General features: G+C 31.2%; 1 protein-coding gene and 1 pseudogene across 1 annotated transcript; one reads left to right on the forward strand and one right to left on the reverse strand.

The window, feature by feature from the left end:
• Positions 1 to 7,720: 7,720 nt before the first annotated feature.
• LOC107952205 (phospholipase A(1) DAD1, chloroplastic) lies at positions 7,721 to 8,839 on the forward strand. The gene has a single exon (XM_041075915.1). It carries the CDS (start codon positions 7,733 to 7,735, stop codon positions 8,837 to 8,839), a length of 1,107 nt encoding a protein of 368 aa, XP_040931849.1. The 5' UTR covers positions 7,721 to 7,732.
• Positions 8,840 to 32,230: 23,391 nt separating this feature from the next.
• LOC107951432 (protein VASCULAR ASSOCIATED DEATH 1, chloroplastic-like) lies at positions 32,231 to 40,392 on the reverse strand (annotated as a pseudogene).
• Between the last annotated feature and the right edge of the window lie 31,697 nt (positions 40,393 to 72,089).

A 72,089-nucleotide genomic window follows, 5' to 3' on the forward strand; every position in this document is an offset into this window, starting at 1 on the left:
TCATAACAAAGGTGCATCAAGAAGATTCTTGAGCGATTTGAGATGCAAAATGCAAAATCGGTAGGTACTCATTTAGTTACACACTTTAAACTCTCAATTTCAGATTCCCCATAGAATGAAGAAGATGAAAGGTGCATGTCAAAAGTACCTTATTCAAGCGCAGTTGGAAGCTTGATGTATGCAATGGTGTGTACTCGTCCTGATATTTCACATGATGTTAGTGTTGTTAGCCGATATATGGCGAATCCTAGTAAGTTACATTGGCATACAATTAAGTGGATTTTCAGATATTTATGGGGTACTTCTAACATGTGCTTAGAGTTTGGAAGAATTCAAAAGGGTCTAGTCAGATATGCTGATTCTGATTATGCAAGAGACTTATATAGAAGAAGTTCTCTCACATGTTACCTATTTACTTTTGGGAATTGTGTCATTAGTTGGAAAGCGAAACTTCAAGCTATAGTGGCTTTGTCGACTACTAAAGTAAGCAAAACACAAGGCAATTATAGAAGCAGTAAAAGAAGCAACTTGGTTAAGGGAATGTTTAATAACTGGTAAGTGAAAAAGGGGCAACTATCATATATTATGTAACAACCCAGTTTTTAACTAAACCGGAACAGTGTTTTGAAACCAAAAATTCAAAGAAGTAAAACTATTTTAATATTATTTTTGGTATTTAAAGCATGTTATTTGATATGTGTGAAAATTTCGTGATTTAATTTTATCGATTGATTAGTTAATTTGATAAAAGGATTTAATCGCGTAAAATGTAAAAGTAGCATGCTATAAGTAAAAGTGCTTATTTTCTTTGATTAATTAATTGTGAGGTCCTTATGTTTTGATTTGACTATTAGCTTAATGTATGGACAAATATGCCTTTAGTTAGTGGATTTTTAATGTATGTTCATTAAGGGTAAACAAGTTAAATAGTAAATAAAATAAGTTAAATTTGTATTAATTTAGATCAAGAAAGGAAGAAATCAAATTTGGATCGAGGGAAGTCGAAAGTTGTTGAATAATCGTTCCCATCCTTTCGTTTTCGTACGAGATAAGTTCATAAGTAAATAAATGCTATTAAATTCAAATGTATATATTATATGTGCCGAATTGAATTGTAATTAAATAAATATATGCCGAATTGAATTGAGCATGGGAAGATTCGTTTCGAGCTTGAATTGATTGAATTACGATGTCTGAAAGCCCCATACGAACCATAGGAATAGTATAAGATACGTATGTCATGACATTAGGACTTCCGAGGTGTGATTTTGTGTAAGACCAAGTCTAGGACATTGGCATCGATATGAGATTACGTGTAAGACCATGTCTAGGACATTGGCATCGTATATGATTCATATAAGACCCTGTCTAGGATAGAGGCATCGATATGTGATAACATGTAAGACCATATCTGGGATATGGCATTGTGTGTGATATATGTGTTTTCGAGTATCCTTAACGATTCTGAATGGTTCAACAGGAAATGTCAAAATGAGTCCGAATGTAAATTTGAGCTAAATGATTAAGATACGTATGAAGTTTATTTGTTCATTGAAAAATAAGGTAAGTGTGGATACATAATGTGATCATATGAAGTACATGAGAAATGTGATTATATATGTGTACGGAATTAATTAGATTTGGCTATTTCGAAATGAATTATGAATGTTCTTGTGTTATTTATTTGCTTATGGCTTACTAAGCTGTCCAAGCTTACTTTGTGTGTTTATTCATTGTTTTATAAATATATAAAGCTATCTCGAGCTCGGGGATCGTCAAGGATCATCATCACACTATCAATCGATATTTAGGTACTTTTGACATATGGCATGTATAGGTTAATTTTGATATGGTTGGTTTTGAAATTGTATATATGTAGCCATGCAAAAATAGCTTGATAATGATGCTAAAGTTTGTGATTTTCAGTCTTGTAATTAGCTTATGTTGAAAGTGTATTTTAAGGTATATCTTGTGTGATGGATAGTCTTATAATTCGGCTTAAGTAATAAGATAAATGAAAGATACAATTTCGATTTATGGTATACGTATCTATAAGTTATGTCATGATCATGTCATTATTTGTGGTTTGGCTAATTAGGTCCGGTTGGTGATGATAAAGAATGAATGTGATTTATTTGTTAACTTTTTGGTTATTTTGGTACGCTTTATAATGGTAAATAATGTGTATGAATTAGGTATGTTTAGTTATTTATTATGGATATTTATAAAGTGACATTTTGATGTTTGTATTAGGCTATGAAATAGTATAATTAGCGTTGATTTGAGTTGTAAATTGGTTTGATTATTGGAGGTTGTATTGATGACCAAATATATATAGTTAAATGGCTAGGTATTGGTAGTTTGGATTGGTTTGAGCATGCAAATTTGGTATACTATGAATTGTCTTTTGTGTTCAAAAAATGGTTATTGATATTACGGTAAATCACACATGATTTGGTAATATTAAAAATATACTTGGCCATGATATAATGTCATCTTTTGTCTTATATGTTAATAAATGTTATGCCGTGTGATATAGGTTGATATGGGTTAACATGCGAATATGTATAGATTTGCAAAAAAAATGGTATATTTAATATTTAGTTAAAGGCATGAAATTATACTAAAGAATGTTTTTAATGTAGGCTGGGTATATGAGTTGAAGTTATATTCAGAAGTTCGAATACCATGAAATTTTGGTCCAATGGTTCGAACATGGGATTTATGATATAGGAAACATGATTTTGAAGTATGTTAGTTTGTTTTTGGAATTTTAATAATTAAATGATATTGATAAGGTTAAATTACTAAACATGTTGCACATATATAGAAGAATTGAATAAGAATGATTTGACTTTATTGGTTATGTATTTCATATGTGTGAATATGACTTATATGATTGAGTAGATGGTTATTATTCGAGTTTAAATTGTTATATTAAATGAGTTAATATAACTTTGTGCATGATTTGAATTGAATGATCGTATTGGACTGTGTTTTGCTCAGTAGTGCCTTGTAACCCTAATCCGACGACGGAGACGGGTTAGGGGTGTTACATATTATAATAGCCAAAGTGTCATACATCTCACCAAAGATTAAATGTATCACGAGAACGAAGCACATAGACATTCGTTATCATTTTGGTCGAGAGGTGATTGTTCAAAGGGATATTCAGATTCTTAAAATTGGCACAAAACACAATCCTGCCGACATGTTGATAAAGAGCCTTCTAGTTTCAAAGTTCGAGCATTGCTTAGACTTAGTAAGTATTTGACAAAGAATTAGTTGAGCCTGTAACATGGCTCAACAAGGGAGTTGGTTCAAATACGAGTCAAGGTGGAGATTTGTGAAAGAATGTCTCTTATTTTGACCAAAATTTATTTTAACTTTTCTTCTCCTAGTTAAACTTTATTTTTAGTTACCCACTTAAACTCTAATTAACTTAGAATTGTTGTAGTCATATATGCTACAAATTTCAGCCTATAAATAGGATTTGGTTACTCTACGTTTTACACAAACAAAAATATTTAGATTGAGAGAATTTTATTCTTTGTTTTGAAGGATTTTTCTTGTGGGGCTTCAGGTTTTCTTTTAATTCTCTTCATCTTTTGTATTCTCCTTTATTATAGTGAAATCTCCTTTTGCTCATGGTTTTTTTTATCCTTTTCTGAGGAGTTTTTTCACGTAAAATTTGCGTGTTTGATCTTTTTTATTCTTATTTTCTTCACTCTATTCGTTGTTTAATCGGGTTTATCCCCTACATAATGTCATATAATTTTATTCGGATTTCATGTTAACATTTTTAAAAAAAATCAAATCTAATTACTTTTTTTTACGGATATTCTATTTCTTTTACCATTATTAGTATAGTAATTTGAAACTCAAACTTACTTAATTTGTTCCAATAACTTCTTTTATATTATATTATATATTAAATTATAAATATATATCATTAAAATATAGATTAAATTATTAATTATTTATTAAGGATATAATTATAAACTAAAAATTACTTAAAATGCTGGTATTGGTTACTTTATAATATAGATATATATATGATGTATGATGTGGATAGAGGACGGTACCCACAATTCCAATTGGATATAGAAAATGATAATATTGGATTTTGCCATCTCCATCGAGAAAAAGTTATAGCGTGTCCGCGTTCACAGCTTCAATGATACTTAGGTGAGAGAGCAATTATATTGGAAAGGAATAAAGGTAGGAAAAAGGCAAGCATATGCCCTTTTTCTTCCTAAATTCCTTCCCTTTTCTTTTCTTTAAAAAACCCACCAATTTGATATTAAAAGAACAATGTAAGATGGGAATTCTAATCTAATCTGTCTTAAATCTCATATCGGTATAGATCACGTCTTCTTTTTATCCATATCTATAAGGTACAGAAACGGACCAACTATCACGCTGCAATATATGCCCAATGCATTTATTAGAATTATAATTTCTAATTATAAAATTAATTTGGATTTTCAACATTAACTACTTTACCCTATTTAATATTTCATGTAATAGTAGGACCAAAAAGTTTATTTCGTATATATGTGTTAAAGTAGTTATGTATAAATTAAAGAACAACTCATGTAAAAAATAAGTAGAAAATTTTCTTTTTTTTTTGCTAAAAACAAGTCATAAGCGTGATTAAATATTACCCGTTGTGATTAATTTATTACAAACTCTTATACTAAAACCTGGTGAAAAATAATGCTCTTGCTTAGGGGTGAATATTTGATCGAATTGAGTCAAATCCAATGAAAAAATTTTGAGTTAATTAAGTTGACGAGTCCTATTTTATCATTCTAACTCGATTTGAATTTTTTCCAAATCAAGTTGAGTGAAATGAAATTCGAGTTGAGTTGAATTAAAAAATTAAACACGTCAAATTAAAATCTCGTTACAGTATAACTAATTCCATGTTAGAACACATAAATTTGAAATCATATATATTTGAAAAAATTTTCAAAGAGAAGAGAGAGAGAGAATTTTTTCAAAGAAAAGAGAGAGAGAGAGGGGGAGAATACTTTAGTATGATAAGCTTGAATCATTAATTAATTTATTTAGGTCCCTAAATTATTATTTTGGAAAATTTTAAGATTTTTAACTTTATATATTCTTTAGAATCTTTTCTTAAAAAATAAATTTTAAATTTTTTATAAATATTTTGAATTTTAAAAATAATTTTGTAATTTTTGTTGAAGGAGACCAATTTGCTCATTTTCAAAATTGTTAGGGATTAAAATAATATTTACATTAATATGTTATTCAAATTATAAAATTTAGCTCTATTTTAACTGAAATTGCTTATTCAAATTAATTTAAATAATTTAAAATTAATTTTTTTAATTATTTTTTAAATCAAATCAAATTTTACTCGTAACCTTAATAAATATTAAAAGTTTTGAATGGATTATCATTTTTTAGTAAGAAGGAATGACACGTGGTTGCTGGATGAATATTGGCGACGGCTCCCTCAGTTGGTTGCATATAATGTAAGTGGTTTAATTTAAAATTACCCTTTTAGTATCTCTAATTTGGATGACGACTTACAAAATGTCCTTTCGGATAGATGGGAATTATCATTTCATTATTGTTGCCGCCATACCTGTCCAATTTTAAGGTTATCATTTTCTCCCATTAATTTAATTTTTAAGTTTATTTGGTTGGAAGATTATTTAATTAATATAAAAGAATTATTTCAAATAATTAAATTGACTTTCAAATTTTTTCTTTTATATATATAAAATTTGGATTGGCCTTATTGCTGAACTTTATTCTAAATTATATCAAAATTTCATTATTGGTTTTTTATTAGAATTGATCCCTAAATTATTAATTTGTTCTGTTTTATATTTATTTAGAATAAATTAAATATAATTTTTATTGGAAGATTTAATATTTTTTTATTTCATTTAAAAAATTTAATTTTTCTATTTATTTGAATAAATTAAATATAATTTTTAAATCGCATAATTCTTAAAGTAATATATATATTTGTTTGACCAAATGACTTAAAGTTTTTTTTTTTAAATGTTGAAAAGACTGACTTGTTCTAGAAAGAGAGAGGTTTCCCTAAGAGGTTATAATTTTCATCCATCGACGAAACAATGGAAGGAATGATAGTTAGTTACTTTTTACTGCTGAAGGTAGAGATGAGTGATTTGACGTCTTCACTCACTCACTCTATCTTTCTGTGGCTGCCAATTCAATGTATAAGCAACTCTTTGCATTTGCAAAAGGTTAAATAACTAAATATACATTTTCTACCTAAATTTCATTTTAAGGTTTGAATTAGCTTTTAAAAGTTCTTTTTTCTTTTAATTAGGTTAAGGTTGGATTTATTATTAAACTTTTTTTAATTAATCTCTTGAATTTATCTTTCTAATTCAAATAAGTTATTTACTGACAAGTAAATTCATATCCTAAATTAAAAATTTTAATTTAAATACTTAATTAGACTAAAATAAATTTTAAATAATAAATTAAATCTTAAAACCAAATTTAAATATCAAGCTGGACAAATGAAAAACTTTTAAGTAGCAATCTGAAACTTAAAATAAGTTCAGGTTACCCTTTTTGCAAAAGTGTTCATATGTACATATATTTAATGATAACCCCTAGCTGGCTCGCCATCTAATCAGATGTGATTTACAATTTTATAGTATACTTTGAGATAATTATTCAATGCATTTTATCTATACTTTTGTTCAATTTTTGTGGGGTTCTTTTCCTTGTGATCGAGTTATGTTTTCTCCTAAATAAGATGTACGTTAGTGGAAAAGGTAAACAATTATCATCATGACTAGTGTAAAATGTGAGCTTTTTATTTATTTATTATATTTTATTAGCAACTAATCTAAAGCCAAAATAGAATCTAGTTGGCCAGGCCCTCTCAACCCATGTTTGAGAATTTTAGAGCAGCAAACTGGGGCTCTTTTCATTTTCAGGTTCTTACATCCTAATATGTTTGCCTAGCAGTAATTAATATGTCTGACAAGAAAGTGGTGTTACTTAAAAATTCACCATTTATGATGTTTAATGTAAGTAGTATGAGAGGAGGCAATGCATCTCCAAAGCTTTAGAATATATACTAGGTTTTATTTAAAAACCCACATGCTAGGAGTTAAAAATTGTTATGGTCGGAAAGACAAAAAAGGTTGTCAAAGTGAGTGGGTCCTTGTTGAAATCTTCTTCAGCTTTAGTTTTCTACATGCAAAACATAAAATAATTGATGTGCCATATCTCTTCCAAATTCCAATCATCATCACAATCAGCACTATCACCTACACTTTGTTGGACCCCACGGCCGTTTTTCCTGTTAATTTTCACCTCTCACTTTCACTCCTTTTCCGTCCTCCATAGTTTGTGTGATCCCCTCCGAAATTTTATGATTCATTCAAGTACCGCCGTCCACCCTCCCCCCCCTTTCCCTCCTCTTACAAAACCCAATTGTTTCATTTCTCCATTTGGCCAAGACCCAGTCACCAAACCAAAGCAATCCCCCACCCTCCCCCTCACCTCCAATATGACGCTTGCTGCCATTGCTGTTAATTTCAACCCATTCACTTCGCCTGCTAGTCCAAAGCTCACTCAGTCGTCTACTCCGTCCTCCACCACCATTAATCCTCTCAAGATCAACACTCATGAGAACCCACAGTTTTCATGGAAACATGGCTCGTTTCTAACTCATTCTAACTCGGATAAACTTGCCAAGAATTGGATGGAGTATCAAGGAATCAACAACTGGGAGGGCTTGCTTGACCCTCTCGACGATACTCTACGTAGTGAGATTCTAAGATACGGCCAATTCGTCGAAGCAGCGTATCGGTCTTTCGACTTCGACACTTCTTCGCCTACTTTTGGGTCGTGTAAGTTTTCCAAGAACTCGCTGCTCACTCGGTCTTGCATTCGGGAGACTGGTTATAAACCCATCAAGAACTTGCGTGCCACATGTGGGATTCAACTGCCGGGTTGGATAGACCGGGGACCTAGCTGGGTTTCGACTCAGTCCAGTTGGGTCGGTTACGTGGCCGTGTGTCAGGATAAGGAGGAGATCGCCAGGCTCGGCAGGCGTGACGTGGTGGTTGCCTTCAGGGGAACCGCCACTTGCTTGGAGTGGCTGGAGAATCTACGTGCCACGCTGACTTCCCTGCTCGATGACGTACCCAATGTGGATTCTAATGGCGGTGGGGCCATGGTGGAAAGTGGGTTCTTGAGCCTCTACACTTCCGGTAACGCCTCGTGTCCTAGCTTGCAGTCCATGGTGAGGGAAGAGATCGGAAGAGTACTCGAAGCCTACGGCGACGAACCCCTGAGCTTGACCATCACCGGCCACAGTCTCGGCGCGGCTCTAGCTACACTTGCGGCGTACGACATAAACTCCAACTTCGGCAATGCACCACCGGTAACCGTCATCTCTTTCGGAGGACCAAGGGTCGGAAACCAAAGCTTCAGGTGTCAGCTAGAGAAACGGGGGACCAAGATTCTACGTATAGTGAACTCCGATGACCTGATCACCAAAGTGCCAGGCTTCGTAATCGAAAACAACGACATGGCTGTCAATGTGGCGGGGCTGACGAGCTGGGTCCAGAAGCGCGTGGAAGAGGCGCAGTTAGTATACGCAGACTTAGGGCAAGAGCTAAGACTGAGCAGCAAAGAGTGCCCGCACTTGAGCAAGGGAGGCGTGGCATCATGTCACGAACTCAGTACGTATCTGGAATTAGTAAATGGTTTCGTTGGTTCAAATTGTCCTGTTCGGGCCACTGCCAAGAGAGTTTTAGGAGAACACCATCGAAAAAAAACTGGCACCTTTGTAGTCTGTAGATAGCAAATTCAGTTATTGGAAAACATACATGTATTATATATATAATCTGTAGAATTAAGCCGAGACGAGTGAAGATAGTAACTAATAAGCTAGGCATTGTAGAGGAAGGGGCTATCCTAAATTTTTTGTGCATTGTATATAATTTGGGAGAAGTCAACTTTAGGGTCTTCAAGATATCAAGACTGAAACAATTTCATCAAATTGATCGTTTAAAAAAAAATACAACTCAATAACTATAACCAAAGACCCAATTCAATACATTTATTACTCGTATAAATGAAATAACCCCAGCAGTATTTACCCTGTTTGTACAGTTACTAACTCATAATATTATTTTCTAATCACAAAAATCTGAACTGGCTAACCCTAACAAAAACAACCGGCCCCATCTAGCTGCATCCTTCGGACCTAACCCTAAAACAATAACAAAGCCATCGAGGCTGCTTTCTTACTCTCACCCAGGTCGTTGCCGTGTTCTTTGTACTTGCTGGACCAGGAAAAAAAAAGGGATGTCCTTGTATTACGTTGTAACATGTTTTAAACCTGTCGGCTACTAGATATTGGGGGCATGTATGTGGTTCAAAATGTAAATTGCTTGCTTAAAAAAAATCCAGTTTGATCAGGTTTAAATATCGATTCCGTAACAAGTTTTCAAATATATACTTCAAATAAAATCATTGTTTTTTTTTTTTTACTGAATGGAATTAGATTAATACAATAAGTCAAGTCAAAAGTTACCAAATCCTCAGCTTTCCACATTACAATCAAATATGGTAGAAGTATGAGCAAACTATAAGCTACGTCGGAGACGTGGTGTAACGCGAACAAAAAGGCATGTCTCACATGGTGGAGCCAACTCTGACTAAGAAATGTGGGTTTGAAAGAGGAGATCAGTATCCATCGTTATTTCACTACAGTAGCTGGTATTATTTCGTCTACCAACCCACACAAAACCAGCCTTCCTTCGCCTTTGCATGAAATGCGTTTGTCGAGTAGTTGTCAGCTAATAAGGTAGACATTAGCCCGTAACCCATCGAAACCCTAGCATTTGAATTCCATTTTGTTGCTTGGGAACCAATAACTAAGAGTCCATTAATTAAAGAAATGCCACCCTAGTACATAGTGTGATGTTTATTGACAAAGAAGGGCCAAAAATAGGTGTACATACATGCAATTGAGCTATCATTATAGGGGGTATATATTGAAATGTGGTACACTAAATGCACCTATACCTCACAATGATAAAAGGTCAAAATTTTAGGATTAAACAAATTCCCTTCCTCTCATCATTATCATTCACGTTAATTACACATCAATTCAAATAAAAATAATTTTTTTTAGAATAGATATTATTAAAATGATGGTTATATTATTCAATCTTAAAAAACCTTATAAATTCATTCTTTTATTTTTCAAAACTACTTGCTTCAACTAAGAGGTGTTCATAGATTGGGTTAAACTGAGTTTAGAGGTGTTCATAGATCGAATTAAGCTGCTTTTAGATAGTGATACCACTAAATATGATACCTCAAACCTAATCCAATTATTGGATCTGAATGTGTAAATTTAGATTATGTTGCCGAAGTAATTCATATCAAATCAATTTCATCCAACAAATAATTAATTTTCGAGCAATTCAGAATGTTCTTACATTCTTACACTACTCATAAATAACTTACATGAATGCACATCAATCAAATTTGAAGCAATTAGGGGTTGTATGGGGTCTAACATGATATTGAGATTTGAATCTAAACTCTTTTTTTTTTATTATCAAATTTTTGTATGGTGTCTTTTATATAGGGAACTCTATATCTCGAGATTTTTCGTAATTTAATTTTGATATTTTTATTTCGATAAATTCATATCTCGAGTCCCTAAGGATTGTGTCTCGAGACAAAGGTCTTCAAGTCTCGAGGTTGGTTTCGAGATGAACCTTCCATGCTTACCTATTTTAGCTTCGATGTTTGGCTGTCTCAAGACAAAAAGCTCTTGTATGGTATTAACATAATATCATCAAATTTTATCCAAAACTGCTCATATATTTGTAAGTATTTAACTTAATTTTGTTTTAGATCGTAACTTACTTATTTTAATAAGTTCTTTAAAAATTAAATTATGTTATTTTTAATTTAATATTTAACAATTTTATATGTTTTTATTAAAAATTTAAACATAAATAACTTCACATATTTTTCTACCATTACATCATATTATTTTATATTATTCTAGATTTAATTTTTAATTTTTAAGTGATATGAATGACATAATATATATACAAATAATAAAATAAAATAAAAAATTACCGTATTATAAATGAATCAACCAAACTAAACTTAGGCCTTAAATGTTGGAGGTCAAGCTTAACTCGCATTTTAAATAATCCTAATTTTCTTGACCTAACTCGTTGATAGCAAGATAAATTTATGTTTTTAATGTATTTATTTTGGACTAATTATTGAATAAAATGCTACTAAACTTGGGTTTCTCTTATCGGGAATGAAATTAGTGTGTCGAAATTCAAAATCATACAAAAAAGGCTAAATTAGAACGAAAAGCAAAAAGGAGGGCCAAATTGAAGGATTGAAGATTTAGTGGATGGCTGAATAAAGATCAAATTATTTTTTATATTGTCAAAATCTTATAAATAATTTGAATGTTATCTTTAGTTTAAATTTTGATTTTTAGTTGATATTTTTTTAGGATAAACATGCTAAATTTAGCATGAGAAATGTGTATAAATACCTAATGTTGGTGACACTTGAATACACACTTGGTTTGTGGAATAAAACAATTCATTTCTTTTTCTTCATTTCTCCCTCAGTAAGTTTTAGCATACTGCATTCATTTTTTTCCATTTCAACATTTTGAGTAATTTGTTTCCTAAGCCCTTCTCCCTTTCCACCATCCACCAATTCCATTAAAGATCATTTCCATACACCAACTAGCACGATTAACTTCATATTTAGCTAAGTCCCTTTTAGCTTTAGCTCGATTATTGCTCTAACAAAATAATTGTAAGATATGAATCCATACTAAAAACTTTTCAATTCAGTATTTGCTATCTCTCTAATATATGGGATAGTACAAATTCGTATTTTAAATTTGATTCGATTTCAACTCAAAAGCACGCGTTGGGTTGGAATTGTTTGGCGTACAATTGGGAAGTCGAGTTGGCCGTGTTGTATCTGAATTCTCACAAACAAATTGGCGTGTTCAAATTGGAAAAAGCTAGTTGGATTCTATCAAGGGAGATAGTGATCAGATTTAAACGGACTACGCGACTGAGGTCGTTAATTCGAGTTGGGCTCTCTAGATCGCAAGACTGTCGAAATCTTAAATTACAGACACGCGCTATGTGGTTAGAAATTTGACAAGGGTCGATTTGTAGTCGTACCAGAACCGACTACAAGAGGAAAAGTTAGCAGTTGAGGTGTCCTCAACCGCTATAACCAACTTATTGGTTGGAGGGGAAAAACCATTTTTCAAGAATCGGTTCAAGTTTGGAGTGTACTAAGTCTAAGGCTAAGTTTTAATATATTTAGTTCCCTGATTTAATTTAATTCACTCAATTTTATTTGCAATCTCAAATCTGTTTTTATTATATTATATTATATTATTGTTTATTTTATTTTATCTATCAACTAAATTCCCTCTTTCATTTATTTCCAATTCCTGTGGGATCAACCCTATTACTCTATACTACATTTTATATTTGGTAGTTTCAACGTCCATCACTCATATTTTAGGCCTATTATTTTTTTCACACCCTCCCAAATATCGGGCCAAGCTTCAAGTTTGAGTGGATAATCGAACCTTTAAACGAGTTTACTACTTTTTCTTTTCCATTATAAATTTCTCAAGCATCACTATTTTTTAATTTTCTTTTTATGATTTTTCCCTTGATCACTATTTTTTAATTATTTCACCATAAAGGTGTGTTGGATAAATTATTCAAAATTTTCATTTCATTCAAAATGAAAAATTCCAATATTTAATATTTTTAATGTGTTTGATAATGATTTTAATGTTTTATTTAATATGATTTTCAACAAAAAAAATGTTGAATAAGATAGGTAAAATCAAAATAAATTATCCTTTTTGTTAAAAGTGAGTTATTCAAATTACCGTATTTATTTTTCATCCAAAACTATTTAAAATAATATAAAATATTATATTAATAAGATTAAAATTAAAAATAAGATTAAAATTAAAGTTAATATTAACTTTTATCAAACAACATAATTGTATTAAATACTTATATTTACTAATTTATCAAACAAATTTTTAATATAAATTCAACATTTATAATATCTATTTTTTACTCTATATTAAATTTTGTACAATTTTTTATGTAACTATTAACAGTAAATAATTTATTTATCAAAATATCATTATCATATTAAATATAAAATTAACACATACTATCTGTTTTTGTATTTTGTATTAAATTTTGTACAACATTAACTTACCAACCAAATAAAGTGGGTTTTGCTTAAAAACAAATTCCAACGACTCAACTATTTTCCAAATATTTTTCTCACATTGCATTCAATAATTTGTTACTTTTTGTTGAGATTATATAATTTTTATATTACATTTAAATTTGAGATTTAATTTTTATATTTAATTTTAATTTAATTTGTTATCTCAATTTTTGAATATTAATATCATTATAAGTTCTTGTCATATATGCTCTTTTTGATACAACGCTTAGAACTACTCGTAGCCCCTCACCAACTTTTAAATAGGAGGATAATACGCTTCAGCGTACTCAAACTCACGTCCTCCTACACTTGTAACAATGCCAATACCAATCGAGTTAAGAATTAATCGACATAATTTGATACCTCAATTATTGTAATGTCATTAGTCAATTTAAATATTTTATTTTGATTAACATGCTTACTTGAATTTTAGGAATTGTTAACATTATTTTTTTTACGTTATAGGAAAATGATCAAATCACATTTTAGTCCCTCTATTATGCCTAAATTTAATATTTAATATTTAATATTTAATATTTATACTTTAGTTTCTAGCATAATTTAGTCCCTATATTTTATCATGTTATTAGTTAATTCAAATAGTTAATATTGTTAATTACTTTGATTAAAACTTTGACATGCATTTTATTACTATTCTAACAAATATAATTTATTTTGGCATGATGAGTTGGAATTTTTTTTTAAAAAATCCATGTTAGCTACCAAAATTATTAAGGCTTCTAATTATTTGGACTAATGACATGATTCCTTTTCTTTTCTTTTCTTTGTTTTTTTTTTGTAAAGTTTATACAATGGTAAAATTACAGTTTCGAACTCTCTACTATACTCACATTTGGAATTTATTCTTTATATTTTAATTTGACATAATTTAGTCTTGTACTTTTACAATGGCATTAGTTACTCCAAATAATTAACATCGTTAACTATTCCAATTAAGACGATGATGTGAAATTTAAACCTAATAGAGGGATCATAATCATAGTTTGGTCTAAATGTTTAACACAAATTCAATTTAATAAAAAGTTTGATAATATTTTTAATTTAATTCAATTGGTATAACTAGTTATATGTTTACCCAAAGAAAAGCAGGGAATAATGTTAACAATTACACCTGAACTTTTTTAATTTGAAAAAGAGATGTATTCTTGAAAAGAAAGGTGTAAAAATTGAATTCCCAATATATATATACACTATATAGTATTAATTAAGTATTTTACTTGGTCGGTGTCACCCATCAACTGAATCTCAGCTCAGTTATGGAATTACTAAAAAAAAAACTATTTTCTTTGCAAAGTAAGTTATATGATTATGTCGATGTTTTTCCACAGTAAGATTTGAATCAAAGACACCATACATATAAATTTTTTTATTTACCATTTGAATTAAAACAATTTTTTCATTTATTTAAGGAACTTTAATAAGTATATTTCTTATTGTTTTTTTATATATTTGTGTATCTATACTATTTATTATGCACACTTTATTACTTTCATTGATTGTATATATTTATAATGTTATTGATTGAGATGGTGCCATAAATTAACTGAGCACCAACTTAGGATTGATGAAAATATCATGATAAAAATGTATTCAATTAGTATTCTTAATCTGATGTATTCATATATTTAAATTTCGTTTTACATACAATTTAATTTATTTCTTTTATTTCAATATCATATATATTTAATATGTTATTAATAATTAGTTTTAAACCATATATTTTATTATTTATTATATATTATTCTGAAACACAAATTTTTATTGGTGATATTTATATGATAAAATTTCAATCCTTAATGGGGGGCCTTAGTTAAAGCATGCTAGGATGAATAAATGCGTACTGTAATTAAGGGATTGACTATGAAAATATCATAATCCAAGACCAAGAAAACAGTCGTTATCCAATGCTGTATGCACGCGTCCGATGTTGGATGTATTGTCAATGCCACGAAAAACGGGCAACCGTGCATGAATTTGTTTTGTATTGATTATAGTGGGTATATTATTTTTCCTTTTATGCCTGAAATTAACTATTTTAGTACTTGAAAGACGAGGATCAAATTAAATAATAAAAATTTGTAAAATCAGTCTTTTCTATAAAGTATTTTATTTTATTATAAAATTAATTTTTTATGTTTTATTTTAATTTTTATAATAATTTTTATTTATAACAAGAACAAATATAATTATGAAGTGTATTTTATTAAACAAATGTTCTATATTTTTCTCTCAAATCTAAGGTAAAGTTGTAAGTATTTCACAAAATAAGCCTATCAGATCATAATTTTTAATTAAAATATTTAAATTTCAAATCTAAATTTATTAATAATATTTTATTAAAAATTAATTTTAATACATAAAATTAGGTTAATAAATTTTATTAAAGATACCAATTCAATACAAAACTCATTGTTTAATTGAATTTAGTGAGTTGATCAACTTGGTAAGTTTATAAACTAGTTTTATGAAAAGTATGTAACGTGTTGATTAATATCTGAAAAAAAATAAATGTTAAATAAGTGTTGAAAAATTAAGTATTTAAAATTTAAGTTTTAAATTCTATTTAATGTATTATTTAAAATTAGGTATAGAATATAAATACAAATTCTATATTTTGAATAAATATATTCTATATTTTATATGTAATTTCTGAATTAATTACAAACATCTTTAAACTATGACTATCATTTTATATTGATCTCCAAACTTCAAAATGTTCCATTTATATCTTCAAATTATTAATATTATATTAATTAAATCATTTTATTAGTAAAACCGTTAATTTAACTGTAACATGTTTAATCTTATATGATGAAAATTTTGAAGAAATAAAACGTTATGGCGTAATATTTGAAAATTATGATGGGGTTCTTGATGGTGTGTGTACGCATGTAGTGTCAATAACATTTTGTTGAAAACAAAAAAGGCTTCACATGTAACTATGTAGAGATAGCAATAGCAGATGTCATTATCTCCAACCTTGTTTTGGCAGGGCACAACTTGATTGCCTGGTGGAGTCAACAAAATTTTGAAGCTTAAATTAAATTGTATATAGCTATTATAGTAAAAATATAATTTTATTTTTTAATAATTTATATCTTTATAATTTATAAAAAGATTTAATTAATTTTTTATTATTTTTAAGGTTAAAATATAATTTTATTATTATTAATTTAAAATTTAATAAATTATAAAAAATTTAAATGAACTTTTTTAAGAGGCCGAGCCTCTGTTATTTCCTTGGCTCCACCATTACCTATAAATTAATTGAAAATATTAAGAATCCTTTGCAAGATTCTCTGTCAGCTGCATGTCAATTTTTTTTCTAGTTAAAATAAAATTTTTTAAAACATTTAGAAAGATCGAAATTAACCAAAAAGTTAATAAAAAAAAAGAGTGAATAATACAACATATGCAAATCAAACGATGACCAACAAGACATATAAAGTACAGAGATTCCTACAGACCAAAAAAAAAAATAAATAGTAAAATGAAAAATAGAACAACCAATGCTACATCCCCAATAATGTCAATATTCTAGAATAAGGATAATTTCAATATCGATTCTTTTTTAAATAATGTATGATTTCGAGTGTTTTCTTTATTTTATGATATTTTTACCTTTTTCTTATAAATAATTTTAGTTAATTTCATCCCTCCATTTTATGATAATAAATCTAATATGTATATATTCTAAAATTATTATTTAACTTAATCCATTAATATAAATAAATAAAATTATTAGTTATCATTTTTTTTATAAAAAGACATATTGTCAAAAGTGTACATTTATTTGATCATTTATAAAATAAATTATTGGTAATTAATCCTAGATTAATACAATAAAGAGGTTGTTATCACCATTTAAAGATATAACCTCACCCTAAACATAACAAAACGAATTAAAAATAAGTGAGTTGTTTATTCAATTTCAATACATACTTAAATGTAGAGATTTGAGTTCGTAAATTAAATATTTCATGTCAAACACTAATTAGCAATTAAAGCTCGTAAGAAACACACGAAGTACTAACTATACTCAACCAAAATGTCATATCAAATGACCGTCAAGAAAAAAGTAGCTACAAAATCTGGCCAAGATGTCAAGTAACAACTAAACCAAAATCCACCAAACAAAGATCTAAAGCCCCAAATATAGAATTAAAGGCCAACGTCACCATATCACGCAAAGAAATGCTTGCACAACTCCACTTTAGGACAATCACGAAATCCTATCTCTCTGATCATCATTTAAGAGAGTATATGTGAGGTGTCTTTAAACACCAGAGGTAACGTTGCTTGTTAAATTTAAAAGAGTGAAAAAAAATCAAATAAAAATAAAATGAATTAAAAAAAATCAAAATAAGTTAAATAACCTAGATAAAATTAAGATGAAAATGTCATATCCAGGGTAGATCCAACGCTCACACAACCAAATCCACCTTTGGAATCATCGCTCCAACAAAACTCATCATTAAAGCAATTAGTTCATCCATATGGGAGAAAATAAAGGAAGAGGAAGAGAGGGGCGGTGGCTAGCCATTAGTGGCCATCAGATATGAAAAAGTGAGGGAGTTTGAGTTGGGAGATTTATTTTATGTATATATATATATAGAAATAACGGAGGTCTTGAATTGATTGCTATGACCATGATTATTTGTTATCATCATAGTAATATAAATAGTATATTAATCAAATTTAAATATGATGTAAAATACTTGTTGAGGAAATGTAGTAATAAAATAAAAGATATCAAGATGGGTGTATTCAAATAAGGAGATAAGGTTTATACTTGAAGGAAAATTAAGATGTTAATTATAATAATAATAGTATCACTATAACAGGATCAACTTTTAATGGCGATTATAAAACAAATTCCACTGTTAAGAATTCATACGGCAGCGTTTCTACCTCAATTGCTGCAGAATGTCGTCACTACCGAGGTGTTTTAGTCGATAAACGCCGCAAAATCATATAATTCACCCTCCAATTAGTTTTTTTACTAGAATGATATTGGTGTTGGAACACAGGTACGCGAGTGGCGCAGTAAAAAAATTATTTCAACAATCACAATCCATAGATTCATGCACGAGGAATGGAATTGAGTTAAGAAAGTTGGAAATATACCTTACAAGATCTGAAAACAACACTGCTACAGGATTGATTTCACTATCGATGCCGCAAACCTTAGCCACAGCGAACAAGTTCCAACCTTTATGTGAGCCACCCAGAAAAGATCGATCAGTAAACCTCACACGTCTTTTCTGAGATATAAAACTTTGTTGTTGTTATATTTCAGATAACCTAAAATTGGGATTTAACTTTCCTTTGTATTCAAAACTATTTTGAATGGTAATATGCTCCTTTCTAAAAGGAGATATCAGTTTATTTTAAAGATTAATCCTCATCTTTGTTTAACCAATTTTTTTAAATACCATATTTAATAAATTCAGTAAAGCATATTTATAACATTAAAATATGTGAAATATATTTTCATATTATTTTAATTGAATCCTATGTACATGCATATCAAGTATATACACATATCATTTAATTTTAATATTGTTAAGTTAAATTAATTATTAGAACATTTCTATAATCAATTTAACTTTTGGGACATGTTAATTATAATTTCAACTTTAATTTCATTCTGCTCGTCTCAACCGAAGAGTATGACCCTATAGGATCCTGTAACATTGGCAATAACATTAAAACAATTCGAATGTTACAAACAGTAAGTGACATCTACCGATGCATTGCTGCTACCCAAGTTGTAGGAAGTCGTGGTTCGACATAACCTTATGTAATAATATTATTATGTAGTATATCCCTTTGTCTTTAATATCTAGATTGAACACAAATCATGGAATATTTATTCACACTTGTATAGTTCAATCTTTTGTTTCTTGATTCCCGAGTAGACTAAAATAAACAAATAAGTGTGTTATCTCATACCAACTCATTTGAGTATGCCATGCAGTTCTAGTCTCACTTGATTAAGAGGCTTGAGATACTGCTCCCATTATATAGGAGGGATAAATCCTATCTTGATCACTCATATTCCACTGCACAGATTATGACATACCCAACATCAATCTTTATAGTACAACCATTTACGAAAGACATTTGACTATGTCAAAGCATACGACTTATGATGTTGGAAAAATGATGATCTTAAGTCCAACGATTATACATAAAATTATTACTATGAGAAATGTCGTAACTATTACATAATAATCCAAATAGCATTCTCATGGTGGGCCGATTCAATATATTGTTTTCTAACATATACTTATGTGTTGATTTGATATCTCACATCCATAACAACACTTATCATCATTCAAGCGCATAGTAGTTTCAATGCATTATTGTTGCCCAATCCTATAATAATACTTGACTAAGGATATTTAAGAATGATAATATCATTCTTAGGACTTTATGATTATACAACTTATTTAATACAAAAATAAAGACTGAAAACAATCATGGTAATGCGAGAAGGGATTTTTTTCTTCTGATTTTTAGTTTTTTCCTCCTGAAAAAAAATTCAAACCCAACTAAAAATGCTAAAAATCAAGAGAAAAGAGTTTATTTATCATTCTCCTACCGAAAGTGATAGGAATGACCTGGAATCACAGTTTCATACGATCACTTAATACCTTTATTAATAAACTAGGTAAAAGTATGTTATTACAATCATTATATGATTGGTCTTTGGACATACTCCAACAATTGACGAGTTAAATTTAGTAACATTTTTCTATACAATCACGGTAAAAATATGTCAATTGTTATGAATATCTTATTAAGTGGATGTCCATCATTATCAGGATAAAGTTTTAATATACTTTAAATTCTAATAGTTATCAGAATTAGATCTCTACTTATTTTATACTTTTTATGCTTATAAATAGAGACTCTGATGAAGCATTGTAATCACCCATTTTGATCAATAAAGTACATTCTCTGTTGCTTTCATATTTTCTTTGTTCTTTATTCTCTCCATCCCTATTTATTTTATAGCACGTTATCAGCACGATCTTGCTCAAAATGATAGTTCCTTTTATCGATGATCAAATTTATCCTCCATGATTTTCAATTTCTTTGACTGCAAGATACAAAGTTTTTACAGGAAGTTTCTTTTATTTAATGTTTCATATCTAATTATTATTTTTCATTCTTCTTTCATTATATGTTATCATTGTTTTGATTAACTTCTTTTACTTTTTGTTCTTAAGGATGGTGAAAGATTTGATATGGTTATCCATATGAAATCAAGAATATTTTCGAACTATCTCATACCTTTTAGTGATGACGATGATGTTAAAGATCTTCAGGTATATTTTACTATGTTTTGTTTATTGTTTATTATAATTGAAGACTAATCATGACAACATGCATAGATAGACTTTGATTTGAAATCTCACGCATGTTTGCGATGGTAATTACGAAATAAAAAATCTATTGGGATGTTTATAAGTCTGTACTACTAGATTTGTTGCATTCCTCGAAGTGAATGTAAACATAAAGAAAATAAAAGATATACTAATGGACCACTAAAAGTGAGAACATAGGAATAAATAAGAGAACAATGAGAGTTCTAAAGATAACTCTTTAAAGGGTAAAGATAACATATGTTATCAATATGTGATATGAAATATTTTGGCCACATATGTGGCGTATACCCAAATATTTTGTTTCTGTTAATATTCTTTGCAGAAGGATATGAAAATGTAGGAATGAATTCTATCATTATAAATAGAAAATATTTATCTTATTTGGTATTGAAACAAACAAATATTATCCCAATATTTGGTAGTATAAAATTAGTTGAAAGCTCCAGAAGAGCTAATAAATCACTATATAAAAAGCACAAAATATGTGATGGTTAATGCATTACTTTTAAAAGTTATTTGTAATAGATCTTATATTGAGATTGTGAATGAGGAAAATATTATATTTCATATGAATAAAAAAAGGGGATTGAATTATTAATTTATAATATTTATATATTCTTTTGCCATCATCCATATTGAAGGGTTGAAAGCAAAATATTTGATTGTGAAAGATATACTCATGAGTAATAGAATATGATAATTCTATCTAGAGCTTATTATGATTGGATGTATCTAAAGTTACAAGTATTTTTTAAAAACTATGAGTATAACTCTACAGTATTCAGAATAAGTTTTCAATTAAAATTACGTGGTAAAATATTACTGATAAGAACTTGCAAGAGAGAAAACTTATGTATGAAAAGTCATTGGTTATGTACATGTTATACACATGGAAAATAAGATTCACTCTCAAAGTTTGCTATTAATAGATTTTTGGGCATTTGAAGATTTTGGCATATTCCATGAAGCGAATATTGCATACAATTATTTAGAAATTATATTTATTGACTTGGTGGCATTATAGACTTCACATTGATTTAGACATTTCCAGTAGTAAATGTCACAATAGTACTTATATATGGATGCAAATTAAAAGGAATGATAATAAAATTATTAATTTGTTACAATTTAGTACAACTGAAGCACATGTTAAAGTAAACCAGAAGTTTACTAATACAAATGTGTTTACTACTTGGCGTGACCAGTTGACCATCCTGGATGAATATGATGCGAAAATTAATTGAGAATTCATATGGACATTCAATTAAAGAACCAGAAAATTCTTTAATTTAAAGAATTATCATTTGTTGTTTGTTCTTAATAAAAATTGGTTCTTAGAAACTCATTAACTAAAATTGAGATTTAATGTCTTGCATTTCTAAAATGAATATGGGCCCATTCATCCGCCATGTGGATGGTTTTGATGTTACATGATTTTTGTAGATGGATCTACAAAATAATCACATGCATTATCAACTCGCAACCTGTCGTTTGCGAGATTACTTGTTTAAATGATTAATTTCAAATTATGCAATTAAAACAATTCGTCTTGCTAATGTTGGTGAGTTTACATCCCAAGTTTTTAATGATTATTGCATGTCAATTGGGATAAAATTTGAACATCCTATAGCTCATATTCACAGACAAAATGATTTAGCTGAATTGTTTATGAAATGCCTCCAACTTGTAACGTCCCTTAACCCTATACCGTCACCAGAACAGGGTTACGAGACATTACCAGTCAGTACAGTCCAATTTCGGTCATTAATTAAAATAAATATTCACACACATCCTAGTTTTAAGATGTCATCCCTTTAATGGGCCCTCGCGGTCCAATATGAACAGTAAATTTCAAAATTCATATTACATACCGTTGCCAACCATAATTTACTCATTTCATCAATACTTCTACAACCTAAATGACTCTCCTTAAACATCCTGGGTACATGCCACTATCAATACTCAACATACTTTACCTTAATGAATTCGGGATCGTCCTAGGATGCTGATTCAACGTACTATCTTTACTTAACCTGCGCACGGAAACAAACCGTACGCTGAGCATGGTATACTCAATGGTATTTCTATAATCCGAACAATTTATAATATAACAAATACTTAAGATCATAATAACAATTATAGTTATTCAATTATTTATTCATAGATAAATTTCAACTACTTACCATATAAATTTTATACAAATCATATAATAAACACAATAACATAATTGTTCAATTCTTAACTAAATCCATTATTATTTACTCCATTCTTTCACTTACTATTCGGTATAGCTTTCCTTAATTTATTCACAATTCAATATCATTAAACTATATTCAACTATACACTTATCAATCATATTCCATTTTAATTCATTTCAATAACAGTCAATTTCATTTATATCATATCAACTTACTATCCCTGATAGCTTTCAGTATATACATACGATTCATATATCTCAAATCACATTTCAATTCATCAAGTGGCATCATATATCATCAATTCGAACTCCAATCATTTCATGAACCTTTGGCTCATATTTTCAATTTCATATAAATTTTCAATTCTCAATTCAATTTCTCGTTTCATTTCAATAGCTTGATCAATCAAATTTATTCGATTTATCTTTCACTTATTTACCCCTATTAACAAACCCGAACTTTGACGGATACACGGATTCTAACCCAAACACACCAGTACGGCACATTGTGCCTAAAACGGTACATAGTACCTGATCAGTATACGACACATAAAGTGCCTAAAACGACACACGAGGTGCCTGATACGACACATGAGGTGCCTGAAATACGACACATAAAGTGCCTGATCGATAAAGCCGGCAAATCCCGTACACTTCCAGACCCTATGGCATGCCAATTATATCCGACTCAACCCGACTAGTTAATAGGGTATTTCATTCACTTTCTCAATTTAATAATTCTTTCATCAATATACCATTCTGATAATCACATATATTCACCCATTTTCACAATTCATACAATTTCATTCAATTCAACAATATATTTCAATTATTCACATTAATTCATAATTCAATACAATTCAATTCACTTTTCAATATCAAATATTCAAATATCACAATCTCATATATTCATATCAATTTCCTCATATTTCCAATCAATATATTTTTCAATATAATATTCATTCAATATTCAAATTTCTACATAAATCATATATATTATATAATTCAATCAATATAAATTCAATCAAAATAATTTCAATCAATATAAATTCAATAAATTCATCGCATACCAAAATCAATCCATTCCAATTGTAAAACATCATAATTCTAACACTAACAATTGCCATATGTATATAAATATAACAAATAATAACTAAGTTCGGATTATAGAAATATAAACTGTAATTTTCGCGCTAACTCCCGTTGACTTTGTCTTGTCCTTTCTTAGCCTAGATTTCCGGTACCACATTGACTACGAAATTAATACAATTCATAATCATTAATACATTACTAATTCATATCTTGAGTTACAGAATTCTAAATTAAGATCTGCTAATTTTTCCTGAAACTAGACTCACAAGTCTTCTTACAATAAAATTTTCAGAATTTTTGGTTTAGCCATTAAGTACAGTTTATTCTTTAAATTCACCCCTATTCTGCTGTCTGACAGTTTTGTCCCTTCTACACTAAAAATTAATTATCTCATAGTACAGAACTCGGATAATATTCCCGTTGATTTCTCCTAAAAATAGACTCATTACGGATTCTAAAAATATAACTTTAAGCCTCTAATTATTTTTCTTCAATTTTTGGTGATTTTCCAAAGTCAGAACAGGGGAACCCGAATTCATTCTGACATTGTCTCACAAAATTCATTATATCTCATAATTTACAATTCAATTGCTTATATCGTTTCTTCTATACGAAACTAGACTCAATAATATTTAATTTCATATTTTATTCATCCTCTAATTCAATTTATAAAATTTTTGGTGATTTTTCAAACTTAGACTACTACTGCTATTCAAAATAGTCTTAGTACAAAATGTTGATTTACTTTAATTTCAATTTAATTCTAACTAAATTCACTTACTTTTTTATCTTAATTCATACTTTATTTCTACTCAATTTTTAACCAAACTTAGACATAATTATCTATTTTTCATCATAAAACCATAATTTCGAAATTCTTTCAATTTAGTCCTTAAAGCATAAAACTTATGAATCACTTTACAATTCAATCCTTGTATCATTTTTAACTTGAATTTCTATCAATTTAGCCCTTAATTCATCATTTTATTTAACATGGACAATATCTAGAAATCTAATAACTATCAAAATATAAACTTAATTTCATCAAAACTTTGTTCTAAAACTTCTAAAACATCAAAATTAAGTAAAAGGGCTTGATTGACTTACCTATTAAAGCTTAAAGCTTCAAACCTTCAATTTTCCCTTTTCTCCCCTTCTTTCTTTCTTTTTCTCCCCTGCTCTTTGTTTCGTTTCATTCTGTTTCTATTTCCTTTCATTTGCTTCTTTAGTTTATATATATAATATAATATAATATAATATAATATAATATAATATAATATAATATAATATAATTAAAACATAAAGTATCTTTATTATATAATAATATAATAATATACTAAACATAAAAAAATCTTAGATAAACCGCCTCAATTTATACTTTTTGTATAATTGCCATTTTAGTCCTTTTTATTTTCTTTTAATCTATAATTCAACTTTCACACTTTATTCAATTTGGTCCTTTTACTTAATTACTCTTAATTAAATTAAATTCACTTAATTAAACTCTAATTAACCACTCATTTTACTTCGTAAATATTTTTAATAAATATTTACGAATCCATTTTTCAGAAACGGAGACCCGAAAATACACTTTTTCGGTAACGGTAAAATTCGGGTCGTTACACAACTAATAGCTAAACCATTACTTATGAGAACTAAACTTTCTATTTCAACATGAGATTATGTTGATTTTCGTGTTGTACACATCAAGCTAATAAGTTATAAATACTCCTCATTACAATTGGTTTTTTTATCAATACCTAAATATTTCTCATCTTTGAATTTTTGTATGTGCGTATATGTTTCAATTGCTCTACCACAACGCACAAAGATGAGTGAATCCTGAAACAAAGTTGGAATATATATTAATTACAAGTTTATTTGTGATTACAATTTTGATTCGATAGTTTTCCCTACATTAGGGGGAGAGATAATAATTTGTAATAAGTTAGGGGGGAATAATTTGAACCAGAAGTTCAATAAGGATAACTCATTACAAGTTAACTGTTAGATGTATTTACAAACTTAATGAGAATAACCAAGTGTTATATACCATCTAATATTTTAATTTGATTCAAAGTCCCAGTAGGACAATCAATTGGAATAAATAATAGATTGATCGGTTGCAAATATTAAAATTATTCTAGATGGTCATATAGTGGAGGCGGGTGCTCCAGAAGAGACCCAAGACATAACTAATAAGTAAAACTTCAGAAGAGATTCAGGTACCTGAAACTGAATTTTAAAATAATGAAAATAAGAGATCTCAATAAGTTATGTCAATTTGAGAAAATGTGGAACCGATTAATAAAAGTGGTGGACAATGATTTTGCATGCAACATTATTATTGAAATAATGAAATAAAAGAAGGATCTTGAATAAATCTATTGAGAAATATAGATATGGAATAAATTGATCAAAATAGAAAGACGCAACTCAAGTACAATTAAATTTGTGGAGTTTTTGGACCAGTAGTCCAAATATCTAAAGGTATAAAGCCAGTAAAGGTGTAATTAAAGTAGTTTTGCAAAAGCGGAATAAAAATATGAATTTTTTCGCTAAGTCCTGGCATTGATTATGAAAAGATATAATATTCTTTTGTGGTGAATGCAATAACCTTTAGATATATTATTAAATTGACAATTCATAAACGATTTAACTTGCGTCTAATGGATATTGTTACAAGCTTATGAATCACTATATAGTAAAGTTTATACTAAAATCCTTGAAGGATTTAAAATGCTAGAAGCATATTGAAATTCTCGGGAATTTTTTCATTTATATGAATTGAAATAATTGAACATATGTGGTAAATTTGACTTAGTCAATAGTAGATGAAAGAAGATTATAAAATGATCCAAAATACCTATTTGTATTTTTATAGAAGGATCATGATTAAAGTTTGCTATGATTATTGTTGAAATTCCTGAAGAGATCAAAATATGTTTCCTCAAAATTTTCCCTCACTCATGATTTTCAAAAGAATGGTGATATAAATGCTTAGCAATACATTCAAATAGTCATTTGAAAAACTAGTATTCAAGATTGAATATGTAGAATATGAGAAAGTATGTTATGTTTTCATGAGGGGGAGTAAATACGCGTTGTACTCTTTTTCCCTTAACCGAGGTTTTGTCCCATTGGGATTTCCTGGTAAAGTTTTTAATGAGGCAGCATATTATACGTATTATAGATTGTGTACTCTTTTTCCTTCATTACGTTTCTATCCCAAAGGATTTTTCCTAATAAGGTTTTAACAAGGCACGTTATCTATCAATGAACATTCAAGGGGGAGTGTTATGAATATCTTATTAAGTGGATGTCCATCATTATTAAGATAAAGTTTTAATATACTTTAAATTCTAACAGTTATTAGAATTAGATCTCTACTTATTTTATACTTCTTATCTTATAAATAGAGACTCTGATGAAACATTGTAATCACCCCTTTTGATCAATAAAGTACATTCTCTGTTGTTTTTATATTTTATTTATTTTTTATTCTCTCCATCTCTCTTTATTTTATGACATCAATAATTATTTTTTTGTTTTTTAAACGACGAAAGTCGTAGGATTGTCACCAGATGCAGGCCTCTTTAACATCATTTTACTCACCAATTTTGCAAAAAGCATTTAGGTATTTTAAAACCCACCATTTTAATACTTGGAAGGACATTTACCAACGCTTTTACCTTTAAACGCTGCCAATTGATACCTAAAATTTACCTCGACCTATTTTCTCCCGAAGTTGCTCCAACTGAAAAACCTAATTATTTCTCCCCTCAATCATTTCCTCGTATCACACTCCATGGTCGATTTCCTCCCTGTCATCGTCACCATCGATTTCAAGGGAAGCAGCAGTCAACTGTCACTGTCCTTCACAAGTCTCCAACAAAAGCTTCATAAAGCTTTGTATTTGAGTGAGATTCAACTCGAAAAGAAAGGTTAGCATCGGAGGGTACTTCATTTACTGAAGAAAATATTGAAGATCAAGTTCTTACTTAAGTAGTTGGATCGAAAAGGAGTGGATGCTTTCAACATATCGAATTAGGATGAACACCAACTAAATACTTCGGAAGGAACTTCCAATATTATACTTCTTTATAAAGAGCATCGAAAGAAGAAGTGACAAAATTGAGAGATGAAATGAAAGTAGATATAGACAAAATTCAAGTGGAACGAGATGAAAAAGAAGAAAAAGAATGTATGGAGTTGAACAAGAAGAAGAATAAGGTATGGAGCCGATCGCAAAGAAGAAACAAGAAGATATTAGAAAATTCAGTTACAAAATCAAGCACTTTAGGAGTAGCTTCAGAGCGAGTTGGCTTTTATGTAACAACAGTTTCGAGTTCCACCATCTTAGGTACTTTATTGGACTATTTAGAGGACTTTTTGGCTAATCAATGTTACTATATATTTTGGCTACTGTTGGTGAATTAGGAATATTTAAAAAGTATTTGTAATGATTGTTATACAACACAATGCATTAGAATATTGTATATTTCTATTATTGATTGTATTTTATCTTACGTTACTATAGGTTCTTTTTTTAAATGTTGATCTTTAGCGGCGTTTACAACAATTCCCGCTGCTGAATATAATAACTATTTTTAAAACATTAATGAAATTTGCGGCATTCCTTAGGTTAAATGCCATTAAAAGGGAGTATAAAAAGATAAAATGGTTTTTCCCGATAAAACCCACGTTTATTGGAAAAACCAAAATTAGTTCTAGATAAGAAAGGAAATATGGAAAATTAAAAGGATTAAATAAGTGACCAAAATGAAAATTTATTAAAGTTGATGATTAAAATGAGTGTAAAATAATATTAAATTAACGACAGGTGACTAAAATGAAAACGACTTTTAACAGTAATGCCTAAAATGCAAACTTCATTTTCCATATCCAAAATGAAAACTTATAAAAGTTGAGTAACTAACTATGTGGTTATGTTTTATTTTTATTTTTTTGTACAAAGTCAATTTTCAAACTAAAAAATACTATGAATTTTAATTATATTTTATTTAAATTATACAAATAATGTAATTATAATTATTGGATATAAAATGAAATTGGATAAAATTATAATTTTTGGGACTATAAATTCAAATTACAAATTGGGGGAAGAGAGATTACATCAAGAGACTTTGAATCTTGATTATTGAGGTGACCTTAAATCCTTAACCACTATTCTTGTTGATAAAATTATAACCATGCATGTTATACTAAACTTTGTATACCTTGATAAACTACAAAATATTCACTTTTGTTTGCCTCATATTACATTTTAATTATTTATGTTTGAAATGTTACGTTTTAGTCACTTACGTTATCGTTTTGTTACAAAGTAGTTATTTTGCCATTAAGCTCCATTACTTCCCTAACAACAATCCTATGTGACAGTCCAAATGAGTTTTAAATGCCAACTTGGATGTCCAACTGGGATGAAAATAATTTTTTCAATCAAGATGGAAAAGAAACTAAAAGAAAAACGAGACAAACGGTTTTTCTTTTCTAGTTCAAGGTGTAATTAATTTAAAATTTTTAATTAATTAAAATTGTTTAATTAAAAAACCTATTCTCGTCCCAATTTGACATCCAAGTTGGCATTTAAAACCCATTTGGACTGCCACATAGGATTGCCTTTAGGGAAGTAATAGAGCATAACGGCAGAATGGTCATTTCGTAACAAAACAATAACGTAAGTGACTAAAACGTAACATTTCAAACATAAATGACTAAAATATAATTTGAGGCAACCGAATTGACTATTCTTATAGTTTACCCTATTAAATTATACTCATCATTAACACCAATGTTTACGCATTTCCATCTGAGTAACATTTGAAGAGAATTACAAAAAAGAAGTTTTTAATATTATTTGATATTTGATATGTTATTATTTGATATTTAATAATATTTACATAATTGTGACTGTTTTTACTGTGTTGTGTTGTAATATCATGTTTATTTTTTTTATATAAAGAAAAATAAAAAAAGAAAGTAATATTTAAATAGGTATTACTAAAAAAAAGTATATAAGAATATTCATAATTTATTAGGTTCCAACTTTAGACTTTTTCATGGGTCGAGTTACTTGCTTAGGCCCGAATCGCTCGAAATTTGAGAGGGTTTGAGAAAAATACTAGGCTCGAAAATGGGCTTTTAGATCTGAGCTCGGTCTGGCCAAACCTATTTTTAAGTTTTTAATATTTTATATTATGTTATTTTTATATATTATGTAATTTATAACACATAAAAATTAAAACTATAGTAATATATATTAATTTGTTTTTAAATAATATGAGTTGACCTAAAATAGAATTGGGTTAGCCATTTGCAAATGTAGGTAGGTTTAGGCAAAATTTTAAGTCCATATGTCGGACCGAGCCGGGCTTCGACAAACATAACGGATGTTAATATCATGCTTAGGCTCAACCCAAACTTGATCCGGCTTGGCTCAACCCATGAATATATCTAGTTCCAACTAATTTATTCATCGTTTTTTACAAAAGACCAAAAAAATGAATATTGAAAAGTAAATAGTATTGATCTGCAATATAATTATTTATCAAGAAAATTCTATTTATTTTTTAATCATTATATATATAATATTTAATAGTGTAGAATTACTTGTGGATTGAGTTTTAGTTTCCTCCGACTTGGTTTAAGAGTTGAAAAAAGATTATAGGAAGAAAAATGTATTGTATGAAACAATTACAAAGCACAGTCAAATTAATATCTTAAATATATCTTAAGCTAAATTAGAAAAGTTTTGAAGAGACTCACACAGGTGGCGTTGATTACTAAGAATGTAATTACTAGGAATAAGGGTGAGCAAAACTCAATTCAATTTGAAAAAAATGATTTTCTTTTTGAATTTTGAGTTAATCGAATCGAGTTATTTAAATTATTCGAGTTAACTCGAATAACTCGATTTGAGTTTTGAGTTCCATTCGAGTTGAAATTTACAATTCAAATAACTCGAATAATTTGAATAACATATTGGTGTAAATACTCTTTTGGTCCTTGTTAATTTTGAAAATGAGCAAATTGGTCTATCTCAACAAAAATTACAAAAAATCAAAATAATTATAAAATTTCCAAAATTTATGTATTTTTAAAAAATTATAAAAATTCTAAAAAATATATAAAGAAAGTTAAAATTATAATTTTTTTCTAAAATAATAATTTTGAATACCTAAATAAGTTAATTAATGATTCAAGTTTATCAAACTAAAGTATCTTAATTTCTTATTATTTTGTTTTGAAAAAGTTTTAAAATATATATAGTTTCGAATTTATGTGCCCTAACATGAAATAACTTATACTATAACAATATTTTAATTTGACATGTTTAGTTTTTTAATTTAACTCAAACAATTCCACTCGAATCGAATCGAATCGACTCGACTCGACTCGACTCAACTCAAATTTATTTCATTCGACTCGAAAAAATTTCAAATCAAGTTAGGATGATAAAATAGGACTCGTGAACTCGATTAATACAAAATTTTCCACTTGATTCGATCTAACCTTCACCCCTAACTAGAAATGTAACATTACAACATTTGACGTATTGATAAAGTACTAATTAAAATCTCAAGAAAGTTACATTGCTACGTTTGATTCACTAAACACTGGGAATGTGGAGGTAAATTTCGAAATTGCCCCATCAAATAAAATACAAATTTGATTAAATTTTAACATTTTTCAGTTATATCTATTATTAAGAAAACTAAAATTTATTACTAACAAGCAAGTATTTTAATCTAATAATTTTTAATAAAAATAATTTATTTTAAATGCAAATAAATTAATATATTTTCTCTTTAATATATGATTAAATTGAAAATAAAATTTAAATATTTAATATGTATTAAATTAGAATATAATCTAAAAATTAATTTAATAGTATTTAAAATAAATTTAAAGTTAAACAATTTTTATAAATTTGTGGAGAAAAAATCTTTCATAAAAATAAATAAATAAACTACTTTTGTCTTAATAATAAATTTCAACTTTTCAATTCTAAAAAAAAAAATATTAAGTTACATGTCAAGGAAATTATTAATCCATCATATCAAATACTTTCATTATGAGATTAAGTCAGAATGAATCAAAAGACAACTCACATGATTTATATAAGGTAAAAGTCGAATCTAGACCATCAAAACCTAATGGTCTCAACCTGTGTCAATTGTACCAATACCTCACAATTACATATTTTATTAGATAATAAAAATAATTAGGAGCGTATTAACATGGTTCGCATGTGATCTAAAAATGATTTCGTGATTTAGTTTACTATGAACATTTATCTAGAGAAACTATAAAAAAATGATTACCTAGTCCCTTTAATTGTGCCTTTAAAGCAGAATGCTCAAGCCAATCTTCTCTAACCGAGCTTCAATCATCATCATCATCATCTCTTCTTTAAGCAGATGCATCCGCTTCTCCAACCATGGCCCTTCTCCACCACCCATTCTACCCATACATGCTACTGGATAACTCACATGACATGAAGCACAATAATGCTCACCTACAATTGCAAAAGATGTTAAGGATATCCAAATATGTGATATGATAAAATCCAAATTAAACTGTTTGTTTTTTTATCAATTTGCAAGAGACGAAAACTCGCTCCCTGGACTGTAACTCCAGACTGGAGCAGTTTTTTTTGAACAAACTGTAGGGACTTTAGCTACGGAGTGAGATAATCAAAATCACTCGAGTCGATACCAATAATATGAACTGGCAACTACAAACCTGCATCAAGAACATCACAGTAAAGGCGACACCTAAGACTACTGAAATATGACCATGGCTTTTCAAGTATCCGTAGGATTTCCTGACAACCTCTCTAAACAAATATGTGATTGAAGAAGCCTTAGTCCCTTGCCAAAGATTGCCAATCCGCTGGTTCACGTCCGAGGAATCGGATATCTGAAATGTTCTCACTGGATCAGTCGAGTTATGAGATCTTTCTGAAGGATCCTTTGTTGCCGCTTCCCTTTTAATCTGGAGCTCACCGTTTTCAATAGAGCTTCCAGAAGGATCTAAACCTGTTTCAAACAAATGGGCTTAGGTCAGTAATTCCAGTATCTGCACCACTGCCCAGAGTCCCAAACCATAAGCCTCACTAGAGAAAATTCTTTAAAAAACAATCCTATTGTCAAACCTTGTTTATCATTGTTCTGCTGCAATAATTCGTGTGCCTGGAACATCAATGGTATAATTTTCTTACATCAATGTTCAAATAAATTTTACAACATGAAATACTATAGAAAGATGGTACCATGGCTATCCAAGTTGCATAAGCTTCTCGACATTCTTCCAGAGTAGACTGCACTATTTTACCTGTACCATGCGCTTGACATCAGATGAAGGGAAAGGTACAAGGAAAAAAATCATTAATATAACAGCAAAAGGTGACTATTGAGCAATTCCAGGAGGGAAAAAAAAAATCATAAATCTCTCCTATCAAGTATAAAGGACTGCCAAATTTACAATCTCAAAACAATTTAGGTGTAACACAAAGGTGTCGTCAATAATAATATAATAATAATAATCTTTCTTTCTAAAAGGGATATCTTTTCAGAACTTACTGCAAATTAATCTAAAGCGAAATTAGAAAAGGAATCTGACAATCAAAATATAAGACATGAAAATAGAACAGCTTGTACCAGGAAGGGAAACATGAGAAGCTCCACAAAACAAAAGCATAAAACACACTATGCACAAGGAATTGATTGACATTCGGGAGAGGCAAACCTTTCCAACCAGTTCTCTTGTAAAAGCCAAATTCACATAGACCCTCAAAATGCAGTCTTCCCGCTGGGCATTGGTGTCTCTTTCTACAGACCAGAGCCCCTAATGGCATACACGTCAATTGCAAGTACATATCACAAACATTTCAGCTGAACTAAAAACATCACATATAGAATAGAAACATATCATTATTGCATAAGACAATAAGTTTTCAGAATAACTAATTGCAGAAAATGGTGTCGATGAACTTTTTCCACGGCATAGTAGTACTCACATTCAGCATCTTCACAACTTCTACCATGTTATAACGCAAACAGGGAAAAGGAGGCTATATCACTCTCCCACTCTCCAGGTAAAACTCTCAATATCAAGAATTTTAAAGTTGGGAGTAGCAGAAATATAATAAAATGTTCATTTTAGCTGGCTCGAAACCTTACATGCTTAGTTTTGCTACTCTAGAGACCCACTCACCAATAATAACTATTCATAAATGACCATTTAATTTAGCACTAACTAGACCTGGTCCAACCAAGTTTTGGCTCAAGACCTTCGGCCAATCTAAAGTTATTGAAACAAAGTAAACGAATTTGTTTACAATGCAGCACATAAGTAGACCAAACAGATGTAAAGGTGATATCACACTTATGTTTATAGTTCTATATTCTGAAGTGCTCAAGTGCAGTTTTCCTCATCTGAAAATTTCTGGACATAATCTTCTCAAATAATAGCTAGAAAAAATTATGCCTAAAGGTAAGAAAACTAGGGGATCAAGGACAATTTACACATTAAAGCATGTCAAGGGGGGTCAGGTCCAGCATGTACCTCTACAATGAAATAATCTCCATACGGCACATTGTTGATCTCTTGCGATGTTTCTATAACCAGATGACTGTCCAAATTGAAAGTGACATTGTCATGAGATACCCAAGAATAAGAAGAAAAGATTAGGAATGATCAGAAGGAGATTTAAAATAAAGTGCAGGGCAACCAACCAAAGGAACAATCAAGTACTTAATGGCATGTTACAGTAGAAAATAGTCAGATAAATTAAGCGGGACAACCCAATCAAAGGAACGATCAACTGCTTAATCGCATGTCCGTTGGGGTAAAAAATAGTTTGATAAATTTTTGCTATTATCGTAGAAACCAAATCCACCTCTATTTATTAGTTCAATGCACCAACTACTACAATAATATTTCTCATTAACTAAAACTATAAAGCTATCGGTGGCTCCAGTTGTAGACTATACCTCCATCTAGACCTAATCATGTTATGTGTCATGTATAGTAGAACTATGATGGATACAATAATGCAACAAGCACAGCAGACAATGGTAATTTCACATGTGAATGATTTTAGCGATGAAAACGCTAGAGAAAATCAGTCATTTCAATGATGCATCCCTTCAAAATGAGAAATAATAAATTAAGTGTCTTCATCTGTATGATAGCATTTAAGGCACCAGAAGGAAATAAATAAAAACCAGTTTCTGTAAATCCGGAATTTCTGGGTCTCCTGGCAGCTACCAAAATTTGCACCTAAATAAATGCAAAAATCAGCAGGAATAATAATGCATGGAAAAAGGTTCATATATGATAATAAACTCATACCAGAATAGAATTTTATTGGATGCTGAAATGACACATCACGGACATGTCCAAATTTATCATGAGGGCACCATGAAGAGCAGCTGAATTCTGTAAAACATAACCATTTACTAAAACATAAAGATATACATACAAAAAGTGGCCAATTTTAGGATATGGTATAATCAAAAATCAAAATATTAACCACAAACATAACTAAAAAAATGCAGAATTGAAATTCTATGACTCCTCGAAAGTTCAGAGCACACTACCTTTATCTCCACATCTTCTATGAAAAGATTCAATGAAATTAACAGCTTTATCTGAAAAATACAAATTGAAGAACTCCTCTACCTTCATCTGCAGCCCGAGGAAAAATGATTCACTTCAGAACAAATTAAGAGTATGAATTTTATAGATGTTTGTAATACAGTAGAACTAAGGAAAATGAATTCGCATTTATTACCTGAAACTTTGTCTCCGCAACCTTGGTAAAACCTTCAGGAACTGCACACAGGAAACAGCCCATTGAGATGATCATGACAGATCCAAAAATGAAAGTGTAGTCAAAAGTTGTAACAGGGTGCAATATATCTACACTCAGTACAGAGTAAGAAAGTGGAGAATATATGGCGTCATGTCTGTCTGCTAAGAATGAGTACGACAATTTGGTTTCCTCCGACACCTGAGCATTTTCCTACAGTCAGGACCTACCAATGTATTTAAGAAAAACCTAAACTTACCTACCTTCTTTGCTGCTTCCAGCAAAACAAATGATAATAAGCTTCCATAACCTACTCACTTTATTTCAATACCTCCAGAACCAGTAAAGCTGTGACTTCTTTTGCCCCCTAATAAGTAGATGTAGAACCACCCAAGAAGACTATTAGCAATTTTAGGGTTATATCAAGTATTTAGCAAGGTTTGGAAACTTCTAAAGAGCATGTGGTAATATTGAGATTTTGAGTTATTATTGGATTAAGCAATTTCTCCCAGTTTCTTCTCTCTCAAATTCCATCATTCTTCCTCCATTACCTTTACCCTTTTGATTCTTTGTTTCTTCATATTTTCTAACCGTTCCTCACTCTTCTTTTTTATTCTATCACCTTTCCCTATTTCTCTCTCTCTTTTCCAACCCATGGCACATCATATTCCAATTTCAAGATCACCCAAATCACTATCCTACAGTCAGAAGATGAAATCAAATCAAACAGGAGTGTGGCACCCTAATAAAATTAAATATGAAATCAAGTCCCCAGACAACCAAGGAACTTGCTATGCAGAAAAGTGTGAAAAATAAATAACCAAAACCAGAAATGAATTCAAAATAAGATGATATGTAGAAGATGAGAAAGTCACAAATCAAATTAGGATTAACTGACTCTCCGGTGCATAAGAATTGTCAGGCTTCCATGAACAATCTGCAGGTGCTGAAGATCTGGTATTTGTAACTGATTCAGCAACTAGTTCTGCACCATTAGCAGAAGATGGAACGTTGGATTCACTGGAAGTTGGAACATCCTCATCCCCGTATAAAAAATGTAGTTAAAAAATTTATTCACATTTTCACAACTTAAAATACATTAAAAAAAATCTAATGAACTCACAAGAAAGTTCTCCAATCCTTTCTGTTAATAAAGAATACCTGGCTGTAGATTCCATGTCATTTATTGGGTCTTTGGAGCTATTTTCCTTTACAAATGCAAAAATCCTTTCTCTTTTCTTCTGGACTCGGACATAGGTTCCTATAATAAAATCAACCAGTATAATGGAAACCAAGGAAAAAAATGGAATTTTCTCTAAGCTCTATGCCCATGAACTCATGGTTTTCACAACATTTCAACTGGGAGAAATAAATATATAGAAAAGAAAAGTGTAAAATACACATAGGTTTACAGCCACATTTGCATAAACTGTCATAGATCGAATATAACATTACAATACATCCTTTCAGCCTCTGAATGTCTTAATTTTATTGAATCCCCAAATTTCTTATGTAAAAGATGAAGTAAAAGTAAGATTACAGAACCAGCATATGATAAAAATACCTCCAGATGAAGCACAAGTAGCTGCAAATCATTTGTTTAGATTAAGTGTCCATGTGTTGTATGTATCAAGATAGGGTATCATTTGTTTATATTTAAGTGTCCATTTGTTGTACGTATGAAGATAGGGTATCAGAACCAGCATATCGTAAGATGTACAATGATCCACTTAAATGCTACTCATAAGCTGTGAATCTGTTTTCTCCAGATAGATAAGCCATGAATTATTAAGATACCTGCTGTTCTTTAATTTCTTTGGCTCCTGTACTATGCTGCTTCCGTCCATCATTAATGAGCTTGAAAGCTTCATCACGAGATAGGAATGATGCAAAGAAGAACTATCAAGTCAACAAGTGGAGTCAGAAGAACAAGTGCATGCAACTTAAACAAGCAGAACAAGCCATTCATGCAAAGTACTTACCTTCTTTCCTCCAGCAAAAATTTCTATTGCATTAGGAAAGATTCCAACAGTCTTTGCTCTTTTGACGCTAGTAATTCATTGAAGGCGATTATTCTCTACAGAAGAAACCCATAAAATATTTGAAGATCATATCATTATTAGAAGAAATGTCAAATAGCTTCCAAGAAAATAGGATACAGAAAAACAAACTAAGAATGAACTGATGTTGAGGAATACCTTTGTTTCAAATGCAAATATATTGGAATAAAAGCATAAATAACGAACAAAGAGGTACATGTGACCCTGCAAAGAATCATATAATTGCATAATTAGAGATAGGAATATAATTCGACCTAAAACCACCAAATATTCAAAGTAAATAAAATATAACCCCACCCCTTTGTGAAAAAAGAAACTCACAGAAAGACAAAAGGAAGGTAAGGTAGACTGGCAAAAAAAATTGCTATCAACATGGTAAATAAGTCATCTAAGTTGGATTACCTGAAGAAGAATACTCTCCTGGAATGCACAGTTGAAATCTTGAACAAGGAACTGCAGCACATGGCAAAACTAAATGTTTAAAATACAAGGCCATTAGAACTTGGAAGTCTAAAATGTAAGATGGTGAGAAAATTTTCAAATATGCTTTTTGCAGTCTGTGGCCCAAATGTAACATAAAAGATTAGATACTGCAATGATGCTACATAAATATTTAGATGTCTGGCATTGCTTAAATGCAATCTGCCATTATCTCTTTCACATCAATAAAGAAATTCATGTACAGGACAAAGAATGTCAAACAAAAAGGAGACAATCTGAGTAGACGCCCTGTTGATAAATAATAATGAATAGACTAAAGATGAAAAACACTCCTTTTAAACTTCAAAGGGAAAGTGTTTTAAAAGTTCAAAGATGAGATATTATTTAGAATAAAAATAGAAGAAAAAGCACAAACAAGCCTTTTCAAATCTCTCACCAAAAACAAACAAATGTTTGCTGTGTGTTCCACATGAATGTTTAAGACCCCAAAACTTCTTAAATACAAACTGGCTGTATCTCTCGCGCATCAATCATGAGAAACAATTCTTGCATATACAAGCCAAAGAATGTCAAAAGGAATACAAAGGAACAAGTAGAGAGTTGCTAACAGCTAGTGATTACAACACAGCAAAGGCATTCACCTCCTCAGGAGGAAGCCTAAACAGTTGGCGATATTCTTCACTCCTCAATGCTGCTGGAGACTGAAATTTAAAAGCATCACAGTTAGTCATAAATGCTAGAAGTTTTAAATTCAACAAAAGCAAAATACACATATAACCTTTTCTTCAATGCATTTTTGGTTTGCTCATTTTTGAAACGGAACAGAATATTAAGTCGTCATACCTACTTACTATAATCAGTCCATGTTTTATTCCCTATGCATTAACTAGAACTTCTTATAGACCATCCTCTTTTCAATCTCTTGTTAGATCAAAATATTTATAAATAATATTTCTCATTTCTAGAACACCAATCAAACAATATTCCCCGTTTATTTTGAATTGTGCTTGTTACAAAAGCAGCTTTCTTATTTTGTTACCATCCAGATGATCTCTCCCTTATTCGTCCCTTGCTTGCATTATATATACATGAATTCGGCAACAATTTCTGGCTTTCATATAATTCCCACGGCACTAAACTTACTGCTGGTTTACAGGGTGCTATACCATGCGACAAGATTGATGGAACTTAAAATGCCGATAGCTTACAACTTTGTAGTACTAATCGAGATGGTCCTTAGCTACATAAATACCAAGTCCTTGCAAAACTTTCAGGAACTAATTTACGAACTTAACCATGAAAACAGAATAGCTTCAACCTATTCCTAATAATAGAAAGTTGAAAGTAATTATACCAATATAAGGGTAATTTGTTTCAACCATACGCATAGCAAACTTAAAATCAAAACAGAAGCCAAACCTATATTCTCGCCTTTTCCCTAGCTGTTGTAAAAGGAGCAGAGAAACGAATTAAGTTACTAGAGTGTGATAGGAAAAGGAACCTGAATGTCAACTTCTCTGTAACTAGGATTAGGCGAAGAATTGGAAGGATCATAACGATCGGGAGTGCTGGTGGTAGACGAACCATTCGGCGAAGTTGAAGAATCGGAAACGACATTGGAAGCTCGTTGAGAAAGAGAAGGATCCAAGGGCGGCCTCGGCAGGTCTATCCTCTCTGCGGCGGCGGACGCCACTTCCATATCAAACGGAAAGAACCAAAGAGCAACGGCGGAGATCTAAGTTTTCGTGCTTTTTTTTTTGGGGGGGGTGGAAGCGTAGTTGGTGGAAAGTAGAAGCAAACAACAGCGCAGTTTTGCAGTCAATTTCAGTGCGGCGCCAAGCCTTCAAGGAGAGACGTTGACAATATTTACGCGCGAACCGTCGATTCCCTGGGTGGTCCCTTTCCACGTGCGGAAGTCAAAACAGTCCGTCGAGCTTTTTCTTTTATCATTTTTCTCCCTCTATTCAGGGCGGAGCTAACAGAATTCCACTTGTTGCGATTTCAGTTGGTGCTTTGTAACCAATTCTCTTAATTTAAAATTTCCTTTTTTAAGAAGTTTTTATGATTATATAATTAACCGAAAAATCAGTAAACTTTAATTTAATATATAATTTAAGCATTTTGATTTCTTGTACTCTTAAAATTTTAATTATATTCAAATATATACATAAAATTTTATTTTAATTTAATTATACATATCTAAATAAATAAATAAATAAATACATTAAAATATTATTATATTAAATAAATATAATTATTTGTATATACAATATATAAACATGAAATGATATTATATTAATAGTTGTATTAATAATACGTAAAAATTAGATCAATTAAAATTATATATATAAAATTACATAAAATTAAAATTTATTATATAAAATTATACATTAAATGAAACTTCATTCATATATAATTTGAAGATTTATAATTATAATAACAAATAAAAACATGTTAGGATGGATTGAAAATTAAATTTAGAGTTTATTGAATAGAAAAATATTAAAATTTAAACACATAATAATTTAAGTTGAACTCGCACGTTAAAATCTCAAACACAACAAAAGTCTCACTGGGATTTAAAATTTCATATTAATATATGATTTATTTTAAAAATTACTTCACTCTAAATTGTAAGACATTAATTATATATATACAAGTACTAAAATTTGTCGTTACATCTAAAAACAATAAAGGGTAAATTATACTCAAAGTCACTAAATTATTAATAAGTTTACGTTTTCATAATTTAACTTCAAAAAGTTACAAAATAGTTACTGAACTATTCAAAAGTTTTCATTTGAGTCACTAGATTGTTAAAATCTCTATTGTATGGTCTTCTCAATTTGCATCGTTTGCACCAATCGAAAGTTCTTATTTCTCTTCTCTTCTATGGTCATTTTTTTCATGAAACAACTTTAAATGTTATGAATTTTGCAAACCGAAAGCCAAACAACTTTCTTCTCCGATCTCTAACACTGGCCATTAGATTGACTTGGATCTAAAGTATGTTTTTCTATTCGTAGATGAGTATCAATACATTGTATCGATCATCGAATTGTCACTTAGAGCTCACTAACTGAACTTAATACTTAACAGTTCAGTGACTTAAATAAAAACTTTCAAATAGTTCAGTGACTTAAATGAAAACTTTTGAATAGTTTAGTGATCATTTTGTAATATTTTGAAGTTAAGTGACCAAAACATAAACTTGCTAATAGCTTAGTACTTGGGGTGTAGTTTACCCTATAATAAATAACTAAATTAAAATTGTGAATCAATTGAATAATTAAATTAAGGCTCCGTTTGTTTCACTAAAAATGACTTCTGGAAAATGATTTCTGAAAAATGATTTATTTTTCTAGAAAAGCTAATATTTCTGGTGTTTGGATGAATTTGTGTAGAATATTTTTTTATCATTTGACAAATTTCCTGAAAATATTTCATAAAAGTTATTTTCAATGAAACAAACATACATTTGAGATTATGATAAGTAGTGAATTGATTAAAAAATGATGTTAAGGTGAAATTATAATAAATAATGAATCTTCATGGTGTTAAGAATTAAATTGTAAACTTTGTGAAATTTATAATTGAAACAAAAGAAATGATATCCATGAAAATTTGTCATGTGAAATAAGATATTATAATGAATTATTTGATTAAAGTGCTTATATGGTGAAAAATAAATTACATGTCAATAGGGACTAAATTGAAAATTGTACAAAAGTTTAATTGTGAAACAATTAATTATGTGAATAAGAAAATTACGGTGAAGTTTAATGAATGTGTTATGTGATGATGAAATATGCATAAAGAATTGTAAAAGTAAAATTATGAAAAAATATGGAACTTTTATGGTAACAAAGACTAAACTGTTAAACCTGAGAAAATATGTTGATGAAATAATAGAAGTGAAATACATAGAAATTCTATATGTGAAACAAAATATTAAGATAAATTATGTGATTAAAATGTAACAAGAAAGAAAATTGATTTGGTATGATTAATTAGTGAATATTGAACTTTTATGACAAAAATGGACTAAAATGAAAACTTATGAAAGTTTATAAGAAAATATTTGATAAGTAAATAATGTGGTAGAGAACGTAACATCCCAGTGCTTTGACCCGATGTTTGGGTCGAGTATGACATGTTACAGTGAATAGGGCCTTATCAATTTGAAAAATGTCTTAGGGGAAAATTTTGGTAAGACATTTTACGGGGATAATGGAATAATTTTACGTTGGTTGGAAAACTTTTTACGTTGCCTATCCTATTTTACATGAAACAAATATCGGAAAAAGCTGAAAATATTTTTTATAAAACTTTTACGTTGAAATAAATGAAGTCTAAAATTTTTAATTTTTTTGTGATTGGTATTGGACCAAACCAAACATGAAAGGAGAAAAAGAATCATGAAAGAATCCACTTTTAAAAGCCTTTCACTTTCCCTTAAGTACAATACACAAATTCACAAAATCCCACACTTCCATTTTCCTTTTAAAAAGCAAGGTCCAAAACAAAAGATTAATTTAGATATTATTTCTTTTATTTTAATGGGATATAATTTGATATTTTGTTTTTATATTAATTGAGCGAGTTTAAATTAATGATATTTATTATAATAATTAAGTTATACATGAGGTAAGGTTGGTAATGATAATAATTCACATCATAGATGTTATGAAGAGCTACTAAGGATGTCAATTTATCTATGTTGAAAAGGTGTTTGAACAGAGTATTGGACAATGTCCTACCTTGAGGCCCAAAAGGGATGCCAATCTAAGATCCAAAGAAGCCTTTGACTTATCTCACTTGCGTAATGAGCTACAGTTCTCTCTTTACCATTAACAGTATAATCATATTCTATAATTTACCTTTAAAGTGTCATATTTCACTTGTTTGGGTCAACCATACCAAATTGACCTTCAAAGCATTTTATTTTACCAAATCATTTGTCATATAGAGATTGCTAAGCCTATACAAGCTTAAATCTTTTTAAAGAGTTGCCTCATTAAGCTAGATGCTTTAATTTATCTTCTCAATCCAATTATTAAAGTTTGTCTCTCTAACTTACCTTCTCAAGTTTGATCATCAAAATTAAATGTGTTACCCGCTCACCATACTAAAAGAACATAAACTTATTTATTTGGAAGAGGATCACTTTATAATTTTTCATCAATTAGGGAAAAATTATTATACCTCTATAACTACATTTTAAAGTAATGCAATATTTCAAAATACCACCTATCACATTCCAATAAAACTCCCTATATTTCTACCACCATCATAAGTAACAGGGCATCATTCTATATGGACACACATCAAGCTCATTTCCTTTTATGTAAAGTCCTCTCCATCACTTAAAAGGGAGGGGAAAACATAGAGCAAAACTTTATATATCTATTCTCTCCTAAAACTTTCAACGAATTTTAACGATACTACCATGTGAACCATCTTTAACTATCAGCCTTTTAAAAATAACTACTCTATTAATGCTATGTAGCTATTTTGATTAATGATTTCATTTAATTTGTTTTTCTCTTGACTTGGAAATGTGACTTGACAACAAAATAAAATTTGAGCATGAAACCTTAATTTTGTGGTTGGTTTGATGAATATTGAAGGTTGGTCATCTTGAAACATATATAAAGGAAATGTGAACTTGACAACAAAATGAAATTTTAGCATGAAACCTTAATTTTGTAGTTGATTTGATGAATATTGAAGGTTGGTCATCTTGAAACATATATAAAATTAAATGATTGAATTATTAAAATCATGAAATAAAATAATTACGGAAGTAGAATTTAAGGTTAGAGTTTTTTTTTTAAATTTAACTTTTAAATTAATTAATTTAGCACAAATTTTATACAAGTCATGAACTTAATTTCATCAAATTATATTATCCAACTTTTATTTTTAATAAATTAAGTAATTTTCGTTAAAAAATTAGCTCAATATAAATATCTCGATAAAAAAAAGTTAGTTCAAAATGTATACATATCTTGATATAAAATATCAAAATTGATTATATTTAAGGTGCTACAAATAATTGCAAGAAATTGTAATTATTAGGTAGTGATTATAACCTCCCATAATAAATTTTGAAAATAATTAATGTTAATTATTCACGTAATTCTTCTAATTTTCAATTATTTCCTTAAAAATTAAAGAGTGTAAACTCTTAATTAAGAAGAATATATAAATTACAATAGTTATACAAATATGTCATAAATATGTAATTATAAGTAATTATATCAAAATTTAATTATTATTGCTTTCTAAACACCGCTAAAAAAATAAGTTATGCTTGTGTTTTAAATATAATCATTTCTTTATTTAAATATGCTAAAGGTTTCGATACTCTTTTAAAATTTAAATTTTAGTCCCATGTTTTAATTTTGAGATATTGAGTTCTTATACTTTTTTATTTAAAAATCTTGGTTTCTCCACCTAATTTTGCTGTTAAAATTAATGGTGTCAAAGGTAAAATAAAATTTTTAACACACAATATATATAAACTTTAAAAACTAATATTTTTTTATATTTTAAAATAAAAACATTAAATTCTAAAAATTATATTTTTTAAGAAAATAAAAAATTATGAAAAAAACCCTTAAAAAAGAAAAATAAAAAATATATTTTAAGAATATAATTTTTTTTTCAAAATTCAATGTGATCTAAACTGGATCGGATCAACAATTCGAACCAAGAATTGGCCTGGGTATTTGTTCGGCGAGTGGTGAAAGGCCGGTTGACCTGAGAACTAGTATTGATTGGTTTAACCGAGCTAAAAATAGATTAGATTGATAGTTGAATCAATTTCAAATTAGTTTGACCAATTGGTTCCAAGAACGGCCGGTTCAAAACATAAATTAATAAAAATAAAAACATAAAATATTTTTAAAAATAAAAATCAATTCAACTGCCAATCCAATTGACTTTTTAGCCTAGTTTAATTTCGTACTAATTTGCAGATCAACCAGTTTTTTACCCCTCATTGGACCACTACTCTAGTTGGTTCTTGATCTAATCGGTTCAGTTTGATTTAGATAACATTGAATTTTTATATTTTTATATTTTAAAAAAATATTTTTATTTTTAAATTTTAATATTTTAATATTTTTATTTTTCATATTTTTTATTTATTTTAAAATATATTTTTTAATTTTTATATTCTTTTCCTTAAAATAAGAAATAAATTTTAATTTTTTTAAAAAAAGTACTTTTAAAGGTTATGGACCAATTTGATAAAAATATTGTAAATGTTGAAGGCTAAAATGTTTAAAAATTTTATAAACCAGTTGACTCGCGAGCTTATATAGAGTGGTTGAACCGAGCTAAAAAAAATTAGTAAAACTGACAATTAAACTGATTTTTATAACTTTTATAACATTTATAACATTTTTATGGATAATGACAAAAAATCCCCTTATATTTTAACAAAATTTTTAATGTGATACCTTTATTTTCAAAATGTCTAATGTGGTACCTAAATTTAATTTTCATCTACCAATCTAGCACCTCGTGGTACCTAAATTTAATTTTCGTCTGCCAATCTAGTACCTCCTCTAACGATGTTAATTACTGACAAAAGTTACCATGTGGATCAATTATACTACCATGAGACATTATTTTGCCGGAAAAATCAACTATTAAAGTTAAGAAAATCTAAACTATTTTCTTAAAAGCATAAAAAAAAACTTTACCTCGTTAAAAAAAAAAACTCTAAATGCCACTTTTTTTTTCCTTTGGCCAAGAAAACATTCCCAACTTTCTCTCATTCAAAAGAAAACTCTAGTAGCTAAAAATTTTTCAACTAACTTTCTTTTTCCTTCATTTCTATCAACACTTCATTTGATGTTGTAGCTTGTTTGATTCCAAGTTTTTGTTGTCTTCTTTAAATAAGGTGAACATTTTCTATCAAATTTAATTAAAGAGAAACAAATGAAAAAAAAATTAATTTGGAAGATTTGGGCCTTTAGTTTGCCTTCGAAACTAGAAACAACATTCTCATCACAAACAAATTCAACCTTTGATTTCCATTCCCAATAGGTTTGAAGTAAAAACTAAACAAAAATCAAGCACCTTATATTCAGGTTGGAACGGAGGTTGGCTACTGACAGCCGCAAAAGCAATGGCTAGGGTTGGAATCACAAGCGTAGCTCGAGGCAAAGAAGGGCATATGTCGAAATTGGGCTCATTCGACTATGGAAACCACAAAATCAAAGTTTGAAGAACCAAAAAGTTTGAGAATTTTTGGAGAAGGTTTGAGGTTGATTTTGAAAAATCAAATTGCATAAGAAGAGGAGACTTTGGGCTATTGTCGAAGGTCCCTGTTGTTCGATGACAAATGGCAACGACAAATGGAAATTTTAATTAAGTTCAAAAAAATAAAGTAGAAGAGGAAGAGAGGGACCCATGTTAGAGAAGAAGAGTTTTTTTTTTAAATTAAGTTAAAATGTAAAATTAATTAATTAATTTTTAATATATTTATTTTTTTATGTTTTTTTATATTTTTTTACCTTAAAAATGGAAAAATTAAACAAAAGTCACTTTTCCATGCTCATTTAACTTTTTCCTTTCACCATATCATATTGACATGTGGTACTCCTTAAATGGTCCACGTGGTAACTTTTGTTTGTATTTGACACTATTAGAGGGAGGTACTAGATTAGTAGACGAAAATTAAGTTCAGGTATCACATTGGACATTTTGAAAGTAGAGATACCACATTAATAATTTTATTAAAATTTAGGTATCACATTGGATATTTTGAAAGTAGAGATATCGCATTAATTTTTTTAATAATTTATTTGCTTTGAACCAGTCAGACTAGTCGTTTTACGAACCAATTAGTTAGACCACTTAGATATTGGTTCATTCGTCAATTTAATCATTTTTAGCTCGGTTTAACCAATTAGTATTGGTTCGCATGTCAACCGATTTTTTACCTCTCACTAGATCATACCTCAATCAGTTCTAGTCCAACTAGTATGTCTAGTCCAGTTTAGATAATATTGAATTTTCAAATTTTTGTTTACCTTTTAAAATCATTTTTATATTTATTTATTTTAGTTTTAATGAGTTTTTATTTTTTTCATAATTTTTTATTTTTTAAAAAATTATTATAATATCCTGAATTAGGGCTTAATCGGAATAGTGGTTTCGTGACCACAAATCCGAGATAGAAATAATTATTTTATAATTATTTTGATGATTATGATATGATTGCATGATTGTGTGAAAATTTCGTGATGAAATTCTATGCCTAAAGTGCTTAAATTGAAAGTAGGGACTAAATTGAATAAGTTGCAAAATTTGCATTTTAGAAGTTTTTAGTATGAAATTGCATTGAAATATTAATTAGGAGAACTTAAATAGCAATTTGACCAATTTTAAGTTCATGGACAAAATTAGGACATGGAAGGAATTTTTGGAAAGTTTAGTAGTAAGGGCATTTTGGTCATTTAGTTATTAAAATGAATTAAAAACAAAATTAAAAGCCAATTTTTGTCCATCTTCTTCATTAGGCTGAAATTTCAAGGGTTCTCCATAGTTAGGGTTTGTTTCAAGCTTCCAAGCTCCATAGTAAGTGATTCCAAGCCCCGTTTTTAATGTTCTTTACGTTTTTAGAATCCCGGTAGCTCGATTAAGCTTATGTTAGCAATAATTCAACCTAGGGTTTATATTTGGAAAAATACCCATAGGTGAAATTTGTGTATTTTGATGTTTTATGATAGAATATGGGGTTTTAAATTATGTTAGACAACTTGTGCTACTCGGTTTTGAGTGAAAACGAGTAAAAGGGTTTAATCGATAAAAATACCTAATAGTCACAAGTATATGTTAGAGTAAGAGTTTGATGTTGCCATAGAAGGGAAAAATGATCAGCATGTTATAAAACATAAGAATAAGGAATAAAGTTTAACTCCCGAGCCTAGGGGCAAAAGTGTAATTTTTCCAAAGTTCGTATTAAATGCTGTTTTGATGAATGTATGTATTGAATAAGATTAATTTGGCATTATAGATCAAGAGAAACGAGATTCAAGTCGCGATCGAGGAAAAGAAAAGACTGTGGACTAAATTGCAAAATCTTTATATTTTGGTACCAAGGTAAGTTCATGTGTAAATAATGTAGCATAAATGTTATTTTTAAGTTATTAATGTTAATTATATGATATGCTGATTTTTAATCGTGAAATATTATGCTTTGTGGTTAATATTGAGTAATATGCAAATTATGTTTACTACTTGATAAATATGAATTGCTACCGAGTATCGGTTCCGATATTCCATGGAAGACGACAAATGTGAGATCGAGGAAAAAAGCCCGTTTGAACCTTAGGAATAGATTAGGATACAAGTGACATGTCACTAGGATGGTTGAGCATCCGAACTTGTTGAGTTGAGTCCGAGTTCACTTATGGATGCGAATGTCTGAACTCGTTGAGTTGAGTCTGAGTTTGTGAAATGTAACTAGGCATCCGAACTCATTGAGTTGAGTCCGAGTTCACTTATGGATGCGAACGCCCGAGCTCATTGAGTTGAGTCCGAGTTCACTTAGGGGCGGGTTACATGATTTCTTGATTACATATGAGGCACTTATGTGCAAATTATCCGTGTATCCGAGTTGTATTCCGATGTGTTCAACGGGTGAAATTTCTAGTGAAATGGAAGAACACTTAAGATGCAAGCGACGTTTTGGTAAGTGTTGTGAAATGGACACTTTGGACGGGTATCTTCTTAACCCTCGGGTTGAAAGTAGATACAACAACGATAAGGTGGTAAGATGATGAATGATGTTTAGAAATGTGATATATGTTTTGGTGATACCATGCTAAAGTTGTTTGGTATATTTGTCTTGTTATGTTACTTGTTATTTACATATGAACTTACTAAGCATTTATGCTTACTCCTTCCTCTTTATTTACTGTAGTTTTGAACAAGCCAGCTCGGGAATCGGGACGGGTCAAAGGTTCGATCACACTATCCAAAGGACTTTCATCTGGGTAAATGGCTTGTAAAACTTAAGTATGGCATGTATAGCAATATACTTATTTTGTGTAAATAATTTTCTGATATGGCCACGATTGGTTGAGAAAATGTTTGATATTGATAAGTCATGGTGATGGTTAAATTTAGATCATGTTTGATATCATGGAAGTTTAATAGGTTATCTAGTTCATAACAACTGATGAAAAGATGAAATTTGCCTTAAAACAGAATATTGCTGCAGCAATAACATGAATTTGAAAAATCACTAAAAATAGTATAAATGGAACTAAATGATGAGTAAGTTATGAAATTGAAGCTTAATGAGTCTATTTTCATATGGATTAAAAAAAACAGGCATATAAATTATACTTTATGAGCTATTTGAAACCTTGTGAAATAGGGCCAGAGTGATTTCTGGATCCTCTGTTCTGAATTTAAAAATTCATAATAAATTGTACACAAATAATTAGAAATCATTATTTATATTTAAAGATTCCTTGTTGAGTCTAGTTTTTAGAGAAATAAACCTCCTAGTCATTGAAATTCTGTATAGAGAGATTTCTGATTCGTAATACACAGAGGTCAGAGTAGTCGAACCCTGAAACAGGGGAGGATTTAACTAATAAACTATACTAATTGGCCCAACCAAAAATTCTAGAAAAAATTAGTAAATATATATATGAGTCTAGATTTAGGGAAAATTTACAGATCTTGATTTCGAGCTCCGTAACTTGAGATATGATTTTTCTTGTAACTGTGACGCGGGTAGCTAGAAAGCTGTGAATGTAGAAACAAATGATTTGAAGTTCTTAATTTGATAAATTATGTTCGGTAACCCCTCAAGCTCGACTCTGGAGATGGTTTCGGGTGTGGGGGCGTTACATTTAGTGGTATCAGAGCAGGTTTAGTCGGTCCTCGGACTACGTGTTGTATGTACGGATTTTGCTATACATGCCATATGTATGAATTGTGATAGTGTGACGACTTCTGACCTTTTTAAATGATTTTTATATAGTAAATGGATCCCGATCCAGCTGTGGCAGATGAAGTAGAGAGTAATGCGCCTACTCCGGCTGAAGGGGTAGTGCTGACTGAAAACCCACCTCCTACTGTTGGTCAGGGAGGAGGAGAAAGGGATCGGGAAGCCTTTCTCCAAATGATGAGTGCATGGTACACTGAGTTCGTTCGTAGGAACCCAAATGTACGACCTCCCCCACCTCCCCCAATTCCTCAACTTATGCCTCCGATGCCTCAGGGAGTGGATATGATAAAATTTCACAGAACCCCCGTTGACAGAATTCGTAAACAAGGGGCTGAAGAATTTAGAGCAAATATTGATGATGATGCAGAGAAAGCAGAGTTCTGGCTTGAAAATTCTATCCGGGTATTTGATGAATTATCTTGTACACCTGAAGAATGTTTTAAATGTGCTACATCTTTGTTGAGAGATTCAGCCTATAATTGGTGGAAGACTTTGATTTCGGTGGTACCGAAAGAGAGGGTAACATGGGAATTCTTTCAAGAAGAGTTTCGGAAGAAATATATTAGTGAAAGATTTATTGATCAGAAATGTAAAGAGTTTCTTGAGCTGAAGCAAGGTAATATGACAGTCTCAGAATATGAAAGAGAGTTTGCTCGATTGAGTAAGTATGCCAGGGAATATGTTCCTACAGAAGCCAAGATGTGCCGACAATTTGAAGACGGGCTTAACGAAGATATTAAGGTATTTGTTGGGATCTTTGAACTAAAAGAAATGGTGGTACTTGTTGATCGAGCTTGCAAGGCTGAAGAATTACTGAATGAAAAGAAAAAGGTAGAATCTGAAACACGAAATTGGAAGAAAAGACCAATGAATAATGCACCCTCACAATAAACCGGAAAGTCAGGAAATATGAATCCTCGTTCCCAAGTTTCAGCTGGGCAATCATATGGAAATTTTAAGAAGCGAAATGTGGGTCCTAAATCTCATACTACTTCTGCGGCTAGTGTGGGAAATACGAGATTTGTTAAACCCGAGTGCCAGCGGTGTGGTAGAAATCATTTTGGTCCGTGCAGAGCAAATGAATGTTTTCGATGTGGTTCTCCGGATAATTTTATTAGAGACTGCCCAGAGAGAGCTAAGAAAGAAAAATTTCAGAATGTAAAAGCTAGTGGTGCAGACTCGAGGGGAAGGTATTTGAGAAAAGTTGGAAGTGAAACAAGCAGTAAGAATGTAGCCAGAGATGCAGCAGTTAGATCTGAAGGAAGAGCTCCGGCTAGAACTTATGCTATTAAAGCGCGTGAAGATGCTTCCTCACACGATGTGATTACCGGTACATTTTCTCTTTATGATACTAATGTTATTGCTTTGATTGATCCCGGTTCTACTCATTCATATGTATGCATGAAACTGGTGTCTAGTATGAATATACCTATTGAGAACACAGAATTTATGATTAGAGTGTCGAATCCACTAGGCAAATGTGTGATAGTTGATAAAGTATGCAAGAAATGCCCTTTAATGGTTCGGGGTCATTACTTTTCGGCCGACTTGATGTTGTTGCCGTTTGATGAATTTGATGTTATTTTGGGTATGGATTGGTTGACATTGCATGATGCTATAGTAAATTGCAAAGAAAAGGTTATAGAATTAAAATGTGAAAGTGGTGAAATCTTGCGGGTTGAACCAGACAAATTAGAGGCAATATTTAGTATGATTTCTTCGATGTCGGCTCAGAGATATTTGAGAAAGGGTTATGAAGCTTATTTGGCGTATGTAATTAATACAAAAGAAGTTGAAAAGAAAGTTGAATCAGTGCCGGTTGTGTGTGAATTTGCGGATGTATTTCCAGAAGAATTGCGGGTTTGCCTCCAGTCAGGGAAGTAGAATTTGGTATAAATTTGATACCAGGAACAGCTCCGATCTCGATTGCTCCATATAGAATGGCACCAACAGAGTTGAAAGAATTAAAGTCGCAGTTGCAAGAGTTGACTGATAAAGGCTTTGTGAGACCAAGTTTTTCACCTTGGGGTGCTCCCGTGTTATTTGTGAAAAAGAAGGATGGTTCTATGAGATTATGTGTTGATTATCGGCAGTTAAACAAGGTGACAATCAAAAACAAGTATCCATTGCCGAGAATTGATGATTTGTTTGATCAGCTAAAAGGAGCGACATGGTTTGCAAAGATTGACTTGAGATCTGGGTATTATCAGCTGCGAGTGAAAGAGTCAGATGTGCCTAAAACTGCTTTTAGAACAAGGTACGGTCATTATGAATTTTTAGTTATGCCATTCGGGTTGACAAATGCTCCTGCTGTGTTTATGGACTTAATGAATCGCATATTTCGACCATACCTGGACAGATTTGTTGTGGTGTTTATAGATGATATTTTAATTTATTCAAAGGATGAGACAGAGCATGCTGAGCATTTGAGGATAGTTTTGCAAACTTTGAGAGATAAGAAGCTGTGTGCTAAGTTTAGTAAAAGTGAATTTTGGCTCCGGGAAGTTGGATTTTTGGGTCATATTGTTTCAGGTGATGGTATACGGGTTGATCTTAGTAAAATTTCAGCCATTGTTGATTGGAAACCACCAAAAAATGTAACTGAAGTTAGGAGTTTCTTGGGGCTAGCTGGGTATTATTGGTGGTTTGTAAATGGATTTTCTATAATTGCTGCTCCTATGACTAGACTACTCCGAAAGGATGTTAAATTTGAATGGACGGAAGAATGTCAACAGAGTTTCGAAGAATTGAAAAAGTTATTAACTGAAGCACAAGTGTTGATACAACCCGAATCAGGTAAAGAATTTGTGGTGTATAGTGATGCTTCTCTAAATGGTTTGAGGTGTGTACTCATGCAAGAAGGAAAAGTGGTGGTTTATGCTTCGAGGCAGTTAAAACCTCATGAGAGGAATTATCCTACTCACGATTTGGAATTGGCTATAGTGGTGTTTGCTTTGAAGATTTGGCGACATTATTTGTATGGTAAAAAGTGCTGAGTATATACCGATCACAAAAGTCTTAAATACTTGATGTCACAAAAAGACTTGAATTTGAGACAGCGAAGATGGTTAGAGTTATTGAAAGATTACAAGCTTGTTATTGATTATCATCCGGGAAAAGCGAATGTGGTTGCCGATGCTTTAAGCAGAAAGTTTTTGTTTGCTTTGAGAGTTATGAACACTCAGTTGAAAATGTCAGATGACGGTTCGATTCTAGCAGAGTTAAGAGCAAGACCGATGTTTTTACAAGAGATTTTTGAAGCTCAGAAAAATGATCAAGATTTGCTAGCCAAGAGAAAACAGTGTGAAGCTGATACGGGATCAGATTTCAGAATCGGTTCTGATGGTTGTTTGATGTTTAAAAATCGGATTTGTGTACCGAAAAATGATGAGTTGATTCAAAAGATTTTGCATGAAGCACATAATGGTTGTTTGGTGGTTCATCCGGGCAGTACGAAGATGTATAATGACTTAAAGAAAATGTACTGGTGGAGTGGAATGAAAAGAGATATTTCCGAGTTTGTATCAAAGTGCTTAGTTTGTCAACAAGTGAAAGCTGAACACCAAGTACCTTCGGGATTACTTCAGCCTATTATGGTTCCTGAATGGAAATGGGATCGGATTACTATGGATTTTATATCAGGGTTGCCGTTAACTCCAGGGAAGAAAAATACCATATGGGCAATAGTTGACAGACTGACTAAATCTGGTCATTTTATTCCGGTATGTACAGATTATTCCCTTAATAAGTTGGCTGAATTGTATATCCGAGAGATTGTTAGACTTCATGGGATACCTTTGTCAATCATTTCGGATAGAGATCCGAGGTTTACCTCACGATTTTGGCAAAAGTTGCAAGAGGCATTAGGTACAAAGTTAAATTTCAGCACTGCCTTTCATCCACAAACTAATGGACAATCAGAGAGAGTAATTCAGATTCTTGAAGACATGCTCAGATGTTGCGTATTGGAATTTCAAGATAGTTGGGAAAGGTACTTACCATTGGTAGAATTTGCTTATAATAATAGTTATCAGACGAGTTTGAAGATGGCACCTTATGAAGCATTATATGGTCGTAAATGTCGGACGCCATTGTATTGGACTGAACTCAAGGAAAATCAGATTTATGGAGTTGATTTAATAAAAGAAACTGAAGAAAATGTGAAAGTGATTCGAGATTGTTTGAAAGCTGCTTCAGATAGACAAAAATCTTATGCGGATTTGAAACGAAAAGAAATGGAGTTTCAAGTTGGTGATAAGGTATTTTTGAAAGTGTCTCCATGGAAGAAAGTCCTTAGATTTGGACGAAAGGGCAAGTTAAGTCCGCGTTTTATTGAACCGTATGAAATAATTGAAAAAGTTGGACCAGTAGCATATCGGCTAGCGCTACCACCTGAATTAGAGAAGATTCATGATGTGTTTCACGTATCTATGTTACGTCGGTATCGTTCGGATCCTTCACATATAATTTCACCGACAGAAGTTGAACTACGACCGGATATGGCTTATGAAGAAGAACCAATTAAGATTTTAGCTCGAGAAGTCAAACAACTAAGAAATAAAAGTGTTGCACTTGTGAAAGTGTTGTGGCAAAAGCATGGGGTAGAAGAGACTACATGGGAACCTAAAGAAACTATGAAAAACCAATACCCACACCTGTTTACCGGTAAGATTTTCGAGGACGAAAATCCTTCAAAGGGGGGAGAGTTGTAATATCCTGAATTAGGGCTTAATCGGAATAGTGGTTTCGTGACCACAAATCTGAGATAGAAATAATTATTTTATAATTATTTTGATGATTATGATATGATTGCATGATTGTGTGAAAATTTCGTTATGAAATTCTATGCTTAAAGTGCTTAAATTGAAAGTAGGGACTAAATCGAATAAGTTACAAAATTTGCATTCTAGAAGTTTTTAGTATGAAATTGCATTGAAATATTAATTAGGAGATCTTAAATAGCAATTTGACCAATTTTAAGTTCATGGACAAAATTAGGACATGGAAGGAATTTTTGGAAAGTTTAGTAGTAAGGGCATTTTGGTCATTTAGTTATTAAAATGAATTAAAAACAAAATTAAAAGCCAATTTTTGTCCATCTTCTTCATTAGGCTGAAATTTCAAGGGTTCTCCATAGTTAGGGTTTGTTTCAAGCTTCCAAGCTCCATAGTAAGTGATTCCAAGCCCCGTTTTTAATGTTCTTTACGTTTTTGGAATCTCGGTAGCTCGATTAAGCTTATGTTAGCAATAATTCAACCTAGGGTTTATATTTGGAAAAATACCCATAGGTGAAATTTGTGTATTTTGATGTTTTATGATAGAATATGGGGTTTTAAATTATGTTAGACAACTTGTGCTACTCGGTTTTGAGTGAAAACGAGTAAAAGGGCTTAATCGACAAAAATACCTAATAGTCACAAGTATATGTTAGAGTAAGAGTTTGATGTTGCCATAAAAGGAAAAAATGATCAGCATGTTATAAAACATAAGAATAAGGAATAAAGTTTAATTCCCGAGCCTAGGGGCAAAAGTGTAATTATGCAAAAGTTTAGGGGCAAAAGTGTAATTTTTCCAAAGTTTGTATTAAATGCTGTTTTGATGAATGTATGTATTGAATAAGATTAGTTTGGCATTATAGATCAAGAGAAACGAGATTGAAGTCGCGATCAAGGAAAAGAAAAGATTGTGGACTAAATTGCAAAATCTTTATATTTTGGTACCAAGGTAAGTTCATGTGTAAATAATGTAGCATAAATGTTATTTTTAAGTTATTAATGTTAATTATATGATATGCTGATTTTTAATCGTGAAATATTATGCTTTGTGGTTAATATTGAGTAATATGCAAATTATGTTTACTACTTGATAAATATGAATTGCTACCGAGTATCGATTCCGATATTCCATGGAAGACGAAAAATGTGAGATCGAGGAAAAAAGCCCATTTGAACCTTAGGAATAGATTAGGATACAAGTGACATGTCACTAGGATGGTTGAGCATCCGAACTCGTTGAGTTGAGTCCGAGTTCACTTATGGATGCGAATGTCCAAACTCGTTGAGTTGAGTCCGAGTTCGTGAAATGTAACTAGGCATCCGAACTCGTTGAGTTGAGTCCGAGTTCACTTATGGATGCGAACGCCTGAGCTCGTTGAGTTGAGTCCGAGTTCACTTAGGGGCAGGTTACATGATTTCTTGATTACATATGAGGCACTTATGTGCAAATTATCCGTGTATCCGAGTTGTATTCCGATGTGTTCAACGGGTGAAATTTCTAGTGAAATGGAAGAACACTTAAGATGCAAGCGACGTTTTGGTAAGTGTTGTGAAATGGACACTTTGGACAGGTATGTTCTTAACCCTCGGGTTGAAAATAGATACAACAACGATAAGGTGGTAAGATGATGAATGATGTTTAGAAATGTGATATATGTTTTGGTGATACCATGCTAAAGTTGTTTGGTATATTTGTATTGTTATGTTACTTGTTATTTACATATGAACTTACTAAGCATTTATGCTTACTCCCACCTCTTTATTTATTGTAGTTTTGAACAAGCCAGCTCGGGAATTGGGACGGGTCGAAGGTTTGATCACACTATCCTAAGGACTTTCATCTGGGTAAATGGCTTGTAAAACTTAAGTATGGCATGTATAGCAATATACTTATTTTGTGTAAATAATTTTATGATATGGCCATGATTGGTTGAGAAAATGTTTGATATTGATAAGTCATGGTGATGGTTAAATTTAGATCATGTTTGATATCATGGAAGTTTAATAGGTTATCTAGTTCATAACAACTCATGAAAAGATGAAATTTGCCTTAAAACAGAATATTGCTGCAGCAATGACATGAATTTGAAAAATCACTAAAAATAGTATAAATGGAACTAAATGATGAGTAAGTTATGAAATTGAATCTTAATGAGTCTATTTTCATATGGAATAAAAAAAAATAGGCATATAAATTATACTTTATGAGATATTTGAAACCTTGTGAAACAGGGCCAGAGTGATTTCTGGATCCTCTGTTCTGACTTTAAAAATTCATAATATATTTTAGAAAAATAATTATAAGTCATTATTTATATGTAAAGATTCCTTGTTGAGTCTAGTTTTAAGAGAAACAAACTTCGTAGTCATTAAAATTCTGTATAGAGAGATATCTGATTCGTAATACACAGAGGTCAGAGCAGTCGAACCCTGAAACAGGGGAGACTTTAACTAATAAACTGTACTAATTGGCCCAACAAAAAATTCTAGAAAAAAATTATTAAATATATATATGAGTCTAGATTTATGGAAAATTGACGGATCTTGATTTCAAGTTTCGTAACTCGAGATATGATTTTTCTTGTAACTGTGACGCGGGTAGCTAGAAAGCTGTGAATGTAGAAACAAATGATTTGAAGTCTTAATTTGATAAATTATGTTCGGTAACCCCTCAAGCTCGACTCCGGCGACGGTTTCGGGCGTGGGGACGTTACAATTATAGTTTTTAATTTTTTTATTTAAAATATAAAAAAATAAATTTTAAAATTTGTATGTACTTTTAAAGGGTAAGGAAGTAATTAACAAAAAACTTGTAAATGTTGTAGGCTACAAATATTAGTTTACTTTTGAAAGAGTATTAAAACCTTTGGGATATTTAATCTTCTTTTTAAAATAGTGGTTTAATTTATTAATATCAATATATTCTTTTTTAAAAAAAATTAATGATTTAATTTATTAATAATAAAAATTAAATGATATAAAAAAATTGTAGCTCACCTAAAAATTAAACTCAAGTTGAGTGATGATGGTCTAAAAATAACATTATTTATTTTAAGAACCCCAGCATTTGACCTATCGGTAAAAAGAGTTCACAACATCCTCGAGTTTGTGAAATCAATCCATTGTTGTGCTTGTGTGTTTATTTAAATGGTACGGGTGTGAATGTGTGAGTTTGGGATTATTTTTTATAAAAAAATATTATTTATTTTTAAAAAAATCTGTTATGCAATTTATTTATAATTTTCTTGAATTTTTTATATTATTATATTCCTCCATACTAATATTAGTTGGGAAAATTAGTTTTGGAAATAAATTTAGAAATTTAGACCAATTGTTTTTCAAAATTTAGGAAAATAAGTCGTTTTTTTAGATATTTTTGTCACAATTCCCTTTCTTTAAAAAAAATATATATTAAATGTTGGATTCCCAATGATAAAAAAATAAGGGACGTTTTTCTAATAGTTGGACCAAGACTATAATTTGAAAAAAAAAATCTCCAACGGCTTTAAAATTTTTCCTTATATAAACTGCTCCACTTATCATTTTTGTCATTCAATTTCATTCATCTATTCTTTCAACTCTTTTTTTTTCTTAATTTTCTATCATAAACACTCAATTTTCTATCCTAACGGTGTAAACTCGAAATTATATAGGGTTTTTCTATATATTTTTACTTAATAAATATGTTTATCTTGAGTAATTGTTATTAAAATAAGTGAATTTTACTTAATTAGTAATATTGGGCATGAATTTATAAAGTATGCGAAATTATGCTTAATTACATGATTTTTGTACATATTTTATATTATTTCATGTTAATTTATCAATATGTGATTTTTCACTATGTAGGAGGACTATTGAAGATGTGATTAATGTAAATGAAACATGAACATGCACATATAAATTCATGTGAATGGTAAGACTAGGCAATTTGTGTCATGAGGTTGATAATTTGATCCAATAAAAGAGGTGCAAAAGATGGACATGTCTGTTAAGTTATTGGACTAAGAAACCGTCCAACAAGGGGGAATTGAAGCCCAATTTCAACACAAGTAGATGGAAGCCGAAAAGCAAGCTTTGGGGTATTTAATTGAAGGTCCTTACAGTTAGAAAATAATTAGAAATCAGCCCAACTACTTTGCTGTTGAAACCGTCCACCCTATGGCTATTAATAACCTTGGTTTGAATTCAAATTGAGGAGACTAAGTCATCCCTTTCTCCTTGAAATATGGCCAGCCATGAATGGTAGAAAAAGAACGAATTTTGAATCTATTTTTAGCTAACGCTACTCCTTACCTTCACCTATAAATACCATGCACCTATCACTTCTCAAATCATCCCTCAGCACTAATTTCTCTTTTCTCATTAGCATTTTCTCTACATTCCATTTCCCTTTTCCTTTCCTTGCATAACCGCTCATCTCCTTCTCATCCTTTAGCCACAAAAGCTTTGTCAAAAGCATTCTTTAGCCAGCCACTTTAGGAACTCCTTAGCAAAAGAAACATCGAGCAGAACGGAGGAGCGCATCAGTCAGAATAGATCAGAAAGGCTGCTGAACTTAATAGAGTTTACTCTTTCCTTTGTTATTTATTTTTATTATGTTTGCTTTGAGTTTATTATTTTTGACATCAACGATGATATTTTAAATCATATTTGCTAGGATGGTTATGTTAATTCAATAAGATCTATTTTATTCATGTTTAACATGTTTAGGCCTCAATCAATCATGTTTTCAATTAATATCATGATGCGTTTCATTCATACGTAATTAGGTGCACTCAGATTAGCTAAGTGATACTAACCAGACAACAGCTAGTAGGCACATAATTGAAAAGTGCAATGCTCAATTTAGATCTTTAAACCCGACTAAGTTGAGGTTCATAATATCCTTAGTTAGCTGTATTATCTTGCATAGCTTTTAGGTTTATGTGATTAAATTGTTGCAAGCGTAAATGTCCCTATGACCTTGCATAAATACTAAAAAACCCTTAGTTAATATGATCAGTAAAATGCATATTTAACTAAGTAAAAGACTCCGAAAGGACTTAATTTGGTTTCCAAACTCATGAAAGATCAAGTTGCCGTGGATGTATTTTCGAACATTGTTAAGCATGATAAAGTAAATTGGGTTGAATAAGATAATTATCCTAGCCCATTTCATGTTGATTGTTTTTGTTGCTAAATCCATTCATTCATACATTTAGGTAAATTACATCTAGATTAGAATTGCAAAAGGGATCAATCTTTTCATCTAATTTTAGTTAGTTTAATAATCACCATCCAAATTATTGAGTTTTTATATCAAATTGTTAATTATAATTTTTCAACTAATCAGTTAAGCTTATACAGTCCCTGTGGAGATGATAACTTATTTCTTACTTGTTACTTGAACAACTGTGAACACTTGCACAAACCCCGTTACAAACGGTTTGCAATTTCTTAGATTTTATTCAGTTTTTATCATCTTAAAGATTTCAAGTAAAATAGGGTAATTTATTTTTTTATTTGTTTTTTAATAGGTTTAACATATTTTTATGTTAAGTAAATTGTTTTAGTGGTAATTTAACATAATCTCATACGACCCTATGAATCTTGGACTGAGCTTCCCGTTTTTGTCGAATCTCAAAACTTTCTTCCAGGGTGAGACTTTTAGAAATACCCTATCACTGATTTGAAATTCAATGTCTTTTCTTTTCAGATAGACAGACAAATCAACATAAGATTTCTGTCGATCTGAAGAAGCTTTCAAAAAATACCGTATAACTCGAACTTTTTCTTTAATTTCATGAATCAAATCAATCCCTGCCAATTTTCTTTTGCTCAAATTTGACTAGCACATATAAGTTATGCTTTTATGACCACATAAAGCTTCATATGGTGCCATTTTGATACTCGACTGATAGTTGTTCTTATACGCAAACTCAGCTTAGAAATTTCTCCCAGACACTTTCAAATTCAATGACACAACATTCCAACATGTCTTCTAGTATCTAAATCACCCGCTTTGATTGTCCATCGGTCTGAGGATAGAACGATATACTGAAATTCAGTTTCATACCCAGGGCTTCGTGTAACTTACCCCAAAATCTAGAGGTAAATATTAGGTCTCGATATGACATGATAGACAATGGTATGTCGTGTAATCTGATAATCTTAGAGATGTACAATTCATCTAACTTTTCAAGTGAGTGATCATTTCTAACAGGAATAAAGTGTGCTAATTTAGTCAATCTATCAACTATTACTCAGATTGCATCTTTATTTTTCAGCGAAAAAGATAAGCCCGATACAAAATCCATAGTAACTCGTTCCTACTTCAATTTCAAAATCATTATAGGTTGTAAAAATCCTGACAAAACCTGATGTTCAGCTTTAACTTGCTGGCATACCAAACTCTTTTTCATGTATTTAGAGATATCTCTTTTCATTCTCAGCTACCAGTATAACTATTTCAAGTCATTATACATTTTATTGCTACCTGGATGTATCAAATAAACATTATTGTGAGCCTCGTATAAAATGTCTTGTTTCAGGTTTGAATCTTTCGATACACATAAATGATTTCGAAAATTTAGATTTTGTAGCAGCTTAGTTTTAGCTAAATTAGAATAGTAGTTTCGAAACCACAAATTTGATGTCGAAAAAATTATTTTAATATCATTTTAAGTGTTTACAGCATGATAGTATGTATGTGTGAAAGTTTCGTAAAGAAATTTTAATGTTTGAATGGTTAACTCGGTAAAAAGGACTAAATCGTGTAAAGCGTAAAACTTGAGTTCTATTAGTTAAAGGTATTAAATAGCTGTGGATCATTAAAGTAGAGGTCCTTATGTTGTAATTAGACCATAATTAAATTTATTGGACATTAATGGGCATAATATCATGAAATTTGGTGGTTTTTAATTAAGGTTAATGTTGTAATTTAGTAATAAAGGCTAATAAAAAAAAGAAATAAAGATATCACCTTTATTATTAAGATACCACCACCGAATATTCATATTAAGAATAGCCATGGAAGCTTGAGTATTCGTCCAAGCTATTTTGTTCAATTAAGGTACGGTTTTTCCTCGCTTTTTGATTATTTCTATGTTTTTGAGATCGTTGCTTCGTATTCTAGCTAGCCTGTACCTTAGATTTCGAAATTGTTAAAGATTTAACATGTTTCCATTGTTAAATTTTTAAGTAATTTGATGTTGATGATAGATTTGGATTAATAGTTTTTGTAAAGTGATTTTTGACAAAAATGTCAAAAAGGGATTAAATTGAGAAAATGTGAAATGTGGTCGTTAAAAGTGTGAATAAATTGAAAATATGGCCTGCTAGTAACATATATATATTTTGGCCAAGCATGAGTCCATTGTGAATTTCATTAATTTGTGATTTTATGAAATAATGACCAAATTGTGAAAAATATGAAATTTGTGGGGCAAAAGTGTAAATGTGTTTTAAAGTGAATTTTGGACTAAATTGAATGATTAAATGATTGAATAAGTTAATTTTGAATATAATTACATCAAGAAAAGTGGAATACGGACTTGGATTAAGGAAAAAATAAAGTTATCGACTAATCGACTCGATTCATTGTTTTAGCATCCGAGGTAAGTTCGTATGTATTAAGCATTGCAATAATTATGCTTTAGTTCTTTGATATTGTATAAATTGTATATACGGGACTACATATATGTTCGACGGCAAATCGGTTATTTATGGCACTTAGTGTGCGATACGACATAACTTCGGTTATAAATGACACTTAGTGTGCGATTCGATATAGCTTTAGCTATATATGACACTTAGTGTGTGATTTGAGATAGCTTTGGCTATGTATGACACTTAGTGTGCAAGATATTGATTATGACACTTAGTGTGCGAGACATTAAGTATTCAAAGGCATTTGATGTATGTATGAACTTATTATGGATTGGTACAGGTATGTACATGTATATTATGAGCTTAAACTCGAAGAAGTTACAAAGTTTGTATATAAGCTTATGAATTAGCAGTTGAAAGGTTTGTTAATAATCATAAAGTACATGGTAATATGTTTAGATTGATGAATGTTGTATTTGTGATTAGTTAAGTTTATATCATACGAGCTTACTAAGCTATGAAGCTTACTTTGTGTTATTTTTCTATGTTTTATAGTGAACCAAGGCTAGCTCGGATTCGGGAGTCATCGAGAACATCATCACACTATCAAACATCTAAGTTGGTACTTTGGATTATACATTTCTGGTCTATGGCATGTACAGGCTAGATGTGGTATTTTGGTTGTGATTATAGGAATGAGATTTGGCTTGTAAATTGTATATGTTTTGGTTTGTATATATAGCCATGAGTGATGGCTTATTTTAGTATGTTTGGTACAAATGTGGTTATGGTTTTATAGTTGCTCAAATGGTTAATTGATTTGTGGAGTATAAAATGCTTGAGAAATGGCTTAATGAGGTATGATTTTAGATGTTGTGTGGTTATTTATAAGGAAGTTATGTGAGTGTGAATTATGGTTAATGAACTATATAGATTGATATTGTTTTGGTATGTATTTGACCAAGTAAATGGTAGTGATTTGAGATTTGGAATAGATAAAATTATAATGGCATGAATTGTGCATTGGTTGATGATTTTGGCTTCCTAATCGTATGATGAAATGGTACCATTTTGGTTGTTTAGGTGAGCATGAATAAGGTGGCAAATTGACCTTGCAAATAGCCTATTTTTGTTTATACGGATAGAGACACGGGCGTGTGTCTCAGCCGTGTGTGATACACGGTCATGTTACACGGTCGTGTGTCCCCTGGTAATGAAATTGAACTGAAGTCAGTATGCTGCACACGGTCTCACACACGGGCGTGTGGTAAAAGTCAATCCTACTTGGCACACGGCCTAGCACACGAGCGTGTGACTTGGCCGTGTTGTATAAGTCAGTATACCCTACAGTTTTGGCACGGCCTAGTACACAGTCTGGCACACGGGCGTGTGTGGCCACTTCAAAGGGCACATGGGCTAGACACACGGGCGTGTGGTTGGCTGTGTGACCCAAGTTAATATGTATACCTTGTTTCCACATGGCCTGAGACACGAGCGTGTCTGGAGCCGTGTGAGGCACACAGCCTGTTCACACGGGCGTTTGACCCCTGTATGGTTAAAATTTTTCTAAGTTTCCAAAATTTTCATATGTTATCTATTTAGTCCCGAACTACTTCTAAAGCATGTTTTAAGCCTCGTAGGCTCTTATAAGGGACAATGTGATTGTGTTGAATGATTTATGAGAATGAACGCTTTATGTATGAGTTATGTATGTTAAACGTTGTGAATTGATCGGTAATACCTCGTAACCCTGCTCCGGCGGTGTATACGAGTTAGGTGTGTTACATTTTATTAGTATCAGAGCCAGGTTTAGTCGATTCTAGGACTAACGTAGCATATATGAGTCTAGCTATACATGCCATATATATAAACTGAGATAGTGTGATGACTCCTGGCGTTTTAAACTGTGTTTTCATATAGTAATGGATCCCAATCGAGCTATAGCCGATGAGGTTGAGAGTAATGCGCTTGCTCCCACGCAAGGGACAACGCCATCTGATTCTAGGCCCGTGACTGGTAGTCAGGAAAGAGAGGCTAAAGAAGCCTTCTTCCAAATGTTGAACGAATGGTTCACCTAATAAATTCGTACGAACCCGACTGCTCAATAGCCTCCATCCCCTTCTATTCCCTAACCCGCACCTGTGGCTCCTCAAAGAGTCGAGCTTTTAAGATTGAATAAACCATACGGAGCTGAAGAGTTCAGAGCTAATGTTGATGATGACCTTGAGAGAGCCGAGTTTTGGCTTGAAAATACGATCCGAGTATTTGATGAACTTTCTTGCACGCTAGCTGAATGTTTAAAGTGTGCTATATCCCTTTTAAAAGATATCGCGTATCAGTGGTGGAATACCTTGGTGCCTGTAGTATTGAGAGAACGAGTAACCTGGGAATTCTTTCAGACAGAGTTCTGAAAGAAATATATAAGTCAGCGATTCCTTGTTCAAAAGCATAAAGAATTTTTAGAGTTGAAACAAGGCCGCATGACTGTAACTGAGTACGAGAGGGAATTTGTACGATTGAGCAAGTACATTCGTGAGTATGTTTTTATTGAAGAAATAATGTGCAAGCGGTTTTTTGATGGGCTGAACGAAGTTATTAAACTTCTCGTTGGAATTTTAGAACTGAACGGATTTGTTGTTTTAGTAGACAAAGCTTGTAAAGCTGAGGAACTTAGCAAAGAAAAGAGAAAGACTGATTCAGAAGCAAGAGATTCGAGGAAGAGATTGATGAGTAAGCCGTATCAATCTTCATCAAAGAAACCCAGAGATTATTTTAACTGACAGATTATTTTAACGAGATATTCCAATAGAGATCGTGGAAAGCAATACACCAGTCCTAAAGCTCAAGCTACATCGGTATCGAGTGTTGGTAATGTGAAAGATGTTAAACCCAAATGTCAACAGTGTGGAAGACGGCATTTTGGAGATTGTTGGATAAAAATTATTAATAGAGCTTGCTACAGCTGTGGTTCACGAGATCATTTTATCCAAGATTGTCTTGAGTTAAATGAAAAAGATAAATCTCAGCATGCAAGATCGAGTAATACGACAACGAGAGGGGAGACCGCCAAGAAATACGAGAAATGTATCCAGTGGTAGAGGTGTAATAAGAGATACTGCTGTACCCGAGCTTATGCTATTCGTGCATAGGAGGAGGCATCATCTCCAGATGTTATCACCGGTACTTTCACTCTCTATGATACTAATGTATCACATTGATAGATCCAAGATCAACTCATTCTTATATATGTATGAATTTAGTATCTAGTAAGACTTTACCTATAGAGTCTACTAAATTTGTGATTAGAGTATTGACCCCCTTAGGAAAATTTGTTTTAGTTGACAAAGTCTGCAAGAATTGTCCATTAATAAATCAAATTTTTGTTTTCCGACTAATCTAATGTTGTTGCCATTCGATGAATTTGATGTGATTTTGGGTATGGATTGGCTAACGATGCATGATGCAGTTGTGAATTGTAGACAAAATATTATCGAATTGAAATGTCAGAACGATGAAATTCTTTGGATTGAGTTTGATGATTCGAGTAAGTTACCTACTATGATATTGTCTATGTCAGCTCAGGAATGTATGAAAAAGGGATATAATGTATATCTTGAATACGTACTGGATACAAAAGTGTTTGAATCAAAGATTGAATCTGTACTTGTTGTTTGTGAGTATACAGATGTACTTCTTGAAGATTTACCGGGTTTACCATATATCAAAGAGGTTAATTTTGGTATTGAATTAGACCGAGAACAAAGCCGATATCGATAGCTTTGTACAGAATGGCTCCGACAGAGTTAAAAGAATTGAAAGCTCAGTTGCAAGAGTTGACAGATAAATGTTTTGCTAGACCAAGTTTCTCTCCCTAAGGTGCATCGGTGTTATTTGTGAAAAAGAAAGATGGTACGATGAGAATGTGTATAGACTATCGACAGCTCAACAAAATGACGATCAAAAATAAATATCCTTTGCCACGAATAGATGATTTGTTTGATCAGTTAAAAGGGGCAACAATGTTTTCAAAAATTGATTTGAGATTAGGTTATTACCAGTTGCGAGTTAAAGACTCAGATGTGCCAAAGGCTGCATCTAGAACAAGGTGCGGACACTACGAATTTATTGTTATGCCTTTCGGACTAACAAATGCACCTGCTATTTTTGTGGACTTGATGAATTGGATTTTCAGGCCGTACTTAGACCGATTCGTAGTTGTATTTATTAATGATATTTTGATTTACTTTCGTGATCTGAGCATGTCAAGCATTTGAGAACCGTGTTACAAACTTTGAGAGATAAACACTTGTTTGCAAAGTTCAACAAATGTGAGTTTTGGTTACGCGAGCTTGGTTTTCTGGGACATATAGTTTCAGGTGCGAGTATCAGAGTTGACCCAAGTAAAATTTCTACGATTATAGATTAGAAGCCTCCGAGAAATGTATCTGAAGTCTGTAGTTTTTTGGGACTAGCTATGTAATACCTCTACCCGTATTCATTGCCGGAATAGGGTACGAGGCATTACCAGAGTTTACGAATTAAATTTTTTTTTATATTCAATTTAGCCCTTTTATAAATATCTAACCTTCCCTGTAATATTAAATCGAGACCAATCCACATCAACCAAATCAATTCAACATATTTTCAAGATAAATTCATGCATATTTATAAGATAACGTCATCACATATCTAAAACCAGGTTTGTTAACCATAATAATGGCTAACTTTACATTCATTTCACGTTAACATTTACTTTGTTAGCTTATACATGCCATTGATTTCCAAAATAAAGTTTCTTTATATACAGAAATCCTGAGGTTGACAGTGTGATGTGTCTCCGACCAAATCCGACCTCCGAGCTCTTAACACTACAAAACAGGGAAAAAGGAAATGGGGTAAGCACTTCGTACTTAGTAAGCTCATGTAACAAGAATTATACTTACCTAATATTTTCAATACAATACAATAAACATCCATATATCCATTCAATGCATTATTACCCTAACATGCACAAACTCAACATTCAAGTTAGTACAATAATTTCCATGTATCAATAATATATATACCATGATTGATGAGCTCGTCAATACCATGATTTCCATTTCCTTGTTATTTTTCCATATTTATCCCATTGAATTTCTTGGAATTTTCGATGGATTTTCAGAGGTACACTTTTAGTGTACAATTTCGGGTCTGTCAATTCATATTCATGTATGCACATATCCATTTCAGAGAGCACACTCCCGCGAACCTCAACCTTGCAGCGGGATTACCAGTCCAGGCTAAATCCCCTGCAATATAAACTCATAGAGTATTGTCGGGATTGCCAGTCCAGGCTAAATCCCCTGCAACGACAATTACTCTAATGAGCTTGGATCTAAATTACCAGTCTAGGCTAAATTCAGACCCTAATTCGGATTACCCGTCCGGGCTAAATCCATTTTACACATATTCTTCGGGAGGGCTATATCAGGATAGGATCACCCGTCCGGGCTAGATCTTTTTTACCGTCAATTCCTTTTCAGAGATCCATCGAATTTTCCTTTCATTCAAACGGGATTTCTTCCCATTTTATCAAATATATCAATGTTTCATAAATTTCCATATAATGAACATTCAAATCATATTCATATCAAATACATGCATTTCAAGCATTTAAGAATATAATTCAAGTTACACGAACTTACCTTGATACTTGTTTGTAAACAGTAAAAATGTACTAATCTCGAACTTTTTCCTTTCCTCGATCTAGCTTCGTATTTGAATCTTCTGGATTTGGTGCAAAAATTATGAAATACCAGCTTAGAGAACCCTCCTATGGCGTTTTTAGCTGCTGGAATTGAAGAGAAATGAAGAGAAATCTAGATATTTCCTATTTAGTCCTAGTTTTATTTAGTTAATTTTGCAATATTCCAATTTTACCCTTAATTTATCAATTTTTCTGCTGATTTCATACCCTTGCCATCCAGCCCAAATAACTTTTGGGTCTAATTGCCTTTTAAATCCTTTCTCATTAGACTCTTAAGCTATTTAATCACTCTAGCAACTTTTACACCTATTACAATTTAGTCCTTTTCATTTAATTTACTACCCAAACATTAAAATTTCCTAACGAAATTTTAATACCACATTAATAATATTTCATAAATATTTATAAAATTATTTTCGACTCGGTTTTACGAGATAGAGGTCCCGATACCTTATTTTACCCAATTTCTTCAATAATTTCTTTTTCTAACTAATCACTAAATTGGTAAAATTTTTCTATCAATATTTTCATACGATTTTCCTATCATATCAATTTTCAAGCAAAAATATTGAAATAAATTTCTCTTTAAATCGGATCTATGGTTACGAAAGCATTGTTCCGATAACCTTGAATTTAGGCCATTACAAGCTAGCTATTATAGACGATTTATGAAAGGCTTCTCGATAATTGCAACTCCAATGACACGATTGCTTCAAAAAGATGTTAAATTTGAGTGGTCAGAAAAGTGTCAGCAGAGCTTCGAATAGTTGAAAGCATTATTGACAGAGGCACCAATGTTAGTTCAGCCTGAGTCGGGTAAAGAATTCGTAATTTTTAGTGATGTATCGTTAAATCGCCTGGGTTGTGTTTTGATACAGGAAGGAAAAATTGTAGCTTATGCCTCAAGACAGTTGAAGCCGCACAAAAAGAATTATCCAACGCACGATCTAGAGTTAGCTGTGATAGTGTTTGCATTGAAAATTTGGCATCATTACTTGTTTGGTGAGAAATGCCATATTTATACCGACCAGAAAAGCTTGAAATATCTGATGACTCAGAAAGATTTGAATTTGCGACAGCGGATATGGTTAGAATTGCTAAAAAACTATGAATTAGTGATTGACTATCATCCGGGGAAGTGAACGCAGTTGCTGATGCTTTGAGTCGAAAATTCTTATTTGCTTTACATGCTTTGAACGCATAGTTAGCTTTATCTGACGATGGTTCAATAGTAGATGAGTTGAAAACAGATCGTTATTTTTACAACAGATTTGTGAGGCACAAAAATTTGATAATGAATTGCAAGCAAAACGAGCTCAGTGTGAGTCGACTTTTGATTCATTGTTTTGAATAGGGCTTGATAACTGTTTGATGTTTCATGATGGAATATGTGTACCAAGAAATTCTAAGCTCATTCGGAAGATTTTAGACGAAGCACACAGTAGTTGTTTATCAGTACATCCAGGAAGCACGAAAATGTATAAAAATTTGAAACAACTTTATTAGTGGCACGACATGAAACGAGATATCTCAGAATTTGTTTCGAAATGTTTGATTTGTCAGCAAGTCAAAGCTGAGCATCAAGTGCCGTCAGGTTTATTACAGCCTATTATGATCCCTAAGTGGAAGTGGGATAGAGTAACAATGGGTTTCGTATCGGGTTTGTCCTTATCTCCAAAAAAAAAGATGCAATTGGGTTGTTGTTGACAGATTGATGAAATCAGCTCATTTCATTCTGATACTTAGAGATTTCTCACTTGATAAATTAGCTGAGTTATATATTTCCAAAATTGTGAGATTGCATGGTGTTCCCCTATCTATTGTTTCGAATAGACATCCAAGATTTACTTCACAATTTTGGAAGAAATTTTAAGAAGCTTGGGTTCAAAGCTGCGTTTTAGCACTGCATTTCACCTGCAAATAAATGGCCAATCCAAACTAGTTTTTCAGATACTTGAGTATGTTGTGTTGTTGCATTCTTGAGTTTGAAGGTAGCTAGGAGAAATATCTACCGCTGATTGAATTTGCTTATAATAATAGTTTCCAATCAAGTGTAAAAATGGCACCGTACGAAGCTCTATACGGTCATAAATGTCGAATACCGTTGTACTAGAGTGAGCTCAGCGAAAATAAGATTCACCGGATTGATCTGATCAGAGAGACTGAAGAAAAAGTGAAAGTAATTCGCAACAGTTTGAAAGCGGATTCGGATCGACAGAAATCGTACGCAGACTTGAAAAGGGAAGATATTGAGTTTCAGATTGGGGATAAAGTGTTTTTGAAAGTGTCACTGTGGAAAAAGATATTGCAGTTTGGTCTGAAAGGGAAGTTCAGTCTGCAATTTATCGGACCGTATGAGATTACTGAGCGAGTTGGGTCGTGGCATATCGGTTGTCTTTACTGTCTGATTTAGAGAAAACATAATGTGTTTCATGTGTTGATGCTTCGAAGATACCGATTCGACCCTTCACATGTCATTTCCCCGATCGAGGTTGAAATTCAGTCTGATATGTCATATGCTGAAGAACCGATTCAAATTTTAGCTCGTGAGATAAAAGAATTAAGAAATAAGATAATCGCATTAGTGAAAGTATTATGGCATAGACAGGGGGTTGAAGAAGCTACATGAGAACCTAAGGATGCTATGAGAAAACATTACCCGAACCTATTCACTGGTAAGATTTTCGGGGACGAAAATCCCTAAGGGGGGAGAGTTGTAACAACTCAATTTTAGCTAAATCGAACTAGTGGTTTAGAAACCACAAATTAAATGTCAAAAAAATTATTTTAATATTATTTTAAGTGTTTACTGCATGATAGTATGTATGTGTGAAAGTTTCATAAAGAAATTTTACTGTTTGAATGGTTAATTCGATAAAAAAGACTAAATCGCGTAAAGCGTAAAACTTGAGTTCTATTAGTTAAAGGTATTAAATAGCTATGGATCATTAAAGTATAGGTCCTTATGTTGTAATTAGACCATAATTAAATTGAGTGGACATTAATGGGCATAATATCACGAAATTTGGTGGTTTTTAATTAAGGTTAATGTTGTAATTTAGTAATAAAGGTGTAACACCCCTAGCCCGAATCCAACACCGGGACAGGACTCGAGGCATTACCAGAACTTTACACTTTTATTATACTAACTTGGATCACAAAATTTCATTTGAATTTAAAACTTTCAATCATGAATATCTCGTCCCTTGTATAAGCCTTCGAGACCTATAACATATCGGAAAGCAATGCGGGACAAATATGGGTACGTTAGATTAACCTTGGGCTCCTCAGAAAATTTTCCTTAACATACAGGGACACACGCCCATGTAGGTGGGCCGTGTAGCCTCACACGCCCGTGTATCTTGGGGCACGCCCATGCCCTTCAACCGTGGGCAACACTGACTTATCAATACGGCCATGGGACACGCCCGTGCTGCTTGCCGGTGCACGAAACTGTCATTTTAACATGACCGTGGCACACGCCCGTGTGGCTTACCCATGCACAACTTTGAGCTAAAATTTTAAGTGCAGGGGACACACGGCCATAGCACACGCTTAAGGGAGGGAACCGTGTGTCACACACGGCTTAGACACACGCCCGTATAACACCCCCACC

This window comes from Gossypium hirsutum, chromosome A08 (genome assembly GCF_007990345.1).
Source record: "Gossypium hirsutum isolate 1008001.06 chromosome A08, Gossypium_hirsutum_v2.1, whole genome shotgun sequence".
Classification (NCBI taxonomy): domain Eukaryota; kingdom Viridiplantae; phylum Streptophyta; class Magnoliopsida; order Malvales; family Malvaceae; genus Gossypium; species Gossypium hirsutum.

What these genes read in the sequence shown, in the direction of transcription:
- LOC107952205 (XM_041075915.1), top strand. Translation starts at nt 7,733, where the DNA reads ATGGAGTATCAAGGAATCAACAACTGGGAGGGCTTGCTTGACCCTCTC.